General features: G+C 45.3%; 1 non-coding gene and 1 pseudogene across 1 annotated transcript; one reads left to right on the forward strand and one right to left on the reverse strand.

The window, feature by feature from the left end:
- The first annotated feature begins 11321 nt into the window (after positions 1-11321).
- LOC123456069 lies at positions 11322-52950 on the forward strand (annotated as a pseudogene).
- Positions 46358-46466, reverse strand: LOC123456203. The gene has a single exon (XR_006634404.1). It is a non-coding gene; the product is annotated as a U6 spliceosomal RNA (small nuclear RNA).
- Positions 52951-72089: the final 19139 nt, after the last annotated feature.

The raw sequence follows: 72089 nt of genomic DNA on the forward strand, positions 1-72089 counted from the left end.
CGGCTGAGCAGCCAGTGAGAGGAGTCAGTGGGAAGAAAATGGGCAGACTGTGGACCAGTGTCTTCAGGTTTGCCTGTGAAGGGAAGGAAAGCCGTAGGACAGTAACTCTAGGAGGATCTAGGACTGAGAAGGTCTGTTTAGACAGAAGGAAACTCTACAAGGTAAGATACTGGATGAGGCTGGGCATGGTGGTGCATGCCTGGAGTCCCACCACTGGGGAGGCAGAGATAGGCGAATCGCCATGAGTTCAAGGCCACCCTGACACTACATAGTGAATTCCAGCTCAGTCTGGGCTACAGCGAAACCCTGCCTTGAAAAACAAACAAACAAATAAACAAAAATACTGGATGAGGAGGCAACCAGACAGACAAGGAAAGGTCCAGGAAACCGAAGATTAGAGACCGGTTCCAAAGAGGCAGAAGAGCCTGGGAGCTGGGCGTAGATGGGAAGCCAAGCCTTTCTAGAAGGAAGAGCATCTCTCACTGCGACAGGAAAGGGCAGGGCGGGGACGCCGGTCCATTTATAGATTAGGATCCAGGAAGTTGGAGGAGCATCCTTAGGTGGCTTCTGTTTGCTCTGTAAAGAATGACTTAAGTTTGTAAAGGAGCGAGTGAGAGGCTGGCATGGAGAAAGTAAGAAAAACCAGCAATGGGAACGGAGTAGACAACTGGCCAGAGAAATACAGCAAGACTGCAGAGTGGTGCCCAGGGCCCAGTGGAAGACGATGATTTTGAGTCTCTCTTTCCATCACTATGCTGGACTCTGGTTTTCTTCAGACACTGCCGATGGGGAGTTGGGTACCTGTGATGGAGCACCGTGATGTGCTGGGAAAACACTTCACACCTGGCTTTGGAGCGGAGCGTGTGATGGAGGGACCCTGATTTGTAGCGTAGTGTTAGTTCTCCCAGCAGGACAAATTTCAAACTACCAGTGTGATTTCACTGACTCAGACTGGGAAGGAGCTGCCAACAGGCCTGCGTCTACACAATGGCCCCACTGTAAGTCACAGCAGGTGCAAAAAGTCTTCCTTCCTAGAAAATAAGAAAATGTGGTCAAATAAATACGAAATGTGTGGGGGATGTAGCTCAGGAGTAGAGTGCTTGCCTCATATATGCCAGGCTCTTGGTTCAATCCTTAGTGCACAAAAATGAAGTGTTTTTATTTTTTTTATTTTTAATTTTTTATTTATTTATTTGAGAGCGACAGACACAGAAAGACAGGTAGAGGGAGAGAGAGAGAGAGAATGGGCGCGCCAGGGCTTCCAGCTTCTGCAAACGAACTCCAGACACGTGCGCCCCCTTGTGCATCTGGCTAACGTGGGACCTGGGGAACCGAGCCTCGAACCGGGGTCCTTAGGCTTCACAGGCAAGCGCTTAACCGCTACGCCATCTGTCCAGCCCAAAGTGTTTTAATTATTTTGTTTTATTATTTACTACCTTTGTGTGTGTTACATGGAACTTAGGGCCTTTCACACATGAACTATGCAAGCATGCTAGCCCTGAGCTGCAGCCTCAGCCTCTCTTACTCTTGTTTTTATTTGATTTTCTAAATCGTACATTGATCTTACTGAAACTTAAAGGGAGTGCTGAAACAGGGGCTCACTTTGTAGCCCCAGAAATCCTCCTGCCTTAGCCTCCTGAAGAACTCTGACTACAGGTGTGAGTGACCACCCAGTCCAGTCCAGTGATTAAAAATTATTGAGGGCTAGAGGGATGGATAGCTTAGCGGTTAAGGCATTTGCCTGCAAAGCCAAAGGACCCAGGTAAGCCAGATGCACAAGGGGGCACATGCATCTGGAGTTCGTTTGCTGTTGCTGGAGGCCCTGGCACACCCATTCTCTCTCTCTCTCTTTCACTGTCAAATAAATAAATAAATAATAAAAATTATTGAATATGGGTCTCAAGAGATGGTGCAGTAGTTAAAGGCACTTGCTTGCACAGCCTGCTGGCCCAGGTTCAATTCCCCAGACACCCATGTAAAGCCAGATGAGCATTCATTTGCAATGGCAAGAGACAGTGGTGCACATTCACACACACATGAAATATATATATTTTTGTTTGTTTGTTTGTTTGTTTTGTGAGGTAGGATCTCACTCTAGTGCAGGCTGACCTAGAATTCATTATGTAGTCTCAGACTGGCCTCGAACTCATGGTGATCCTTCTATCTCAGCCTCCCGATTGCTGGGATTAAAGGCGTGCGCCACCACGCCTGGCTCTTTAAAATTTATTTATTTTCAGCTAGGCGTGGTGACGCACGCCTTTAATCCCAGCAGTGAGGGGGCAGAGGTAGGAAGATCACTGTGAATTCGAGGCCCACCCTGAGACTATATAGTGAATTCCACGTCAACCTGGGCTACAGTGAGACTCTACTTCAAAAAACAAATAAATAATTTTTAAAAATCATTGAATTTTTGATAAACTGTCTAATATCCTTTGACAACATGCCTGAAAATTTTACAGACAGCTCTCTAGAGCCAGCCCAACTGAAGTCCAGCATAGCCCAGGCTATAAGAAAGCCAGTGGAAATGGCCTACACTAACGGCTGGAGGAATCAGATGCTCAAACATGGTGGCAAGGTTGCTTTCCCTAGGGCTGAAGGGCTCGGCCATGGCTCGGGCAGAGGAAGCCTGGCTTCACTGGGAAAAGGGGGCTGGAAGTGGTTGAGAGAAGGGAGAGGAATGCTCCTTGAGACATGGATCCAATGTTAAATAATCAATATTGGATAGTAACCAAGTTTGAATACATTTTAGGGGCAGGAGTTTTCCCTCACTCTACTAAAAGTAGCCAAGAAAGGTGTTTTGGAATGATTTCAAAAGGAGGAGACAAGATGGTGTGTGGGACGGGGGAGGAAGGGCTGCAAGAAAAAGGCAGAGAGGAGTGTGAGCTCAGGGACAGGAGACTGGGGTCCCCTGGAAGATGTCAGCCGAAAGACACCCCTGCAAAGGAGCAAGCATTCAGGAGGCTAAAACATGGTTGTGTGAGCTGTGTTTGTTCTAAGCTGGCAGGGAAATACTTGGGGGATGGAAGCCCTTTTGCTTCTAAAATTACTCTATAGGAATGAATGTCTATACTGAAGTGTAGACATTCTTTTGAGAAGCTTACTGAATAAAATTAGAAAAAAATACCTAAGCCACAAAAATGATTCCAAGGGGCTAGAGGTAGAGTTCAGTGACAGAGCCCTTATTTAGCAAGCATGAGGCCCTGAGTTCAATCCCATCCACCAGGTGGAAAAAAAGAAAAAGATTTTTGCTTGTATTCTATTTAATACACTTCAGATAACAGCAAGCCGCTTTCTAAAAAAAGAGCGAACGTGTTACAGAATCTGGCTTTTTTATAATCACGATTGTATAACTTGAAATCATGTTTGCTGTGCTATACCTCAGCGGGCAGCATTTCCACTTTTTCGGCAGAAATATTTCAGAAAGTAGCTGTCTTGTCAATATCTCCCTGTTGGCAAAATTCCTGCCTATTCAGACCACAGTTGAAATTCCAAAGACACTTAGAGAGTTCATTATATTTGGTCAGACATTAAAAGCAGTAAGAAGAAGAGAATGCATGTGTGTGGGGGGTGTAGAACCATTTGTTAGTGTGCGTACCACACAAGGCATATGCTGGTACTGCCTGAGCTGTGCACTTAAGCCAGGAGGTGGAAGGTGGAAGGCCTGGCATGGAGGCAAGTGAGGACATTCAAAAGAAAGTAGCACCCTGGGGCCGTAGCTCAGTTGGTAGAGTGCTGGCCGGCCTGGGGTTCAGTCTGCAGCAATACACGCGCCTGGTGGTGAATGGCCGTGATCCCAGCACTTGAGTGGAGGTGGAGGCAGGAAGCACCCCAGAGAGAAGGGCTTCCATGAACCAAGGCATGGCAGCTAGAAGGAGCCTTGCACTGCTTTGCTGGAATATTGACCACCTACCCTAAATAGGGAGGGTATTGATGGGAGGTGAGTTTGGGCCATAGGCAGACGGAAGCCCGTAGGAACCCTGAACCAGCAACCCGGAGCCCCTGTGGGCGGTGCAGCTGGGTCTGACCAGCTGTCTCCTTGTCCTGCACTCAGGCCATCCCTGGCCCTCTCAGACCATAAGCACACAAGCCTTCTTGCTCAAATCCACTTTCCCCCTAAAATTCCCTCTGGCCATAGCAGCCTTCACCTCCTGCAAACTCTCAGCATCTTTGCTCCCTATGTCAGCTAACACTGAAGGTCCTCGTGAATTATTGCGCTGTGAAAATATCTCCTGAGTCTGTCCCTATCCCAGATGACATTTCTGCTTATGCGTTGCTACAGACTGCTTGTTACCCACCCACGTCAATTCATATATTGAAGTCCAACGCCAGTATGTTATGTATTTTGAGTAGGGCCTCTAAGATTAATGGAGTCATATGGGTTTGGCCCTGATTAAAAAATACAGAGCCGGGCGTGGTGGCACACACCTTTAATCCCAGCACTCGGGAGGCAGAGGTGGGAAGATAGCCGTGAGTTCGAGGCCACCCTGAGACTACAGAGTAAATTCCAGATCAGCCTGGGGTTGAATGAGACTCTACCTCGAAAAACCAAAAAAATACAAAGATACAATGGGGTGCTGGAGGGATGGCTTAGAGGTTAAGGCATTTGCCAGCAAAGCCAAAGGACCCAAGTCCCAATCCCCAGGAACCACGTAAGCCAGATGCACAAGGTGGCACATGTATCTGGAATTTGTTTGCAGTGGCTGGAGGCCCACTGTGCCCATAGTTTTTTTCTCTCTCTCTCTTTCTCTGCCAAATAAATAAATAAAAATATTTTTTAAAAAAGATATTCTACCTACCCAAAACCATCATAAGAGTAGGAAAAGATGATGACATCAAAATAAAAGAGAGGGGCTGGAGAGATGGCTTAGCGGTTAAGCGCTTGCCTGTGAAGCCTAAGGACCCCGGTTCGAGGCTCGGTTCCCCAGGTCCCACGTTAGCCAGATGCACAAGGGGGCGCACGCGTCTGGAGTTCGTTTGCAGAGGCTGGAAGCCCTGGCACGCCCATTCTCTCTCTCTCCCTCTATCTGTCTTTCTCTCTGTGTCTGTCGCTCTCAAATAAATAAATAAATAAATAAAAAATACTTAAAAAAAATAAAATAAAAGAAAGACTGATTGAGATGGGGAGGGGATATGATAGAGAATGAAATTTCAAAGGGGAAAGTGGGGGGAGGGTATTACCATGGGATATTTTTTATAATCATGGAAGATGTTAATAAAAATTGAGAAAAAAAAAAGATACTCGTTGGGTCTGGACTTGTGGCTCAGTGGCTTACTGGTATCGGGTTCCATCCCCAGCACCACTGAACAGAAAACAAATAGCAAACACATCAAAGAACTGTCTTTCCCTGCTTGAGACCCCCCCTCATTACAGTCACCTACAAACCAAGAAGAAAGGCTCAGAGTGTTCCTGGCCTTCCCAGCCTCCACAGTGGTGAGACATCCATCTCTGCTGCCTTCTGCTTAATCCAGGCTCTCTGTGCTCTCCTGCTCCAGCTGCCCAAGCGAACAGCAACATGCCTCGCTCACCTCAAACAACTCATCACCCTCTCATGAGTCCCCCAAACAAACAAGCAAAACAACTAAAACAGCATGCCTGCCTTTGTTCCAGTGTTGACCTTACTTCCTCAAAGCAAAAACCTGGGGTTCCTTCTTGCCACCTTCTCCCAGTCTTTTCTCTTTCTGACCCCCATTCTCCACCCAGCAGCTAGAGAAAAACTTACACAAATGAAGCTCTAATCACGCGAGTTCCTTACTTAGCACTGCTCAGTAGCTTCCCACGGCCCTTATAATGAGGCAAACCCCCTACGGTCTCTGACCTCCCTTCTGCATATGCTGCCCTCTCCTTACGCTTCCTCGGAGCCTGCCTTCCCCAGCAGCCACGGACTCATTTCCACAGTGCCCTAGGCTCTCTGTCTCTCCTCTGTGTCTTTGTGTGCTGGTCTCTTTTCCTTCAGTGCTCTTCTCACCGTCGCCTGGACAAACAAATAAATGACCAATCCCTGGGTGTTGAAGTTGTGTGATTGGCAATACGATCAAGGTAGGAAGAAGGTTGAAGCAAACAGATTCTGGAATGGCGAGATCTGGGGCTCGGGATGTGACTCAGTTGGTCGAGGGCTTGCCTCGCATGCATGGAGCCCTGCATTTCTACTCCAGCACTGCATAAGCCAGGCATGAGGGTACTTGCCCGTTACCCCAGCACCGGGGAGGTGGACACAGTAGATCAGAAGTTCAAGGTCGTCCTTAGCTATACAGTGAACTTGAGGCTCTCCTGGGATCAATCAGATCCTATCTCAAAATTCAAAATGAAATGACAAAAGCAGACAAGAAAAGAATGGCTAGATCTTGGCCATGGTGACATTCCATGTTTCTGCTTTTGAAGTCACTGACACACGTGTGCATGCAGTTGCCCTGCATTCTGGCATGCGTCCCACTGGGCCAATGAGAAGGGAAATGCCTGGGTTCAGGAGTTTGTGCCAAAACATCTTCTCTGCATACATTGGAGGCCTATGCTGGACCTTGCTCTAGTGTGTGGGTATTTTGACATACGTGGAGGGTATGAACGTTTTATTCATTCTAGAGACAAGTGCTGCCCGGAGATAAGATACAGTGTAGGGAAGACAAAATCCAAGAAAGTAAATATCATATGATATGTGTTTTTCAAGTAGAATCTACTGCTTGGGCCTATGCCATCTTATAATAGTTCTCCCAAGAAACTCATTAAACCTGGGTGTCACCTTACTGGGCAACACTTGATTTCATCAACAATTGAACTGGAGTCCTAGAAGGCCATTAAAGTGAAACGAATAACTTAATCTTCCCTGTAAAATCAGCCTGGGATTCTAATTCACACTTATCAAGAAAAAAAAACAAAAACCCTCCTTTCTAGCCAAATTAACCAATCAGTAAATGTAATGTTAAAGCAATTATACTAGAGAAATCTCTCCAAGATATTGGATTACATCAAATTAATCCCACATTGGTTTAGCTCTCCGGGCCAGGTATTTGCAGAAGCCATGTGCTACGAGAATTTGTAGCATGTCTGGGCCGAGAAGTGCACTCATAAACATAACAGGTATTAAACATGTACCCACGAGCTATGCTATAAAGAACAATAATAAACTATTTTGGAGCAACGAAGTGGGGAAAAATTGAGAAAGAAAAGAATTCACCTGGGTGATGTTATAAGATATGTATTTGATCTTCCTTCCAATTTTCTGACCTGCAGCTTCAAAAACCCTTGGAGTCTTGAAGTGTTAAGTGTCTTTTGTATCCTAATGAGATGACTGGTGGCTTGGGGGTCCTCAGCTAGTCTCAGGATGGGGTTGGTTGCCAGGGGAACCACACAGGTGATTAGAGAGTTGGAATCTTCATCCTACCCCACCCAACCTCTGAAGAAGGGAAAGGAGCCGAGAGATGAGTTGATAGACCAATAACAACAATTTAATCAAGAATGGCTATGTTGGGCTGGAGAGATGGCTTAGAGGTTAAGCGCTTGCCTGTGAAGCCTAAGGACCCCGGTTCGAGGCTCGGTTCCCCAGGTCCCACATTAGCCAGATGCACAAGGGGGTGCACACGTCTGGAGTTCGTTTGCAGAGGCTGGAAGCCCTGGCGTGCCCATTCTGTCTCTCTCCCTCTGTCTTTCTCTCTGTGTCTGTTGCTCTCAAATAAATAAATTAAAAAAAAAAAAAAAGAATGGCTATGTATGTAACGGAGCTGCCATAAATGGCCAAAAGGACTGAGTTATGGGAGCTTCCAGATAGTTGAACACATGGAGATTCCTGTATAGTCGAGTGCCCAGGAAGGGCAGGACAATTCCACGTCCCATGCCCTGTACCTTATCTATCTATAGCCTTTGTGTGTGTGTGTGTGCATGCCTTTTTGTTGTTGTTTGTTTTTCAAGGTAGGGTCTTGCTCCAGCCCAGGGCAACTTGGAATTCACTCTAGTCTCAGAGTGGCCTCGAAATCATGGTGATCCTCCATCCAACCTCTGGCTCCAAAGTGCTGGGATTAAAGGCGCGTGCCACCACACCCAGTCTATATCAGGGTAATGTCTACTCTTAAATCTCCTCTTCCCTACCCTCACTCCACTGCGGCTGCTCTTCAGTGGGGTGATCCATAATCATGAGTGCACCAGCCAGTTGGTGTGGGGGGCAATGCCGCCCAACATACCTTCCCACTTGGGGGCTCTTACATTCTTTCCTCCCACTCTGTTGCAACACTCTCTGAGCCTTGGAGGACATGTTGTAACTCTTTTTTTTGTTTGTTTGTTTTTTGAAGCAAACCCAACTGACTAGTTTTTTTTTTTTTTTTTTTTTTTGGTGGATAACAGCCATTATAAACATAAAACCTTGTCTCCTTTTGACCAGACACCCAAGTTATAAAATGAGGTAACTTAGCCCCAATCTGAGAATGTCTTAAAACTTAATAAGCCTCACCTGGGTTTGGTTTGCTTTTTTTTTTTTGAGTTAGGGCCTTACTACATAGTTTTGGCTCACCTCAAGCTCATGATCCTCTTGCCCAAGCCTTCTGAGTCCTAGGACTGTAGGCATTTGCCATTACTGGCCTGGTACTTACTGTGGAGCCTAGGCTGGCCTCACAGTTAAGACAATTCTACCTCAGCCTCCTGAGTACTGGGATTTAAAGGCATGCACTAAATCACACCCAGTTCACCTTGGCATTTTTTAAAAAAATATTTTACTTATTTATTTGAGAAAGAGAGAGAAAGAGGCAGATAGCTTTGCAGGCAAGTGCCTTAACTGCTAAGCCATCACTCCAGCCCATCACCTTGGCAAATTTTACTATTTCAGAGGAGAGAGAATGAACATACATATGTATGCTAGGGCCTTTTGCCATTGCAAACAGACTCTAGATGCTTGTGACACTTTGCGTATCTAGCTTTATGTGGGTACTGGGGAACTGAGCCTAGACAATTAGGCTTTGCCAACAAGTACCTTTAACTGCTCCAGCCCAGCATTTAAAAATAACTGTGTTAGCCTGAGCTAGAGGGACAGAGTGAGACCCTATATAAACAACAACAACAACAACAAAAAAGACTGAGTGTGATACCATCAGGCATGTGTGTTATAAAAACATTCACTCTCCCACATTATATATATAAACACTGTTCTAATCACATCTCTACAGTCACACTGCAACTAAGGGGAAGAGCAGCTTCGCTGACTGGACTCCAGGTCTTACTTCCCAAGTCAGGGCAGTCTAGCCTGATGTTGTCACATAGGGGCACCATCTTCAAACGACACCCAGGGACCAGCCCAACTTCAGACAGATCTACAATTGTGACCATAGAGTACCATGCATGTATTTAATTAAAAAAAAAATTTTTTTTTCTCTTTTGTTTTTGAGACAGGGTCTCATGTCCAGGCTGGCCTGGAGCTTACTATGTAGCTGAGGATGACCTTGAATTCTGATCCTCCTGCTTCCACCTCCCAAGGGCTGGGATTATAGGCATGTGCTACCACACCCAGCAACATTAAAAATATACATTATTTGACAGAACCTGAGAATAAGCAATTATCCCATTCCTAGTTTTAAAAAATGCATGACTGGGCTGGAGAGATGGCTTAGCGGTTAAGCGCTTGCCTGTGAAGCCTAAGGACCCCGGTTCGAGGCTCGGTTCCCCAGGTCCCACGTTAGCCAGATGCACAAGGGGGCGCACGCGTCTGGAGTTCGTTTGCAGAGGCTGGAAGCCCTGGCGCGCCCATTCTCTCTCTCTCCCTCTATCTGTCTTTCTCTCTGTGTCTGTCGCTCTCAAATAAATAAATAAATAATTTAAAAAAATGCATGACTTCTTACACTTTATTTCCTAAGGTTCAGAAGTAAAAACATAAAAATATACATGTCCTTGAAGACACGCGTTCTCCGGTGTGCAGCCTGTCTGCTTCCTTGGCAGTGGTGTCCCGGGACTACTGCAAAGTTCGGTTGGGCCAGCTCTGGATGCGAGCTCATCCTGTAGAACCCTAATGGTCCCGCACAGTTGAGCTTGACCCCCATAGATCAAGTGCAACAGGCAAACTGAGAACCAAGGGCTTCAACTCCAAGCCTTATTCTAATGTGACTAGTGATGATCTGAGGGTGCTCTGGTAATGACCGATGCTCGGAAGACGTGGCGTGATGGCCAGAACCTATACCAAGTGGGAGGCAGGGAGGGAGTTCCAGAGTCGGGGCTGGGTCAGCGCCAGGCACAGCCTCATAGACCCTGTGCGGCCAGGTCTCCTGCAGGGGCACCCGAGCGAGCCTGCACTGCTCACGCCGACAGTCCAGCCCTGGTCAGCCCCTGGTGGGCAGGGCCACACTCTCCTCTCAGATGCAAGCTGCACCTGCTGGTGCCACCAACTTTAACTGAAAACACTTCAAGTCGACGAACGCATGTTCTGAGCCATAAAAAGCAGCGTGTGAAGCCTGGTTCTCCCAAACTGGCAGAGCCCCTTTAGTCACAGCACTTGGCTGTGCCAAGGTCACCCAGGACCCTTGGCCTCATGCACTCATTCCAGGCACTGTTTAGTGAGCGAAGAGGGTTTTCAAAGCTCATCTCCAACTGCACATGAGACGTGGGCTGCTGCCATGCTACGCTCACAGGTTAGTATCTTGAAAACCTCTGTCCGCAGGTGCAAAGGTGCAAAACCCTCAAGAGGTCTTCAAAGTGCTTCTGCAAGGCAAGGCACTGCTGGAGCGGGGGAACCTCCAGTCACCCCTTGCCGTGTGCGGCCAGGAGCTCAGTGGAAGTCTAGCCGTGACTGCACAGTCTTGCAGCCTTTTTGAGTAGATCTTCTCATCTTTGGGCAAAAATATCATTTCAGCTGCCCACCCTTGTGACAATGTCCTCATCCATGGCACTTCCACAGGCTTGCATCTCTGCCTGCACACAAATCTTCACCTGTCGGTACTCCAGGGGCAAGAAGGGGAGAAAGTAGTCAATGAGGATTTTGTGCCAGAGGCCACTGACACCAGGGCTCCAGGTTCTTCAGCTGGCCTCCTCCCTCTTCCTTCACTGCCCGCCAGAAGTCCAGAGCCCTCTTACTGGTGAGGTCTCCGCCTGCATTACTGAGCAACTGGAGACAGCCTTGCAGTGGGGAATCCCGTCTACCTGCTCGTAGTAGTCTAGAAAGGGCCTGATGGCGTCAGTGGTGCCTGGGTGCAACTTACCTATCTGTCAAATGTGAAGACAGAGCCTGCACGTGCGCTCGCATTGTCGTGGATCCACTGCTGCAGCTGGTCCGGAGGTGTTGTGGGGGGGCTGCAGCAGAAGTAGAAGGCGGCAGTAGAGGTCCCAGGTGTAGGACAGGGAGGAGGTGAGGGCCGACATGGCCCCCATCACGATGCCCACGCTCACCGGCTTAAAGGCCACCTCCCATAAGCCGCCCTCCCACGCCCGCATATCTCCAGCCTCCCAAGCCACGCCTGCAGTCGCCCATCTGGGCTCGGTCTGGCCTGTTTTTTTGTTTTTTGTTTTTTGTTTTTTTAATGCAGGAAAGCAAGTGAGATAGAGAGGGAGAGAGAATTGGCTCACCAGGACCTCCAGCCACTGCAATGGAACTCCAGATGTGTGTGCCACCTTGTGTGCATTTGTGTGCTTGCGTCACTGTGTGTTCACTTACGTGGGACCTGGGGAGTCGAACATGGGTCCTTACATCTCTAACCGCTAAGCCATCTCTCCAGCCCTGACCATTTTTTTAATGACAACTTCCTAAATGATGCACAACAAACCATGATAACTTCCTCCCCTACTTTCCCCTTTACAACTCCACTCTCCATCACATCCCCTCCCCCTCACAATTAGGCTCTCTAATATTCTGATGTCATCATCTTTTCCTCCTATTATGAGGGTCTTGTGTAGGTAGTGCCAGGCACTGCAAAGTCATGGATATCCAGGCCATTTTGTGTCTGGAAAATTGCACTATAAGGAGTGGTCCCCTTCCTTTGGCTCTTACCTTCTTTCTGCCACCACTTCCGCAATGGACCCTGAGCCTTGGAAGGTATGGCAGAGATGTCTCAGTGCTGAGCACCCCTCTGTCGCTTCTCAGCAGGGGCGTGTTGTAACTCTTTAGTGCTGAGCTCTCAGCAGCCTCTGGTTTTCTAGGCAATGAGTTTTGCGTCTCCTTAGTGCCTACCGCCATCTCCTTTCTTCCTTGGGGCCATGCGATGAATCGCTCACACTAACAAGACTCAAATAAAAGGTTCATTTTTGGAGATTTCTGTATTCCTTATGAGCCCAAATGACAGACGTGCTCAGCTTCTTGGTTATAAAACTAATGAATACTGTATTGCTTTTGATTTGTTTCTTTCAGTTTACAATATAAAATTTATGTACCCTCAGGCTGGCTTCAAACTCATGGCAGTCCTCCTACCTCTACCTCCTGGGTTCTGGGATTAAAGAAGTGTGCCACCACACCCAGCTTCTTGATTTTTTTGTTAATTTATTTTATTTATTTGCAAGCCGGGGTGGGGGGGAGAGGAGATAGAGAGAATGGGCTCACCAGGACCTCTAGCTACTGCAAATGAACTCCAGATGCATGTGCCCCCTTGGGCATCTGGCTTACATGGGTACTGGGGAATTGAACCTGGGTCCTTTGGCTTTGCAGGCAAGTGCCTTAATTGCTCAGTCATCTCACCAGCCCCTTGATTTATTTTTAACTTTTAAGTTTTCTTTACATTTTTTCAAAGGTGAAGCATCTTGTCCTGTCTTAACTGAAAGAAAATGAAACTCTACTGCACTTTCCCAAAGCAACAGCTTGAGCAAAAGTAGACCCCTGAAAGAATATGATTACGTACTTGCTTCTCATAATTGAGACCTCTCCTCAGACACTTCTGCTGTTTAATCTTGGCTCTCACCAATAACCCTTCCCTCTTTTTGATCAAGTGTTTAATTTTCTTGAAAGATTTTCTCAGATTCAACTATTATCAAGAGGATTTTCATTTTATGCTAACCCTTTAATAGCTACATCTTAGATATCCATTATTTCTAAAAGAGGTATTTCTGTTCATCTAAGTAAATAGTTCAAGGATTTGACCTTCTTTCCTTGCTTAGTACTGCTGAAATCAGAAATAATTTGGAAATTTCTTTTGCTAAAGAATTATCATGTGTGCTGAGACAAAATGACAGTGGTATATTCAGCACTAAATGAGACATCTGTATCGCACCCTCCAATGTTCAGGGACCATTGCAGAAGAGGTGACAGAAAGGATATAAGAGCCAGAAGAAGGGAAGGGGTGCTTTGCAGTACTGTCTTCCAGACACAAAGTGGTCTTGACATTCATGACCTCACAGTGACGGATCTCCGCAAGACCTGCATGATAGGAAGGGGGAAATGATGACATCAAAATAGAGATACTGGTTGGAAAGAAGGGATTTGGTGGAGCAGGGATTTGGAAGGGGGGGAAGGAGTATGGTAGGAGGGAACTATGATCATGGTTTATTGTCCATACGAATGGAAAGTGTTGATAAAAAAGTTTTAAAAAATTCTCTTGTGAGAATCAAATAAATTAATCTGAAACAAGGCTTAGTTTTCTATAGTAATATAAACCAAAGCATAGATTACTAAAACTAGATAACTTTGAAACTAGATAACTCAGAAACTTTGAAACCTGCGATTGGTCATTCTTTTATTTTCCTTTTTGAAAAATAAAAGACATGTGTTTTACCTTCAGTTTCTTTTTTTGTCCCTACAGCTCTTTAAAACTTCCTAATTTCTGGAAAACATGATCACTCTATAAGGTGGTAAAAAGAAAAAATAGAAAAGATAGGCAGGTACATTAGTCAGGGTTCTCTAGAGGACCAGAACTGATAGATTGAATTGTATTCTAAAGGGGATTTATTGGATTAGTTTACAGGATAGGCACTGGGCAGCGCAATAATAGCTGTTGGCACCTTGGGGCATCCAGGAAGCCAGGAGCTGCTCAGTTCACAAAGCTGAAGCTTCAGCAGTCCCAATGTGGCATGAAACCAGCAGGATTCCTGGAGAACTGCTGCTCCTCAGTCCACGTTAGGATGCTGGTGAAACTTGGCTCCCATGTAGATGTGCGAGAGTAGAAACAAGGTAGATACACGTAGGAGTGAACAGCAGGAGCAGCCAGGAAAAACGCTCTCACCAGGGAGTAGCATGGGCGCCAGGCAAAAAGGACCTGTGTCTTCTCAGAGCTTTTTTATACAAACCTCCACTGGAAGGGCGGCCCACTCTGGAGGAAAGACTTTCTCCCTCGGCTAAACCTTTCTGCCAACAACCTCACAGACCTGCCCAAGAGTGGTACATCTTGATTCCTAATCTGATCAAGATGACTAATTTAATGATTATACCAGGATAACACAAAAATCAAACAGGAAAAACTATTGTCATCAATATTTAATACACAGGAATATAATCCTCTTTCAAAACATAAATAACAAAATAACAATTGCAAATTCATCCAGCGTGGCTTTCGTCTGATTTTTCTACAGTTGTCCACTTATTTCCACTCTGATCAAAAAAATTTTTTAATATTTTATTTATTTTTGCGGGGGGGGGTGGTGGTTAGGAATGGGTGTACCAGAGCCTCCAGCCACTGCAAACAAACTCCAGACGCATACTACAGCTTGCGCATCTGGCTTATGTGGGTCCTGGGGAATTGAACCTGGGCTCTTAGGTTTTGCAGGCAAGTGCCTTAACCCCTAAGCCATCTCTCCAGCCTGTTCATCAAAAATATAACTGGCTTTCAACTCTGGGTTAGATACCTCTCTTTTAAATTATTATTATTATTATTATTAGTTGGTTTTTCAAGGTAGAGTCTCACTCTAGTCCAAGCTGACCTGGAATTCACTATGTAGTCTCAGGGTGGCCTCGACCTCACAGCGATCCTCCTACCTCTGCCTCCCCAGTGCTGGGATTAAAAAGGTGTGCACCACCATACTCAACTCAAGTTTCTGCAATTTCTTTTTTCTTTTTTTTGGGGGGGTGGGGTTCAAGGTAGAGTATCACTCTAGCCCAGGCTGACCTGGAATTCATTATGTAGCCTCAGGATGGCCTCGAACTCCTGGTGATCCTCCTACCTCTGCCTCTAGAGTGCTGGGATTAAAGGTGTGGGCCACCACGCCCTGTATTATAAAATTATTATTACTGTTGTTGTTGTTGCCATGGAGGAACTTTGTATGGACACATCATATGCTTGGTACCATCATTTCCCTGCTCCCTGACCCCACACCCTGAGGACTCTCTTTACTGGTGGGAGCTGTGGGGTGCTGGGACCCTCTAGATGGGCCTCGCGGGGCTCCATTGGTGCCCAAGCCAGCTGTCGAGGAAGTGTGGGTCCCGCCTCCCTCCCACATGTGCGCCTGCTCAGGGGGTGGGCTCCCCCTCTGAGTGCATGGGGCGTGGAGGAGGGCCCCTCGCCCGACTGCCCTGCCCACCCCAGCCTGCGGTCGTTGCCCTGGCTCTGCTGGAGAGCAGACAGGAATCCACAGATTCCCGAATATGCACCTTGCTGCCCACCCAGTGGCGGTCCTTCAAGACCTCCTGAAACTGGAGGACCCCCAATTCTTGCCTGATTTCACCCCCAGAGCACTAGTGTGATCGTGGGTCTGCCATCCTGACCGGAAGTGCGGGGTACCCCTTTGGCACAGAACTTGGTCTGACCTGAAGGGAGTCTGGCTCTGGAGTTCGCTCAGCGGCTGGGAGGTGCTCCGCCGTACTTGGCAAGAGAGACGTTTGGGCAGAGGCCGGGCACGTCCGACATTCCCACGGTGCGGCTCAGGGTTTCTGGGTCCTGTAGCATCATGAGCACTGGGCTCTGAGTTCAATCACATGGTCACCAGTCAGCCAAGCAATCCATTATGTCAGTGTGATGAACCGGGCACTTGGAACTGGGGCTGGAGAGATAGATGGCTTAGCGGTTAAGCGCTTGCCTGTGAAGTCTAAGGATTCCGGTTCCAGGCTCGATTCCCCAGAACCCACGTTAGCCAGATGCACAAGGGGGTGCACACGCCTGTCTGGAGTTCGTTTGCAGTGGCGCGCCCATTCTATTCTCTCTCTCAAATAAATAAGTAAAAAACAAACAAACAAAAAAAACCCACCGGACCCTGAAGCACAGGTGAGCTTCCCAGGATTGTCAATAATCCACACTCATTGTCACACCTGGATGCTGATCCACACGCATTATCACACCTGGATGCTGAGAGAGTAGTATGTCCTCACAAAAACTCTCTCACAATCTGCTTTATGCAGCAATTTTTTTTCCCCTGGTTTTTATTTATTTCCTTTTCCTGTAGGTAAACCATACCCACCAGAATAAAGAGCTTTCTGTGACTTCTGAGTCCTTTAATGAATTATAGACTATGAGAGGAGTTTTGGGGGAAAACTTGAAGTTGCCCTCAAACTTTGAAGTTTGGCTGACTGTTGCTTCTTGTCAATTCTCCCACAATGCAATATCACTTACCCGTATGGTATTACCCAAAATCTACAGTTTTAGTTGCTTGGTTTAAAAATATCTGATTATGTAGTTAGGTGTGCGTTGCCTTTCTTTAATCCCAGGAGACATTGTCTCAAAACAAACAAACAAGGGTATGGGGAGATAGTTCAGTGGGTAAAGTGCTTGCCCTGAGCATGAAGACCTGAATTCAGATCCTCAGAACCCATGTACAGTGCTGGTGTGGTGGTGTGCCTGTAATGCCAGCGCTAGAATGCACTAGAATGCACTAGAAGGGCAAAGGCGGAATCCCTGGGGCTCATTGGCTAGCCAGTCGAAGTGAATCCCTGAGCTCTGGGGTCAGTGAGAGACTCTTTCTCAAAGAATGAGGTGGAAGACAATTGAGGAAGTCACCTGGGGTTGATTTCTGTCTTCCACATGTACACGCATACACATGCCCACACACATATGAATGCCCTTACACACAGACACACATCACCCATACATATAAAAATAAATATTTAATTATGTACGAACAAAAAAAAAAAATCAAAGAGTAGAAAAAGATTTCCAGTGTGTGACTGTTTCACTAGCTGTAATAGTAATAATGTGAAACAGATTTTGGAGGTTAATTTACCCAAAGCCACACATTTAATAGAATCAGGTTTCACTGGAATCTAGTCATTGGAGCTCTTGAGCTCCAGCTATAAACCACTTCATCTTTTGCTTCATTTGTTGCAAATAAGAGAAACATCATACGAAACTTAGGTTTTAATCCTCCCCTCTTTTCACACACACAAAAATAATCAACAAGGAAGTCGCGTCTAAGTTCTCCTCTCCCTCCCCCTTCCCCATCTGGCCCAGCCTTTGTCTGTTCAAGACAACAGAGGTGGAGACAAGGCAGGAAGGAATGACTTCAAAGAGAAAATCCACTGGACCAACTGCTAACTGGGTTTGGAAGGTAAAGAAGAAGGAAAAGCCAAGGTTTTTCACCTGGCCAACTGGGTGAGTGTTACTGGTTCTTAACAGAGAAACGATTTGGAAAAAAAAAATGATAATGAACATATTTAAAAATATTTCTTTATGTAAGTATAATATCCACAATAAAATTTACATGATAAACACACAGGTTGATGTCTTTCAGCAGGTGTACCATCCACCTTAATCAAAAAATAAAATGTGGGCTGGAGAGATGGCTTAGTGGTTAAGCGCTCGCCTGTGAAGCCTAAGGACCCCGGTTCAAGGCTCGGTTCCCCAGGTCCCACGTTAGCCAGATGCACAAGGGGGCGCACGCGTCTGGAGTTCGTTTGCAGAGGCTGGAAGCCCTGGCGCGCCCATTCTCTCTCTCTCCCTCTATCTGTCTTTCTCTCTGTGTCTGTCGCTCTCAAATAAATAAATAAAAAATGAACAAAAAATACTAAAAAAAAAAAAGAAATAAAATGTGGTGGGAAGGGACCTGGGGAGATGGCTCAGTGGTTGAAAGTGCTTGCTTGCAAAGTCTGCTGGCTCAGAGTTCAGTGGGCCAGCCAGCCAAAAAGTGTCTGGCACAAGCATCTGGCATCCTGTTAGCAGTGCTATGAGACCTTGGCACACTGATACACACACACACACACACACATTTAAAAATATTTCTTTTTGGGCTGGAGAGATGGCTTAGCGGTTAAGTGCTTGCCTGTGAAGCCTAAGGACCCCGGTTCGAGGCTCGGTTCCCCAGGTCCCACGTTAGCCAGATGCACAAGGGGGCGCACGCGTCTGGAGTTCGTTTGCAGAGGCTGGAAGCCCTGGCGCACCCATTCTCTCTCTCTTCCTCTATCTGTCTTTCTCTCTGTGTCTGTCGCTCTCAAATAAATAAATAAAAAATTTAAAAAAAAATTTCTTTGTGAAAGGTACAAAACTGCTGTATGTAACGGTGCACACTGTTCATCCCAGCACTCAGGATGCTGAGGAAGGAGGATCGCCATGAGTTCAAGGCCAGCGTGGGGGTACAGAGTGAGTTCCAGGTCAGCCTGTGCTAGAGTGAGAACCTGTCCCCCAAAAGCAAAACAAACAAGCAAACAAACAAACAAAAAGCAAACAAGATACAGAATGATCATGAGCCTGTGTGGCCTTTCCTTACCTCATCATGTCTCCATAAGTATTAGTTAGAATTCGATTTCTTTGCAAATCCATTTTTATCTATTCTAGAATACTATATGGGCAGAAGAATACATGTATCCCTTTATATCTGGTGCCTTTTGACATTCTGCCACTGCTTGTATGAGTCATCCATGTTACTGCTTTTATCAGTTTATTTTTACCAATGCAATAGCATTCCATTGTGTGGGTATTTCATCATACACTTCTCTCTCAGTCTGTTAATAAGTATGTGGGTAATTTCCAATTAGGGATGAAGCGAGCGCTCAAGCGTACATCTTTTACAGATAGATCTTTTCATTTCCCTTCTTGTGGGTAAAACCTATAAGCAGAATGACTGACTCATAGGGCGAGTATATGGCAATTTTCAAGAAATTGCCAAGTGGTTTTTCTAAGTGCCGTGTTATTCTCCTATCTGCAGTGCATGGCCTGCTCCTTCCCACGGCGCTATTCCCTTGACGACCCACCCTATTGCCATTATTTTCTACGGCAACCACTCGAGTAAGTGCGAGTGGTGTTTTGCCCGACTTTTTTTGTGCGTGTGTGTTTATTTTTATTTATTTATTTGAGAGCGACAGAGAAAGAGGCAGACACAGAGAGAAAGACAATGGGCGCGTCAGGGCCTCCAGCCACTGCAAACGAACTCCGGACGCGTGTGTCTCCCTGTGCATCTGTCTAACGTGGGTACTGGGGAATAGAACCTCAAACCCGGGTCCTTAGGCTCCACAGGCAAACGCTTAACCACTAAGCCATCACTCCACCCCCCACTTTTTTTTGAGGTAGGGTTTCACTCTAGCCCAGGCTGACCTGGAATTCACTATGCCGTCTCAGGATGACCTTGAATTCACAGTGATCCTCCTACATCTGCCTCCTGAGTGCTGGGATTAAAGGCATGTGTCTTTATGCCTGGCTTGCAGGACTTTTTAGTGACTTGCTTTTGTTTTTCTGTTTTGTTTTGCGGTGCTAGGCGTTGAATCCAAGACCTCCTGTGCACTAGGCAAGCATCCTGCTATCACTGACTGAGCTCATCAGTTTCCTGCTATGTTTTTTTTTTTTTTTTTTAATTATTTTTTGGCTTTCTGAAGTAGAGTCTCACTCTAGCCCAGGCTGACCTGGAATTCACTAGGTCTCAGGGTGGCCTCGAACTCACAGCAATCCTCCTACCTCTGCCTCCCGAGTGCTGGGATTAAAGACGTGCACCACCACGCCCGGCTCCTGCTATGTCTTTTGTTTTGTTTTTGTTTGTTTGAGAAGGGTTCTCACACTGTCGCCCACCTGGCCTGAAACTCGCTGTGTAGCACTGTCTGGCCTTGAATTTGTGGCGCTCTTCCTGCCTCAGCCTTCCCCCCTGAGGGGCGAGATTACAGGAGGGAGCTGCCACCCCGGCTTCCTTACTATGTTGTTAAAACGGCTTCGTGGAAGTCTAGTTTACATGAGATAAAATTTGCCATTGTAAGTGGCAGAATATAGTTTTAGAATTTTTCTTTCACTTCAGAAATTCTCATAGAACATTAGTTGAATGAAATTGCCTTTCAGGAATTTTCAGGGACACAAGAAATAAGACTGTATGTTTTGGTGACAGGATGTCCTCTGTCCCCTTAATTGTCTTAGATAAACCCAGTACAATATTGAATCCAAATATTTTTCAATTTGGGAAACATCAGAAGCTAGGATATGTATGTGTGCATATGCCCATCTATGCATATACATATCTATGCATATAAGAGGGAGAGAATGAATCATTCAAATGACATAGCCTCGCTGATTCCATCAATGGGTTGTGACCAAGCAGGCATGGAAGGCCTGAATGGGAAATGATCAAAGTTATTCTATCAGCGTGAAAGACTTCAGCTATCTCAGGTTAAGAGGTAGTACTAGCTGACTCTGGAGGGAGGGCTGGGAAATAGAAGCTCCCTGGACTGGTATTATCTGTGTGGGAAATGCTGTTGGAAGGACTAAGACAGGATGCAGACATGCATTAAGGGAGGGCAAATCCCTTCAGCATGTAAGAGCTCGAAATATTACATTAGTCAAGTGTACCGGCTGCCCTACCCATTAAATATTCATGCTAAAATCTCTGTCAATCAACAGGAACAACCTTGTCCCACTCAGACCTACAGAAGAGAAGCTGTGCAGGATAGTCTGTGAAGAGCAGGGGGAAGGGAAAGGGACTTGGGTTTTGCCATGTACATTTATACCAAAGCAGTCAGTGTTGAAAGGCAAACCACTCCCTCCCTTGCTTGCCTTTTGTTTGACAAAAAGCATCAGGGAGGGTGGGGAATGTGGGTGGCTGTGGTTCTCCAACATGGGTGTCCATGGGAAGTAACTGGGAGCCACTGTCACCTCCTCCCTCTCTGACTCAGTATGTGAGGATGAGATTCTGGGGAGGGAGTAGACATTAGGTGATTTTTGACATAGTGCTTGCAGCCCATTTCCTTGAGAAACACAGGAGTGTCGAAGAGCCCAGACCTATGCGAAAACCGATCTTGTTAGGCAACATTCCTCTGCATTAAAAGCAGCGAACACGGGCTGGAGAGATGGCTTAGCGGTTAAGGTGCTTGCCTGCAAAGCCAAACAACCCAGGTTCGATTCTCCAGGACCCACATAAGTCAGATGCACAAGAGGATGTACACATTTGGAGTTGGTTTGCAGTGGCTGGAGGCCCTGGAGCACCCATTTACTCTCTCCTCTCTCTCTCTCTCTCTTTGCCTATTTCTCTCTCAAATAAATAAATAAAAATAAATATTTTAAAAGCAGCACACAACCATTGCCAGCCTTATCAAAAATAGCTGACACAACTCACAGGAGGGTCATCAGACCCCCATCTGAGATTTAAGGTGTCCTCTGTGCCAGCTGTTTGCAATCATGTGGAAGGTCTCGTGTCCTCAGGGGGAGATAGAGTACATAAAAGGCAAAAGACCAAGGCAGAATGAGCTCATGGAGGTGGTTTTCTTTGCAGTCTCTGTGCTCTGTAAGTAACCCCTCACTCCGGGACTGAGGGCGGAGCATCCGCTGAGGCTGGGGAGTAATCCTGACATCGTGAGTCACACTGCAGTGCTGCTCTGTGGTCTCTCTGTTCCTGGACAGGGGCAAGAAGCTCATCCTTCAGGGTGGGGTGAGACTCCTCCGTGGTGCAGCTGATCTGGGGTCCCGATGCTCTGTAAATAAGCTTGCATCCTGCGGCTGAGGGAGGAGCCTCACCAAAGTGGCTGCTGTGGGGGCTCCACATTCCTGTAAGTAACACCTCCCCCTGCTGTGTGAGTGACCTCATAAGCTCCTTGATTCACCGGACTGGTATGGTATTGGTACAATGGTACTTTGGTACCTGAGCACTGTCTGATGTGAAGATGTGTCTCCAGAGGAGAAAAGTTTCTTATGACAACTTACTTTGTTGCATGATCTTGGAAGAGTGACCTAACTGTAAGGAATGGTAATAATAATAACATGTACTTTAAAATTATTTATTTATTTATTTGAGAGAAAGAGAAAGAGGCAGATAGAGAGAATGGGTGTGTCAGGGCCTCCAGCCACTGCCAACAAACTCCAGATGCATGTGCCACCTTGTGCATCTGGCTTATGTGGGTCCTGGGGAATCACACCTGGGTCCTTTGGCTTTGCAGGCAAGCACCTTAACTACAAAGGCATCTCTCCAGTCCCAACATCTACTTTTTTTTTTTTTAATTTTTAAATTTTTATTAACATTTTCCATGATTATAAAAAAAAAAATATCCCATGGTAATTCCCTCCCTCCCCCCTGACACTTTCCCCTTTGAAATTCCATTCTCCATCATATTACCTCCCCATCTCAATCATTGTACTTACATATATACAATATCAACCTATTAAGTACCCTCCTCCCTTCCTTTCTCTTCCCTTTATGTCTCCTTTTTGACTTACTGGCCTCTGCTACTAAGTATTTTCCTTCTCACGCAAAAGCCCAATCATCTGTAGCTAGGATCCACATATGAGAGAGAACATGTGGCACTTGGCTTTCTGGGCCTGGGTTACCTCACTTAGTATAATCCTTTCCAGGTCCATCCATTTTTCTGCAAATTTCATAACTTCATTTTTCTTTACCACTGAGTAGAACTCCATTGTATAAATGTGCCACATCTTCATTATCCACTCATCAGTTGAAGGACATCTAGGCTGGTTCCATTTACCAGCTATTGTAAATTGAGCAGCAATAAACATGGTTGAGCATGTACCTTCTAAGGAAATGAGATGAGTCCTTAGGATATATGCCTAGGAGTGCTATAGCTGGGTCATATGGTAGATCAATCTTTAGCTGTTTTAGGAACCTCCACACTGTTTTCCACAGTGGCTGGACCAGATTTCATTCCCACCAGCAGTGTAGAAGGGTTCCTTTTTTTCCACATCCCCGCCAACATTTATGATCATTTGTTTTCATGATGGTGGCCAATCTGACAGGATTGAGATGGAATCTCAATGTACTTTTAATCTGCATTTCCCTGATGACTAGTGACATAGAACATTTTTTTTAGATGCTTATATGTCATTCATATTTCTTCCTTTGAGAATGCTCTATTTAGCTCCATAGCCCATTTTTTGATTGGCTTGTTTGATTCCTTATTATTTAACTTTTTGAGTTCTTTGTATATCCTAGCTATTAAACCTCTATCAGATATATAGCTGGCGGAGACTTTTTTCCCATTCTGTAGGTTGCCTCTTTGCTTTTTTCACTGTGTCCTTTGCAGTGCAAAATCTTTGTAATTTCATGAGGTCCCAGTGATTAATCTGTGGTTTTATTGCCTGAGCAATTGGGGTTGTATTCAGAAAGTCTTTGCCAAGACCAACATGTTGAAGGGTTTCCCCTACTTTTTCCTCTAGCAGTTTCAGAGTTTCAGGTCTGACCAACATCTACATTTTTGTTTGTTTGTTTGTTTTATGGTTTTTTGCAGTAGGGTCTTACTCTAGTCCAGGCTGACCTGGAATTCACTATGGAGTCTCAGGATGACCTCAAACTCATGGTGATCCTCCTACCTCTGCCTCCCAAGTGCTGGGATTGAAGGCATGAGCCACCACGCCCAGCAATAATATTTACTTTCTTAGAGGTTTGTAGTGAGACTTGAATAAGACTTAAAAACTAGCAGCTAGTGGGCTGGGGAGATGGCTCAGTGGTCAAAAGTGCTTGCTTTCAAAGCCTGCCATCCTGGGTTCAATCCCCCAGTACCCACATAAAGCCAGACACAAAAAGTGGCACATGCATCTGGTGCTCATTTGCAGCAGTTAGATCCTGGCATGTCCTCCCCATCAGCAAATTAATAACTATTTTTTAAATGACAATGACTGTCACCTTGAATTAAAGCAGAGGTGAACTGACTAATGCATAATGGTTGTCCATGAACCATCAGTAACCTTAAACCCCGTCCCTGCGCACTCCGAAAGAGCTAGAATGTAGCAAAGAGTTAAATTGTCCTTAAAGAGCTTTGGCTTGGCACAGAGGCTAACACAGGAAGCCACACTTCCCACAGAGAGGCGGCGGGTTGGCCTCTGGAGGATGCCCCATTGCAGTGGCCTAGTGACCCATGATCCTTTACAAACCCTGACCACAGGGGTCAGTGTGACCCGAGTCTTTCTCTCACTGTGTGCTGTAGCGCCTGCGGGGAAAGCCCGCCCTTCAGGAGACCGCGCTGTGTGGAGGAGGAAAGCACACTGACCTAGTTTCCTGTCCTGGTCCCCCTCCGCTAAGCTGAGAAATTTTGCACATGTCAGGTCATTTCTGCCAATTTCAGTGTTCTTGATTCTGGAATGAAAGGGCGGGGGGGCAAATCAGATATTTGCATATGGCCTTTGTGGCTTAGCACTTTGACACACAGCCTCTCCTTGGGCTCCCAAGGAAGTGTGAATTCCGCAAAGTAGGGATTCTGTCTTGGCTCATAGGAGAGCCTGGGGGAGGCAGGCATGGGCTTCATTTCTCTGTGGCTATCTCTGGAAGGCAGTGGAAAATCATCTTCACGTTGACAACTCTACAACTAGATGGAGGAAGGCTGAAGCGGAGACCCAAGGGCTGGGCACAGGCAATGCAGTCTCATCCAGGCCGGGGGCTGCTCGCACCAGAGCTGAGGGACAGTCTTAATTCCCAGCATGAGACGACTGCTTGTCCTGCCCTTGCTGGCACTTGAGGCAGGCGGGAGGAAGAGAGAACTAAAAAGTGAGGAGACAGGTTAGAGCGTGAAGTGGTGTCGTCACAGACAAGGACCAGCCATCTTTAAGGACAGCAAAGAACAATTTCAAAGAAGCCCCTTTTATTACCTATTTATTAACTGATTTATTTGCACACGTGTGTGTGTGTGTGTGTGTGTGTGTGTGTGTGTTGGTCTTTTGCCTGTCTGGCTTCATGTGGGTGGATGGAAAATTGAACCTAGCTGGCAGGCTCTGCAAACAAGTGCCTTAGGCCCCATTGTTAAAAATAAATATATCTTGGGCTAGGTTGATGGCTTAGCAGTGAAGGCACTTGCCTGCAAAGCCAAAGGACCCAGGTTCAACTCCCCAGGACCCACATGAGCCGGATGCACAAGGGCACACACTCATCTGGAGTTCATTTATAGTGGCTAGAGGCCCTGGAGTGCACATTCTCTCTCTCTCTTTCTGCCTGCCTACTTCTGTATCTCTTTCTCTCAAATAAATAAATAAAAATAAAATATTTTTAAAAAGATAACTACATTTTGAGCATGTGTGTACTGCGTATATTTGTTTGCATGTATGTGTGTGAGCACATGTATGTGCCAGGTTGGTGTGCACATGCATGTGAAGGCTATAGGTTGATGTTAGTGTTTTCCTCAATTTCTCTCCACCTTATCCTTTGAGGCAGGGTCTCTTTCTGAATCTGGAGCTCACTGATTCCGCTAGACTGGCTGGTGAGTCCCAGGGATTCCCGGCTTCTGCCTGCCCAGCACTGGGATTACAGGCATGAACCAGCACAACCAGCATTTTCCACGGGTGCTGGAGATCCAAACTGAGGTCCTACTGCTTGCCTGGCACTGAGCCTCAAAGTAACCCCTTGGCAGCCACAGCCTGAGGGGACTCAGAAAGGCCCACCTGGGTCAGATGTGTCCCTTCCTCCATGCAGCAGGGGCAGGATCACTCATGATCTCAATGAGTCCAAGACTTTCTCACCTTCTCTCATGCCGAGAGGCCGAGAAAAGCTAGAATGACGTTTCTAGACTTTATACATTGCTGGGGTTTTGTGAAAGGGGTTCATAGGTTTATGGCCTGCCTTAGGAGAGAAGGTGCAAGAGGAAGAAGGGCAGGAGGCAGGAAAGAGATTTTGCTTCTGAATCCTTTCAGTGTCCTTTAGTTAAAAGTTCAGGGCTGGAGAGATGACTTAGCAGTTAATACTCTTGCTTACAAAAAGCATAAGTACCCAAGTTCAATTCCCCAGAACCCATGTAAGCCAGATAGATGCACAAGGTGGCGTATGCACCTAAAGTTCATTTGCAGTGGCTAGAGGCCCTGGCATGCCCATTCTCTCTCTCACACACTCTCTGTATCTGCCTCTCTCTATAATAGATATTTATTAAAAAGTTCAGCTGGTGAGCCCAGTGGTTAAGAGCACTTCCTGTGCAAGCAGGAAGGCCTAAGGAGGCGGAAACCCCCAGGTTTGGTCCCCAGGACCCACATAAACAGCTAGGTGTGGCCACACATGTCTCTAATATAGCAAGTTCCCTAATCAGTAAGAGACCCCGACGCAAGTAAGAGGGACAGAAGAGCGATGGAGCAGAACACAGGTGTCCCCTGTGGCCACCTCAGTGGGCTCCTTGGGTAGTACATCAGTGCATGCTAATGTATTCATCACATACACACATGCAAAAAAAGGACAGATGGCTCCTATCTTAGGATTTTTGTTTTGCTTTGCTTTGTTGAGGTAGGGTTTCACTCTAGCTCAAGCTGACCCAGAATTCACTGTGTAGTCTCAGGCTGGCCTCAAACTCACAGTGATCCTCCTGGATAGATCTGCCTTCCAAGTGCGGGGGTTAAAGGCACGTGCCACCACACCTGGCTTTCTAGGATGTTTGGATATGATATGTTTTATTTTATAATAATTATACGAAACAACATGCAGAAATCATGCTTCTAGTGATGGAAGATGATCTGTTCTTAGACTAGTGATACTCTCTTGTGAAGCCCAAATGCAGGATAATGTAAGTATTTGGAATATGTTCAAGGCAGGCTAAATTAAATTATGATATTCAGTAGACTGGGTATATTCAATGATGTTTTACATGATATTTTCAATTTATAAACTTTATCGCAATGTGATACCCTATCAAAATTTAAGAAACACATGTGCTCAGTATGCAGTGTTATATTGTAGGATGTTATTTTTCTGTTTGTATTTAGCAAGGATATCTCATTTATTATTTATTAGTTTTTTTTTTTTTTTTGAGTCAGGGTCTCACTCTAGTTCAGGCTGATCTGGAACTCATTCTGTAGCCCAGGCTGGCCTCGAACTCACAGTGATCCTCCTACCTCAGCCTCCCAAGTGCTGGGATTAAATGTGTGCACCACCATGCCTGACCCAGGTTTTTTTTTTTTTTTTCTTTATTTGTATGTGTGTGTGTATGACAGACAATTGTGCCACTTTTTGCATCCATTTTATGTGGGTGGCTTGGGACTTGAAGCCAGGCCGGCAGGCTTTGCAATCAAGCAGCTGTTGCTGCTGAGCCATCTTCCCAACCCTTTTGTTTTGGTGTATTTAGTTTGAGACAGGTCTACCTAAGTTGCTCATTTTGGCCTCGAACTCACAATCCTCTAGCCTCAGCTTTCTGAATGCTGTGGCATGTACCACCCACACCCAGCTAGAGTACTATTTTGCGAGTCTCACCAATAGTCAATTTTTTTCAGATGTGATAGATTTATATAGGTCCTTGGGAACTGTACCTATTATACCTACTTAGAGTTTCTGCAAAAGGAAAAAATAAAAACATGGGCTGGGGAGATGGCTCAGAGGTCAAAGGCACTTGCTTGCAAAGCCTGCCAGCCCAAGCTCAGTTCCTCAGTACCCATATAAATCCATATGCCCAAAGTGGCACATGTGTCTGGAGTTCTTTTGCAGTGGCACAAGACCCTGGTAAACTCATATACTCTCTCTCTCACTCTCAAATAAATAAAAAAATAAGCATGAACATTGGCACGGGCTTTATAGAGCAAGGGAGGGGGAGGGAAAGCTCATAGCCAGGGCAGATGGCCACGCTGGCTGTCGTACACAACACGACACCCTTAATGGAGGAGTCCCTACACAGAAAGGCATTCTGAGTCCCTTGGGAAGCTTTTACAAGAGTTTAGTTTCTTGGATCTCCATGTGCTCAAGGCCCCATCGCCACCTCCTCTGGACCAGCTCATCTTTCCCATTCCCCACCCCAACAGCCACCCTTGACCCCACCTTTCCAGAGAAAGCTAACAGAGCTCAGGTTCATGTTCACTGTAAACCCCATCATTCCTCCCAGTGGCAGCTTTGTTAGGTCCCATAGGTTTACCTTTTTAAAATGATTGTTTATGTACCTAGTGCTGCGTGAACATAGCGTTGCTGGAGATATCCACCTCTGTTAATAAAGTGACTGGAGAGTCTGAGCAGTGAAAATGAGGTAGTTTGTTTTTGATCCTGCAAGGAAGGGCAGACCAGGAAAAAAAAAAAAAAAAAAAAAAGGCAGCGCTCCGAGCATAGAAATAACTTTTCTAGTCAGGCCCTGAATGCTGGGGGTCTCTTCTCCCTCATCTCCATTACCTGGGTATATAGGGAGATACAATCTTTCCCAGAAGTCTTTTGAAATCTCTGTTTCTTTTTTTAAAATTTTCTGTTTTATTTACTTATTTGAGAGCGACAGAGAGAGAAAGAGGGAGAGAGAGAGAGAGAGAGAGAGAGAGAGAATGGACGCAGCAGGGCTTCTGCAAACGAACTCCAGATGTGTGCTCACCCTTGTGCATCTGGCTAAATTGGGTCCTGGCGAATTAAGCCTCGAACCGGGGTCCTTAGGCTTCACAGGCAAGCGCTTAACTGCTAAGCCATCTCTCCAGCCCTCTATTTCTTAACAAAGACCTTCTCTCTCTTTTTTTTTTTTTTTTTTTTATTTGAGAGCGACAGACACAGAGAGAAAGACAGATAGAGGGAGAGAGAGAGAATGGGCGCGCCAGGGCTTCCAGCCTCTGCAAACGAACTCCAGACGCGTGCGCCCCCTTGTGCATCTGGCTAACGTGGGACCTGGGGAACCGAGCCTCAAACAGGGGTCCTTAGGCTTCACAGGCAAGCGCTTAACCGCTAAGCCATCTCTCCAGCCCAAAGACCTTCTCTTGAGTTTAATCTGTCACCCAACATGGCACACGAGCTTTAGTCCTCTGGGCTGTTAATAATGCTCTACTCTAACCCTTTAGTTTGGATGCTGGGGTAGTTAGGAGGCCCCCCGACAAGCAATGCCAGCAGGGTCCCAATGCTCTTGTTTATCTGCAACTGGACGTACGCCAACTTAAGGCACTTTCTGTCTTGAAAAAATAGGAAAATGGGGCTGGAGGCTTAGCAGTTAAGTGCTTGCCTGTGAAGCCTAAGAACCCCGGTTCAAGGCTCGATTCCCCAGGACCCACGTTAGCCAGATGCACGAGGGGGCGCAGTGTCCTGGAGTTCCTTTGCAGTGGGCGGATGCCCTGGTGGGCCCATTCTCTCTCTCTCTTTATCTGCCTCTTTCTCTCTCTGTCTTTCACTTTCAAATAAAATAAAAATAAAATTTTCTTTTTAAAAAATGGAAAAATGGACCATCATATTTTTATTTCCTGCAGTTCCAAACACCATTTTAACAAGAATGTTGTTCCAACCCTTGCTACAGAAATTACTGGGGATACCTTTAGAGTCCTGTTTCTATTCCCTCCCCATGTCACCCTGAAGTCAACATGTCCTACTTGGTGACTCACCCACTATAACCCAGCATGCTTCCTTCCCTCTCCCTATTCTCTCCCTCTCCCTCTCTTCTTCCCCTCCCTTGCCCCTGCCCCCTTTCCCTTTCTCCTTTCCTCCCTTCCTCCTTTCTCAGTTTGAATTGTAGTTTGGACTTTCTAGCTGAGGATGACCTTTAACTTCTGACCTTCCTGCCTCCGCCTTGGTTTCCTGACATACACCACCAAGCCCAGTGTATGGGGTGCTGGGGATTGAACCCACGGCTTTATGAATGCTAGGCAAGCACCCTACCTACTGAGCTATGCATATCCTAGCCCATAGGTTTCTTCCTGACTCAGTTTTCCTGCCTTCTGTCCCACTTGGTCACATTCGTTACTTGCCACAATGCTCTCTGCCCTGCATGCTTATTTCTAGATGGGGCCTCCACTCTGCCTGCGGTCTGGCTGGGGACCTGCTTCCTTTTATTCTCAGCTGGGCTGGGACCAGGACTATGACAGCTTCTGTTAGAGAAAGACATCAAATGAAGTGTGAATTAGGAACACCACCTGGAACAGCTGCCCTCAGTCTGCAGGTGTTGCCATTGTGTTTGTTACGGAAATTCCTGGATGTTAGCAGGTCTCATCAAATTATCACAAAATAAATCCCTGAAGCCTGTAGGTACAACACTAAGAAGTCTTGGTTGAACTAAGGAATTTGGACCTAGGTAGGAGGAAGACAGAGGAGTAAGGAAATGAAGGTAATTACATGTGTGCAATGAGTATAAACACTATAGTATTTACTTTAAATGTGTGCTACAGAAATAGCATTTCTACATAGAAGCAAAGATTTTCTTGTACTATGTGATACAAAGCCTTGCAAGATCACAGATTACAGATATGGCACATAGCACGTAAAGATACTGGACTTTATGGAACTTCGGCATTTTGTACCAGGTCCAGGCAGCTGTGATAGGACCAGGTTGAGAATCTACATTTTGAAGCTAGCTTCAACCCCATCGTTCTTTCCATAATCAGTGGTTCTAGTTATGACCCTTGCGGATTATCTCATCTTCCTAGAATCCCCAAAATCAAAATTTCAGGGACTGAATCTTCCTTACACTGGCCTTCCGTTCCTGGGCTGAGGCTGTGGTTCCCCTGGGTAGAGCGTTGGAGTAGTGTGCGCGAAGCCCTGAGTTCTGCACCAGCACCGTCTTAAAGCACGCATGGCGGTTCACGCACATAATGACAGTACTAGCAGATGGAAGCAGCCGGTCAGAAGTTCAACAATCGTTCCTCAGGCTGGAGAGACGGCTCATCAGTTGAGGAACTTGCCTGCAAAGCCTAACAAACCCCAGTTTGATACCCCAGTACCCACATAAAGCCAGATGCACAAAGTGGCACCTGCATCTGGAGCTCATTTACAGCTGCTAGAGTCCCTGGCACATTCTTTCTCCTTGTCTCTCTTCTCTCTCTCTCTCTCAATTCCTGCTTGCAAAAAACTTAAAATTTTTTTTTTACAAAAACATTATCCCTTGATTACATAGGGGGTTCAAAGCCAGCCTGGGATACATGAGGCAATGTCTCAAAAACAAAGAGTCAGGACTGGAGAGGTGGCTTAGCGGTTAAGCGCTTGCCTGTGAAGCCTAAGGACCCCGGTTCGAGGCTCGGTTCCCCAGGTCCCACGTTAGCCAGATGCACAAGGGGGCGCACGCGTCTGGAGTTCGTTTGCAGAGGCTGGAGGCCCTGGCGTGCCCATTCTCTCTCTCTCCCTCTATCTGTCTTTCTCTCTGTGTCTGTCGCTCTCAAATAAATTAAAAAAAAATAAAAAGAGTCAGATGTGGTGGTGCACGCCTTTAATCCCAGCATTTGGGAGGCAGAGGTAGGAGGATCACTGTGAGTTCGAGGCCACCCTGAGAATACAGAGTGAATTCCAGGTCAGTTTGGGCTAGAGTAAGACCCTACCTTGAAAAGCCAATTATGGGGTATGGTGGTGCATGCCTTTAATCCCAGCACTTGGGAGGCAGAGGGAGGAGGATAACCGTGAGTTCGATGCTACCCTGAGACTATAGAGTGAATTGCAGAATTCCAGGTCAGCCTGAGCTAGAGTGAGAGCCTACTTCAAAAAACAAACTAACAAACAACGCCACCAACAACAAAGAAAAAGCACAGTTTCCTTTAGTTCTGGTTCCACAAAGCCTGGGGAGACTTCTGCTATTGATACACCTTGATTTGTAATATTTGAGACACAAAACCAGACATTTGCCTGGTTCTTAGCATGTGACCTGAAATCTACAGAGCTCCATTGCAGAAGGAAGAGCTGCCTGGGCTGCGGAGGCCCGGGTTCAAACTCCTGTTCGGCCTCTCACTGGCTCCCTCACGCTCCTGGAGCTCAGTACTTAAGATTTCGCAGTTGGCTGCAAAAGCTTTCTAGGGATCTGTTCTTTAATGCTGCTTTCTAACTGGGCCTTTTGGTTTTATAGAGGTTTTTGACAGTCAGGCTCGTTTTTGCTCTTTAGTGGTCGGCAATCAGGGCAAATTTGTGTGTGTGTGTTGGGGGGTGGGGTGGGCGGTGAGGCTATAGCTCAGTGGTAGAGGCTATGCTTAAGCATGCACCCTGTTCAGTTCCTATCACCCCCTAGGCATCCCCACATTTTTTGCTTTCCAGGTTTTCCCGTCAATAACCAAATAAACATGGAAGAGAGGGGAGATTTTAAATGAGAGGGAAGGAGGCTAAATCAAACAGAAATGTTAGACCGGGCTTTTGCTTTTAGCAGATAATCCTCAATAATCCATGTGAAACAAGAAAAAAAAATGCCACAGTTATTAAATGCCCTAAGGTTCTCGTTTTTAATCCCCTGTTCCTTTAGAAAGTTATCTGTTCCATATGCACCAGGCAGTCCCCGCCCTTCTCCAAGTGCTTCATCACCACCCCTTCCCATACCAGAGAGATTCATTTATTCAAGGGTTTACTTAGTGCCAACCAACTGCCCATCTGCCTTATATACACACAAATTAACAAACAAAATATGCTCCCTCCCATTCTTTTCACACATGGGGAGTGCCCTTTCTCCACAGCCCTCATCTACCCACCTCCTTTTGCAATTCTTTTGTTGGTAAAGCAAAGCCAGACTGTTTCTGCTCTCCTTCCTGAACTTCCGGTTCCCAGGCCCCTGAAACTCACACCTTCAGCAAACTCAAGTCTTCCAGGATTATGGCTGGCCCTTAGCTGGTGTTTTGTAAATCGATCTTTTTGAGAGCTTTACCTGCCCTGGAAAGTCTTTTATCATTCCAGGATGTTGACTGCCAGAGGGGGCCCCAGGAATGGTTGTTTGCTCCTTCTTTCAGGCTATTTGCATGAATATTGGTCAGGATTTTTGCAAAGAGGTGATTTCAAGGCTGACAGCGACACTAAAGAGGTGATTAGAACAAGATGGAGGTGATGGTGGTGAGCCGAAAACCAGCTCTGTGCCATTGATGGGTCTCCACAAAACACAACAGCCAGTTTCCACCTTCATTTCTTTCTGAGTTCTAAAGGGGATAGATTCAGAAACTTGACCTTCTTCCCTCCTGGGGCCTCTGAAGCCCCAGGTACTGAACTTAGATAGCTGATAGACCACGTACACACTGTCTACTTTACGACTCGGCACTGGGGAGCTGCTGGGGAAGAGGAGGAATCATTAACCCCCAGTCCAACCCCTAACTACACTCAGTGGTTCACAACAAGAAGTAAATAAAATAAAGACATGGAAGGAGGAAGGGGACTTGTTGGGAAGCTAGGGTTCAATAGGAATGTGAGGGGTCAAGAGAAGGTAATGGGCTGGGCGTGGTGGCGCACGCCTTAAATCCCAGCCCTCGGGAAGCAGAGGGAAGAGGATCGCCATGAGTTCGAGGCCACCCTGAGACTCCATAGTGAATTCCAGGTCAGCTTGAGCCAGAGTGAGACCCTACCTCGAAAAAAAAAAAAAAAAAGTTGAAGGTAATGGGGAGTGAATGTCATCAAGATATACATATGATACAAACACATGACATTGTCAAGATATACAACAATGCCAACAGCTACAACTCTGCTTCTCACACAGAAACCGTGGTGCCCAGGAAAGGTGTTTGCCTGTCCCTAGAGGATTAGATGCAAAAGAGGATGGGAATGTACAGGGGTGGGGGTACTTGGCCTCGGGACTCATGGAGACACTTAATGCTGTGACTTCTTTTAAACAAGTTTCTAAAATCATTTTAAATTTATTTATTTATTTATTTGGGAGAGAAAAAGAAAGAGGCAGGGGAGAGAGAGAAACAGAGAGAGAAGGAGAGGGAGAGGGAGAGGGAGAGGGAGAGGGAGAGGGAGAGGGAGAGGGAGAGGGAGAATGGGCATGCCAGGGTCTCCAGCTGCTGCAAATGAACTTCAGTCACACACACCATCTTGTGCATCTGGCTTGCATGGGTCCCATATATTCAAACCTGGGTCCTGGGTCCTTTGGCTTTGCAGGCAAGCATCTTAACTACTAAGCCATATCTCCAGCTCGATCCTGTGACTTTTAAGTAAGTGGCCATAAGCGAACATGATCCCTTATTTTGATTCGGGATGAGAGAGTCATCTGGGACAACTAGAGCCTAATCATTTCTAAGGTTCCAAGAAAAACAAGGTAGGAGAGACCCCTGAGGTTGTGCATTATGTGCAAGGGCAGATGCGGCACCTCAGAGGTTAGGAAGGACGTTAGGGGTGGATGGGCCTGGGGGTGTGTAGAACAAGGTGGCAGTGTTTGTCATTCAGAGCCGCGGCTGACGGGTTAGAGAACCGCCTGAACCATCCCCTCCCAGGAGGCTACTTTAAAATGCAAATGCTTTAAAAATGCACAGTACTAGGGATCAGTCTCTGGGCTTTAAGCCTGTAACTTTCTTCTCAGCTTTTCTCTTTCACCTTCAAGTTTGGAAATCGTTGTTTTTGAACAATGGAGCCAGTCTTGCCTGTTTAACGTGGAGTTAAGTGTCTTTGCTTTACACAAATGGAGCCTTAACTATGGCCTGCTTCCCGTGGACGCTTGGTCAGTTCCAGTGCAAAATGGGCAGAAAGGTCATTACACAGAGACTCTGGATTCGGACCAGCCTCTCTTAAAGCCCTCCTTCCAATTTCCGCTGTCTCCTTACCCTCTATTGTACCCTGAAAGTAGTTTCTAGTTGCCTATCAGTAAAATACTAGAACAACCCAGCCAAAAACAATCGTGTGGTCAAGACAGGATGGTTTCTTTCTCCTTACTCCAAGTGTATTGAAAAATAGCATGGCTCACCTCTCACAACCATGCTCATATTAAATCAAGAACATATTAGCATTAAGATTAAAATGGGGATAGTGTATGTGACCTGATGAATGAAACCCAGTATATTATTATTTTCTTTCATGTTGCCATTTTCTAAGAATTACTGGCACGGGATAGATTAACCCAAACACAATGTAACTTGACTCATGAGAAGATCATGAACAAAATTAGACAGTCACCTTTGCTGTCTGGGGAGGGAAAAGGCTATTTCAGGAAGTGGGTTTGACTTTTTGTCGTTGTAACTAAAACACTTGAGGCAAACAACTTAAAGGAAGAAAGACTAATTTTGGCTGATAGTTTCAGTTCATGGTCATGTGGGTTCCTTGTGTCTGGGTCTATATTGACCCAAGGGATCATGACAGGAGGTGTGTGGTAGAAGCTGTTCACCTCATGGCACCCAGGAAGTAGAAAGGAGAAAGGACAGGGGACAAGATCCATCTTCCAAGGCACTGCTCTCTACGTCCTCTCGTTAGACCTTACGTCCTAGCTCCCACCACCTCCCCAATAACTCCACTAGCTAAGGACCAAACAGTCAACATATGAGTGAATTTGTGAGGTGGGATTTCATCTTAAACTATACCAGGGGGCTAAAGAGATAGGTTAGCAGTTAAGGCACTTACCTGCAAAGTCTAATGACCCCAGTTTGATTTTGTATTATCTGTGTCAAGCCAGATGCACAAAGTGGTTCATGCATCTGAAGTTTGATTGCAGTGGCTGGAAGCCCTGGTGCAACTGTTCTCTCTTTCTCCCTGCTTGCCAATAAATACATATGTGTATATATTTAAAAATAATAGCTTCATATTTGCTATGTTCCTTTTAATTTCCATGACGATGTGGAAATCTACCTTAAAACTGTGCAGACTAAAGCACAGAGATTACATGTCTAAGAGGATAAATTCATGGATTTGCACCAAAATAATACTAGATATGAGGTTAAAAAAAAAAAAATCATGCTCTTTCTTTGTGCCAGTGTTCTCTCTTGACCTCCCACAACTGACAGGACAAAGTAATTATTCCTGCTACTTTACATCCAGGACACCCATGTGTCAGGAATGGCATGAGGCTGTTAACTACCAGCTCGGTATCATTGCTGTAACTAGATGCAATGGCTTCTCCTCAGGGGGAGTGCAGAGCCAATGATCATAACCAGGAGATGGAAAGAATGGAGCGTGGTTTATTACTTCTATCAAGTAAAGAGTACACTGGGGTGTCTTGCAAATCACTGCCCTTGTCAAATAAAGAAAGAAAGGGATTTCATTAGGGAACCTACACTTCATATAGGAAAGCCCCTGTAGGGGGTAGACACATTTCTGAGCATGCTCAGTACAAAATCATACATCCCATATTCAAGAAATAGAAGGTGGCAGACATGCTCCTCGTGTGTCCAGTCTTAGCTGAAAAAGAAGGAACAACTTCAAAGCCATGTTGATTGTGTGTTAAAGAAGCAATAGCAGTCTCCCCACAAGTACAGGAGTTTGCTCCCAAAGGTTCCTGTGGTCCCTGCCTTACTTAGCTACCAATGCCTTCCTGGGTCCAATGGACATGCTGTCCCAAAATATGATACCTTGGCATTTGAGACAACTGCAGAAGTCGGAAGGTCATGCCCACTTTCCCCTTGCCCTGTTTCCCAGAAGCAAGCTATAAAGGAATTCTCTAACTGTTGTCATATGCAGAAGAGACCTCGTTCTCTGTACTTGGAGGCAAGGAATACTACACAGACATTCAGCGAAAATCTGAATAGGCCTGACCATGTCTCCACCTCACCCCAGTTTATTACCATTCACTCTTAATTTTTTTTGTTTATTTTTATTTATTTATTTGTTTATTTGAGAGCGGCAGACAGAGAGAGAAAGAAGCAGAGAGAGAGAGAGAATGGGCGTGCCAGGGCCTCCAGCCACTGCTAATGAACTCCAGATGCATGCGCCCCCTTGTGCATCTGGCTAATGTGGGTCCTGGGGAATCGAGCCTCGAACCGGGGTCCTTAGGCTTCACAGGCAAGCGCTTAACCGCTAAGCCATCTCTCCAGCCCAGCCATTCATTCTTATCATCTTTATGCCCAACGCTACTTCTCCACACTTCCACTCTTCCTCAAACCTCAACATACAAGCACATAGGTCTCTGTGTCTTTGAGTTAAAGAGCTTTTTATTTGTTTGTATGTTTGCTTGCTTGTTTTTTTGTTTGTTTGTTTATTTGAGAGAGAGAGAGAGCACACCAGGGCCTCTTGCTACTATAATTGAACTCCAGATGCACCACTTTTTGCAGCTGGGTTATGTGGGTACTAGGGAATTGAACCCTGGGCTGGCAAGTTTTGCAAGCAAGCTCCTTCAATAGCTAAGCCATATCCTCAGCACCTGTCTGTTTGCTTGCTTTTTAAATATTTTTATTTGTTAATTTGCAAGCAGATAGAGATAGAAGAGAGACAGACAACAGAAGGACTGGGCATGCCAGGGCCTCCAGTCACTGCAAATGCATGTACCATTTTGTGCATCTGGCTCTATGTGGGTCATGGGCAGTTGAACTTGGGAACTCACATTGTTAGGCTTTTCAGGCAAGTGCCTTAACTGCTGAGCCATCCTTCTAGCCCTTGCTTGCTTTATAAACTCAAGGCCTGGCATGTGCTAAGCATCTGTCTTTTTTTGGGGGGGGGGGTCTTCATTTTCCAAGACTACTATATTACATAGAACTTGTATTGAGGCTAGCAGGCCCTGAAATTAACTCAGAAATGTTCTTGAGCCTCCAATGGGGAATCTGGTTTTCCCAAATCTCATTTTCCCTAGAAGAGTTATTTTTCCCTAGAAACCTGACATGAGGATGTGAATGAGATTAAAGGATCCTGGCCACTGGCATGAGATTTTCCTTCTCTGTGCTTCCCTAAAGGAGGCCCCCACCCCTAGGTACCTCACATGAAGGTGTGCATAAGACTGCAAGGCACCTGGCATGGGAACTGGACTGACCAGTTTAGCTGCCCTCCAGCAAATTCCCATAAAAGACCCCCAGAGTCACCATGCAGTTTTTCATTTCCAGGGAACCACCTACTGATTTACAGGGGCTTCCATCTTTCCTCCTCTTAAACTTTATAATAAAATCTTCCTTTTTAAGTTTTTTTAAATTTATTTTTCTTTTAGAGAGAGAGAGAGAGACAGAGAGAGGGAGTTGGTACACCAGGGCCTCAGCCACTGCAATTGAACTCCAGATGCTTGTGTAACCTAGTGGGCATGTGCGACCTTGCACTTTCCTCTCCTTTGTGCGTGTGGCTAATGTGGGATCTGGAGAGTAGAACTTGGGTCCTGAAGCTCTATAGGCAAGTGCCTTGAACACTAAGCCATCTCTCCAGCCCTAAAATTAACTCTTTCTAAACTTCATTTTCTGCAGGCTGTGGATTTCATTCTTCAAATTCATAAGACAAGGACCTGGAGGTCACTGACTCAATGGAAGTTTTGTGTGACTATGAGCATCCAGCATTCTGACTCCTGGGTTAAAACCCAACCAAGAGCCAAGAATGGCTCCATTGAGCTCAGAGACATACCAAATTTCTTTATCAGTATTAAATAAATTTGTATGCTTTTCTCCTTTTAGTCTGTCTTTTCTTTCTATAGATGCCTCAGCTATAAACCTAAGATGAGAAGAATGTATTTTCTTTTCTTCTACATCTGAAATAAACTATCATCGTTTTTCCTTATAATAAATTCTCTCCTCACTGTTAGTGACTCAGTTTTGATACTTTTTGCTTCAATAGTCTATTATGTGTGAGCAGTCCCTGGCTGTAACTAGCTAATGGAAATATAATGAGAGGGCAGGAGAGATGGCTCAGTGGTCAAAGGCACTTGCCTGTAAAGCTGATGTTCCAGGTTCAATTCCCCAATGCCTATGTAAAGCCAGATGCACAAAGTAGTGCAAACATTTGGAATTCATTTGCACTGGTAGGAGGCTCTGGTATGCTATATTCATTCTCTCTCTGTCTACCTTGTTCTCTCCAGCTCTCTCAAATAAATTTTTAAAAAATTTTAAATTTTAAAAAGAAATACAATGCAAGCCCCATGTGAAATGTACAATTCCTAGTAGCATCACAAAATAAAATTTAAAAAACAGGTGAAATTAATGTTAATAGTTTAATATGTTTATTACAATAAAATATCACTTTTTGGTTTTTATGTATTTATTTGTATATGTATTTGTTATTCTTATTTGTATATGTATTTGTTATTCTTATCTCATAAATCACAGGCTGATCTTGAATATACTGGGTATCTAAGGCTGGCTTTGAACTCCTGTTTCTCCGGCCTCATGGGATTACAGACATATATCACTGTGCCTCGCCTGAAATTATTGCAACACCTTCCAGTGGAGTTTGGACAAAATGAACACATACCAAGCAAAATATGATTTAAATGGAGGGCCAGGGTCTAGTCTAGTGCTCCCTGAACTGACTATACATGCTGCTTTTATTTACATTCAGGTATTCAAAAGCTATGGGGAGTCACAGCATAAGACAGATCATGAGTTTGCGTCAGATCAGATAAGATCAGTAGGTGTTTATTTAGTTTTATTTCATCAGAAAATCTTGGGAGAAGCTGTGAGCTTCTTCAAGAAGCTTCCCCAAGGCTCATAGTTTTCTATGTCCCCAGGTTTAGCCTGTGCAAAGATTATACTTATATTATCCAATTATCTTACCAATTAATTTGATCTCCACATCTCCCTCCCTGTTTCTTTTTCTTTTAAAAGTGGCTTAAGGAACCAGACATGCTGTTGTTGCTGGTGTGTAATTATTTTTTAGGTTGATCTTTCCCACTGTACAAAGAACAAAGTACAGATAATTAATCCAATGGCCACCAAAGTAGAAGGCCAAGTATTTGAAAACCAGGAAGATGGATTAAACCAAGACAAATTGTTGGTGAAATCCTGGTGTCAAGATATCCTTTTAATATTGTTTTGTAACACAAGCACTGTTTGACTAATTTGGTCATGTGATCAATTAATATTTATAGTGATATAATTAAGCAAGGGCCCTTGAACATGTTTATTAATTTTGTCCCATGTATAGTTACATTTACATTAAAGATATGAGGCCATACATATGGATTTATGTCTCCAATCACAATTTAAAGTAGCCTGGAGCCAAGTGGCTTGAATTTGGTCCCCAACGTATGTTATATTTGATTTCATTAGTTGTACTCAGATTAGTGGTATTTTTGCCTACCTCATGTTGTATAGTAATGACACTCATAACACTACACACATTTATTTGTTTGTTTTTTCTTTTTTGAAGTATCTTTTTTTCATTTTTTTTATTAACAACTTCCATGATTATAAAAAATATCTCATGGGAATGTTCTCCCTCCCCCGACTTTCTCCTTTGAAACTCCATTCTCCATCATATACCCTCCTCCTCTCAATCAATCTCTTTTTTATTTAGATGTCATCATCTTTTCCTCCAATTATGATGGTCTTGTGTAGGTACTGTCAGGCACTGTGAGGTCATGGATATCCAGGCCATTTTGTGTCTGGGGGGAGCACGTTGTAAGGAGTCCTACCCTTCCTTTGGCTCTTACATTCTTTCCACCACCTCTTCTGCAATAGACCCTGAGCCTTGGAAGGTGTGATAGAGATATTTCAATACTAAGCACTCCTGTCACTTCTTTCCAGCACCATGATGCCTTCTGAGTCATCCCAAGGTCACTGCCATCTGAAAAGAGAAGATTCTCTACCAAAAGTGAGAGTAGCATTAATATAAGGGTGTGAACATTAAGAGAAGTGCTTACTGGGCAGTTTGATAAGCATAGTATCTACATTTAGCCAGACAGCAGCAGACGTGACACCCCTAGGATTCATGACTACCCCTGTTTTAAGTTTTCAGTATCAGGGATGTATTCCCTCCCATGGAGCGGGCCTCCAGTCCAATTAGAGGGCAGTTGGCTTCCACCATGACAGACATGCCACTATTGTACCCATTGACTCATTTGGCCTGGCTGGCCAAATATAAGGCTTGCAGTATCCACTGCTCAGTATCTTCACTGGTGATTTCTCTTTCTCCCATTGAACTGCATGCAGAATGGCTTCTTCCAGCTTTCTGTCAGCTGGTCTACATGAAGGAGGTTATCAGCTCAGTTCCAGCAGGGTTTCTCAATGGCCTTGCTGCCCAAGTATGTGGAGTCTTCAGCAACAGCGTCTTACCATCTATTCCTGATGGGAAACCAAGGGCCTCGACAATGACTTATAATGCTTTGGGGGCATCAGGGACCTCCTGGGCCAACAACTCACTGGACGGTATCCCATCCGTGGCACTGAAAATTTTCTAGCAACAATCTATGGCTCCTAAGTGTTCCATTATCCAAAAAAGTAGGTTTCCATATGATTTACTTACATCCTCTTAGAGTTTCCTTTACTCAATCTCTTCCCCTGACCTCACTTTGGGCCTTTCCACCCCCATTAATCTATTCTTCTACTTACATATATAATACCATCCTATTAAGTACCCCTTCCCTTCTTTTCTCTTCCCTTTATATCTCTTTTCTAGTTTACTGGCCTTTGCTACTGAGTTTTTTCCTTCTCACACAGAAGCCCAGTCATCTGTAGCCAGAATCCACATATGAGAGAGAACATGTGACGTTTGGATTTCTGGACATGGGTTACCCCACTTAATATAATCTTTTCCAGATTCTTCCATTTTCCTACAAATTCCATAACTTCATTTTTCTTTACTGCTGAGTAGAATTCCATTGTATAAATGTGCCATATCTTCATTATCCACTCATCAGTTGAGGGACATCTAGGCTGGTTCCATTTCCCAGCTATTGTGAATTGAGCAGCAATAAACATGATTGAGCAAGTATCTCTAAGGTAATGAGATGAGTCGTTAGGATAATGCCTAGGAGTGCTATATCTGGGTCATATGGTAGATCTATTTTTAGCTGTCTTAGGAACCTCCACACCAATTTTCACAATGGCTGGTCCCGATTGCATTCCCACCAACACTGTAGAAGGGTTCCTCTTTTTCCACATCCTTGCCAGCATTTATATTCATTTGTTTTCATGATGGTAGCCAATCTGACAGGAGAGAGATGGAATCTCAATGTAGTTTTAATCTGCATTTCCTTGATGACTAGGGATGTAAAACATTTTTAGATGGTTTTATGCCATCTGTATTTCTTCTTTTGAGAACTCTCTATTTAGTTCCATAGCCCATTTTTTTAATTGGATTGTTTGGTTTCTTATTATTTAATTTTTTGAGTTCTTTGCATATCCTAGATATTATTCCTCTATCATATGTATAGCTGACAAAGATTTTTTCCCATTCTGTAGGTTGCCTCTTTGCTTTATTCACAGTGTCCTTTGCCACACAAAATCTTTGTAATTTCATGAGGTCCCAGCGGTTAATCTGTGATTTTATTGCCTGAGCAATTGGGGTTATATTCAGAAAGTCTTTGCCAAGACCAATATTTTGAAGGGTTTCCCCTACTTTTTCCTCTAGCAGTTTCAGAGGTTCAGGTCTGATGTTAAGGTCTTGAATCCATTTGGACTTGATTCTTGCGCATGGAGAGAGAGACGAATCTATTTCCATCCTTCTACAGATACATATTCAGTTTTCCCAGCACCATTTGCTGAAGAGGCTCTCTTTTTCCCCAATGAGTGTTTTTGGCATTTTTATCGAATATTAGGTGGCTATAGGTACCCAGACTTGCATCTGAGTCCTCTATTCTGACAACAAGGAGGTTAAAATTTCTGGTCTGTTGAGGGTTCCAAGTCATCTTGTGACCAAGTGAGACCCTTCCCTCATGTACAACAGAAGAGGAAACAAAGCCAATATAAGTCAAGAAACAACAAATAACAAGCCCAAAATATAGCTTATTTAAGAATGGCAAATCCTCCTTCCAGACACAACATGGCCTTGATATACATGACCTCATAGTGCCTGACACTACCTACACAAGACCATCATAAGAGGAGGGAAAGATCACGACATCAAAATAAAAGAGAGACTTATTGAGATGGGGGGGATATGATGGAGAATGGAATTTCAAAGGGGAAAAGGTGGGGGAAGGGAGGGTATTACCATGGGATATTTTTTATAATCATGGAAAATGTTAACAAAAAATTGAGAAAAATAAAATAAGATTAAAATAAAAGAATGGCAAATCTGACCATCAGATTTAACCTATAATTTATCCTAATATGGAAGTTGCAATTAGCACTTCCAGTTCAGGCCTATTCGGTAGGTCCTGACCTGCTGTAATCCTAGTTACCTTTTCGGATGATTTTGGTCTCAGTTATGCTGTGCTCCTGCTTGGGTCCCTCTTTGGTGCACTGTGGGTTCAAGTAGGCTGGCTGGGTCGCTGGATCGCTGCTCTGGTCGCCGGTGCTGGGTGCTGTGAGCTCCCTTCCCCAGGTCTCGGTGCTTGCCGGCTCATGCACTGGCGATGGGGGAGGGGAGGCTGTGGATGGTGACTCTAGTTTTCCTGCTGGTCTACTGATCCTCTACCTCATAATCTGCTCCTCCATTGTTGGCTGCAATTCTCCCTTCACGTTTCTTGTGTTTGTGAAAAGCTCTGGTGGGAGTGGAAAATTCCCTCACCTGCTTTTTTTCTGTGGCTCAAACCGAGCCTGGCAACCATGGCCCCATGGACCTGGTGCCGCTGCTGCTGGAGCCACTCCTGCTTGTCCTTTTGAGCTCTAGATGCTCTCGATCTTTCCTACTTCCCTGCTGCCATTGGTAATTTCTTATACACCTCACTTTTTAGTAGACCAGTGCATTTTGCTGTGGATTTTTTGTTGTTGTTGTTTTTGTTTTTTTTGGCTTTTTCTCCCCTGGGCTGCTTTGGCTTGGTTCCTACACCACCATCTTAAATGGAAGTCTTAACACACATTTTTTAAAATTTATTTGTTTTGTATATGGACATATTGAGTATGTAAATAACACATGTTGGTACCATCCTTTCCCTCCTCCCTGCCCCTTTTCTGAAGAGGTCTTCCTAGTTGGGGATGCAGGTCAACCCCATGGGAATTGTGGGTCATGCATAATGGGGGCAGCAGTCAGTTATGGGGGAGAGGCAATGTCTATGTGCAAAATGTCCCAACTTGCAGCTCTAACAATCTTTCTGCCTCCTCTTCCGCAAAATTCCCTGAGCCATGTTGGGCACATTTTAAGTCTACTTCAGTGAAGGGCACTTGGGAGCCTCTGGATCTCTGCTTTGGTCGGTGTTGAGTGTCCTCAGTGTCTATCTCCATCACCCTTGGGCTGCTATCAGGTTCACAAAGAAAGCAGCACTCTTGTTCATTTCCCAGTTCCTCTGTGGTTTCAGCTGGGGCCGGGGTGGAGTGCACTGGGTGGTTTATCTCCTCAGATCCCGCTCCCATCTGAAAAAGAGAAGCAGAATCTCCAATGGACAGTGAACTCAGCACAGGTTAAATGGGATAACCATTAGTAATTCAGAGAGAATTTAAAGGTTGTAGACCTTCTTATATGCCAAGATGAGTGGGAACCTGACGTTGGAAAGCAAAATCCTTATCTGGATATGATTCTGCCTTGTTTTCCAGTTCCAGATATGGGTTGCTTTCCACTGAATGGATCTGTTAGCCAATCCAAAAGCAGATGGTTACCCACCATGGCTGTGTGTCACGATTGCACTTGTGTGAACATCACGTCAGGTTGTTTACTTCTGAGTCACTTCGACTTTGAGTTGCTCACACAGATGTTGGCCATTCCCCACCCCACACCCCAGAGCTCGTGTAGTGCCTTCCAGCACTAGATAGGCTAATTATATGGGGACTGGCTCTCTTCCAGAGTCCAACCAGGTCTCTCCATGGTCTGTGCAAACAGCGTATGGTGTCTTCAGCAGTAGGTCTTACCATTAAACTCTGGGAGGTAATTAAGTGCTCTGACAGATGTCTGTCTTGTTTGTTTTGGGAGATCTAGCAGGTCTTTCTGATCAACAGCTCATTGTGGATGTAGACCACATCCTGGTACAGGGAATTACAGGCCAGCACCAAGGGAAAAGAAAAAAGGAAAAGACTGAGAAGAAAGAGAAACAGGAGAAATTTAAGGTTAGGTTTCATCTCACTCTCTCCAAGGCCCTTCAATTCAGGTACTTACCCGAAGGTCCTCTTAAGGGTTCCACCTTTTAGTCTAATTTACAGGATATAGGAATCTATGGTACCAGTTCAATTTAGATTCAGTTTTGTGTCCCACACCTCCCATCCTTTTCCTTTCCCCACACCCTACTATCCTATTGTCCAAGCTTTGAGATGCGATCCACATATGTATGTCAGGCTGATCCAGGTTAGGAACTGCAGATGAGTGAGATCATGTGACAATTGTCTTTCTGGGATTGTGTGAGTTCACATAGAATGATCTGTTCCAAGTTTGACAATTTTTCTACAAATTTCATTGTGTCATTTTTTTTTTACTGCTGAGTAGAATTTCATCATGTAGACATACCACATCTTGGTTATCCATTCATCCAATGATGGAAACCTGGGTTGTTTCCAGTTCTTAGCTATTATGAATTGAGCAGCTATAAACATGGTTGAGCAAATATCTCTGAACTGAGATGTGGAGCTTTTAGGGTAAATTCCCAGTAAAGGAATAACAGGGTCTGTTGTTAGCTCTATATTCATCCTTTTCAGGAGTCTCCATATTGATTTTCATAGTGGTTATACCAATTTACATTCCCACCAACAGTGAATGAGTGTTGCTATTTCTCCACATCCTCACCAACATTTGTTTTAATTTGATTTTTTAATGTTTGCTATCCTTAGGGGGTAAGGTGGATCTCATAGTTGTTTTAACTTACATGTCCCTAATGGTTAGAGATGTTGAACATTTTCTTAAGTGTGTGTTAGCCATTTGTAATTCTTCCTATTCAGTTCTCTGCCCCACTTTTGGAATGTGTGTTTTAATTGTTTAGTGTTTTTTTTTTTGGTTTATTTTTATTTATTTATTTGACAGCAATAGACAGAGAAAGAGGCAGAGAGAGAGAGAGAATGGGCATGCCAGGGCTTCCAGCCACTGCAGACGAATTCCAGATGCGTGCGCCCCCTTGTGCATCTGGCTAACGTGGGTCCTGGGGAATCCAGCCTCAAACCGGGGTCCTTAGGCTTCACAGGCAAGTGCTTGACTGCTAAGCCATCTCTCCAGCCCTAGTTTTTATGAGTTCTTTGTAGATTTTAGACATTAGGCCTCTGTCAGTGGTATTGCTGACATTTTTTTCCCATTCAGTGGATAATCTACTTGCTCTGCTTATGATATGTTTTTCTGTTCAGAAGCTCTTTAGCTTCATGAGATCCCATTGGTTGAGTGCTTATCTAATTTCCTGGGCTACTGGGGTTTTGTTCAGGAAGTCTTTTCCTAGTTTTATATCATGGAGTGACTTCTAGTTTTCTTCCAGTAGTTGAAGAGTTTCAGGTCTTATATTGAAGTCTTTAATCCATTTGGACTTGATTTTTTTTTAAGGATAAAAAAATGGGGATGTTTATTGGGCACTCAGGGATGGGCAAGAGGATGGGAAGGAAGGCCTACATGTCACCTCAACTGGTTCATGATTGAGTTTAAAAGCTGCTCCAATCTATTTCATCATGATGCTGCTTTCTTCTGTTTCTCCTTTTCATTTTATTTTTCAATCTCAGCAACATATTTCTCAAAAAAAATATGGAACGCTTCACAAATTTGCGTGTCATCCTTGCGCAGGGGCCATGCTAATCTTCTCTGTATTGTTCCAATTTTAGTATATATGTGCTGCTGAAGCGAGCACTGGACTTGATTTTTTTTTTTTTTAATTTTTATTTATTTGAGAACGACAGACTCAGAGAGAAAGACAGATAGAGGGAGAGAGAGAGAATGGGCGCCAGGGCTTCCAGCCTCTGCAACCGAACTCCAGATGCGTGCGCCCCCTTGTGCATCTGGCTAACGTGGAACCTGGGGAACCGAGCCTCGAACCGGGGTCCTTAGGCTTCACAGGCAAGCGCTTAACCGCTAAGCCATCTCTCCAGCCCTGGACTTGATTTTTGTGTATGATGAAATGAGTGGTTCTAATTTTAGTTTTCTACATATGGTCATCCAAATTGTCCAGCACCACTTATTGAAGATGCTGACTTTTCTAAGTCTACATTATTGGCACCTTTGTCAAAGATCAAGCAGCTTTAGTTACTTGACCTAAGGTCTGTGTCTTCATATCTGTTCCATTGGTCTATGTTTCTTTTTGTCATTTCAGTGGCTGGAGGCCCTGGCATGCCCATTCTCTCTCTCTCTCTCTCTCTCTCTGTTGCTCTCAAATAAATAAACAAAAATAAACAACAAAAAAACACATTTTAGGTCAAGGCTTTATATTCTTTTATTCAGTCTATATGTCCTACCCTTGAAAGCTAGGGCCACTCTTTGAAGCACCTAGTAAGAATCCAGATTTAAAAACTTATCAGGTTCATAACAAGCAGAGAAATTTAGAAGAAAGCCAATTTTTTATCTTTTGTAACAAGAATGTTTTGCTTTAAGAGTAGCTCTTGGGGCTGCAGAGATGGCTTAGTGGTTGCCTGCAAAGCCTAAGGATCCAGGTTTGGCTCCCCAGGCCCCATGTGAACCAGGTACACAAGATGGCACACACACACAAGGCTGCACATGCGCACACGAGGTTGCAAGTGTCTGTAGTTGGTCGCAGTGGCTAGAGGCCCTAGTGTGCCAATTCTTCTCTCTCTCGTAAATAAACTAGATTTTAAAAAAAGTTAAAAAGAAAGAATAGCTCTCCCACAGTGTTTCTAGTTGCTCCCTTGAGGGTGGGAGAGTGGTTAGAATATTGTGGGAATCAGCCTGTGGATGATATCCCACCAGAAAAGCCATGTGCTATAGAAATAGGTAAATAATATTACCCAACACAGGTTTGAAAGAAAAAGAGAGATTAAGCCAGGCATGGTGGTGCACGCCTTTAATCCCAGCACTTGTGAGTCAGAGATAGAAGAAGGATTGCTGTGAGTTCCAGGCCACCCTGAGACTACATAGTGATCCAGGTCAGCCTGGAGTAGAGTCAGAACCTTACCTCAAAAAACCAAAAGGAAAAGAGAGAGAGAGATTGCTATTTGCTGTGTCATAGTGAAAGAGGGCTTGGTCATCTCTTTGAGTCCAGGCAAGGTAGGTGGTCCTGACTAATAGTAACTGTTTAATGAGAAGAAGAGAAGCCCCCCTTACCCCCCCCACCCCCACGCACACACCAGGAGGACCTGGGTGGAGAACAGAGCTGACAGACAGCGATGACATTGGAGGTCTCCTTTCTCATGAGCCCATCTCACACTCTGTCTCCACCAGAGCCCACAGTGTTAGACCCACTGCGCCATTGTCAGGAAACCAAAAATTAATTTCAACTACTGTCTGCAGCATCAAGACCTGATCCTCTGAAATTTTCTCCCCTCACCCCACTGCCCGAGGATTTCAACAAGTGCCAAAGCACCTTAGTACATCCTTTCTGATCTGTGGATACTGCCTGCCCCATTTTACCCTGACTCATCCACACTTCCTGGGGATAGGTGGAATCCCCATTATTTACCGTTTCACTGTGGTGCTCTCTTTTGTTTTATTATTTTATTTTATTTATTATTTTATTGATTTAATTTTATTATTATTTATTTTATTTTGTTATTTTATTTTTGTATTTCCCCAAGATTTCGCACCTCTTGAGGTTACCCTGTGTCTGTTCTGGATACCACTTGTACCACCCTCCGGCAGTGTTTGGATAAACTCAAAATAGACACACCACAGGCAAAATATGATTTAATGGAGGGCCAGGGGAATGCTCCCTGAACTGACTGTACTTGCAGCTTTTATTTAGATTCAGGCCGTCCAAGCAATGGGGCGTCAGGGCCTAAGACAAATCACCAGTTGTTTGTTTAGGTTTATTTCATCAGGAAATCTTTAGAGAAGCTGTGAGTTGCCTGTCTTCAGGAAGCTCCACCCAAGGCTCCTAGTTTTCCACGCGCCCAGGCTTAGCCTGTGCAAAGATCAGCCTTAGATTATCCAACTACCTTTCCAGTTAATTTGATCTCCACATGAAATATTGAGTTATACATGCAATCAAAATTAAAAAGTATTGAGACATTTTGCTTTCTTGTTATGTCTTTCAACTTCAGGTTTCAAGGGCTCAGTAGCCATAAGTGACAAGTGGTCACCAAACCGCATGGCACAAACCTACACAAAGCCAAGTAGAGAATAGAAGCTGGCGGGGGGAAGAATCAAAGCAGGATCTGGGGAGATGGCTCAGTGGGTAAAAACATTTGACATACAAGTGTGAGGGCCTGAGTTTGGATCCCCAGAACCTATGTAAAGCCTCACATGGTAGCACATGCCTGTAAACCCAGTGCTTATATAGAGAGATGGGAAGCAAGTCTGGAGAATCAATCCCCAGAAGTCTGCGGGCCAGCTGGCCTGGAGCACAGGGCAGTGAGTAAGACCCCTCTCCAACATAGTGGAAGACAAGATTGATGCCTGAGGTGGTCCTATGACCTCCACAGATGCACACCCTCACTCGTACAGCATGAGAACACACACAGATTAAAAAGAAAGAATTGAAGCAGTTTGATGCTTCAAGTAAACAAACAAACAAACCGATCTTTGCCTAAATTAACACTCTTTTGAAGTATTATTTCTACACAGGCTTTTGGTCCCCAGTAATTTGGACTGTTCTGCCACCCGGGCTCTCTCCTCTTCACAGCTGTCCCTGGACCTGCTTGCACAACATCTGCAGGTGTTTCTAGTGACTTCAAGGGGGGGTGTTGTGAAGTTCGCAACACAAAATGCAATTTAAGCTCATGGAGAGGTAAAAAGCGGTTACAGGGCGCACCCCATGGTTTGTTCTTGGGAAGGGAGCATTGTGAAACCCTTCAAACAATGAACCAATGTTGTACTTCCCACAGGCTTCAAATCACAAGCAAAAGTTAATCTGACAGAGGTGACAAAGGCACTGTGAGAGAGGACTGGGTCAGGAATTAGAAGATCTGGTTTTACCGTGTTCTTACCATGTGGCTTAACTGCTCAGTAATGCTGAATGAACATCCAACTCTTCCCTATGTTAAAACAAAGTATTTCACTTTCTCCCTTTAGTCTGCTGTGAACATTCCAGTTATGTTGGCTTTCAAAATAGACTCATGTTCTTTGTTTCCCCCCATTATTTGTTCATTTTTGCACAGCAAATGTTTCTAGAGTCCTCCTATGTTTCCCGTATGGAGCTGGGCACTGTGGTTGGGGAGGAACTGAAATCATGGTACCATGTAGTGGGGAGACAGAAACGAGTATACATACTAGAAGCAAGTTCTGTTCTGCTGGAGAGCCATGAAGTCAGTTGCCTCTGGCTGAGTGAGATTTAGGCGGGGCTGGTGGGGCCTGGCAGAGCTGTACCCACTGATCCAGTTTGAAGGGCGGAGGAAGCTCTGGGCGCACACAGGCTGGAATGAGGGGATCACAGTCACCTTAGAATTTACCCCAGTCCCTGGAAGGCACCAAAGCCTGCAAGTCAAGCATGATCCTTGATAAGAAGTAACTTTTTGTGATTTAACACATTTTCCTCCTGGGCTGGCCTTGACCTACTGTTATAGTCAACTTCTCATTGCTGGGAAAAACACCCAACCAGAAACGGCTTATGGGAGAAAAGGGTTTACTTCAGGCTTCCAGATTCCAGGGGATTACCATCAGTGGCTGAAGAAATGGGCTCATTTTCAAAGATCTGAATGGAGAGACCTCACCAAACGACCAGCAAGTCCAAACAGCTCTCTCCAACTCCTCTCCACACACCTATAGCAGGGAAATGCCTGCTAGGGGCTCAAGCTACAAGCTCAATTAAAAAAAGAAATTCGGGCTGGAGAGATTGTTTAGTGGTTAAGCGCTTGCCTGTGAAACCTAAGGACCCTGGTTCAAGGCTCAATTCCCCAGGACCCACATTAGCCAGATGCACAAGGGGGCGCACGCGTCTGGAGTTCATTTGCAGTGGTTGGAAGCCCTGGTGCGCCCATTCTCTGTCTGTCTCTATCTGCCTCTTTCTCTGTCTGTCACTCTTAAATAAATAAATAAACAACAACAACAAAAAAGAAGTTCTATTCACTTATTTATTTGACAGAGAAAGAGGGAGAGAAAGAGTGAGAGAATGGGTGTGCCAGGGCCTCCTGCTACTGCAAACGAATTCCAGACGCATGTGCCCCCTTGTGCATCTGGCTAACATGGGTCCTGGGGAATAGAACCTGGGTCCTTTGGCCTTGCAGGCAAAACACCTTAACCACTAAGCCAACCCTCCAGCCCTGCAAGCTCAATTTTAATAAAACATGTGAGTCTACGGGGCCATACATTCAAACTACCACACTTAGCATTCAGAATCATGTCAACAATACCTTTGACAATGTTCCTTTTAGTTAATCACCAAATAATGTTGCCCATATACTAGTTAGTGTGTAGATTGATGGATAAGGGACAGCTGACTGCTCCAGAGACTAGGAGGAGAGTAGCGACCAGAGCCCATGTGCAGGCTGAGAAGTTTGCAGTGGCAAAGATGAACCCAGGACACACAGAGAGAGTTCCCTTGCCAGTACCTTGGAGTTCAGCACCTAGGGAATTCAGGAGTATCACCTCACTTCTCTCCTGGGTCTATAGGAGGTAGGCAGTTTCCTTGGCTAGGCCAGCGGATAGGGGAAAAGGGCTTTGATAGGTGGTTATATTCTAATTCAAAAAGGTGATGGGGGCCACCCCACTTCCTCCTTCTTCCTGGCCTGGGTGACTTTTTCCCACCAGCGGGCTGGCTTGCTGGGCTGACTCAGTGGGCTTTCTGGGCTCTGTGCAGCACTAGATGCATCATGGACCAACAAGCCTTCACTTTCATTTAAGGTGACCAATCATCGACTCTAGATGGGCAGGTTTTACCCCCATTTAATAAAATCCACGATGGGCGTGGTGGCGCAAGCCTTTAATCCCAGTACTTGGGAGGCAGAGGTAAAAGGATTACCATGAGTTCAAGGGACACCCTGAGACTACACAGTGAATTCCTGGGCTACAGGGAGACCCTACCTTAAAAAAAATACTTGAAAAGAAATAACTGGGCTACAGAGATGGAGAGATTGCTCAATGGTTAAGGCACTTGCATGCAACGCCTAAGGATCTGGGTTCAATTCTCTAGCACCCACGTAAAGCCAGATGCACAATGTAGTGAATGTGTCTGGAGTTTGTTTTCAGTGGCTGGAAGCCCTGGTATGTCCCTCTCTCTCCCCCTTGCAAATAAATAAAAAAAATGTTTTTAAAAATAAAAGTCCATGGGGCAGGCGGTGAAGGTGACAGGGCTGGGGTCGGGGTGGGCGCGGCGCCCGGGGTGCCCGAGGCGGGGTTGCGGGACTCCGCGGAGGAGGCTGAGGGCCGCGAGGGGCGGCTGGGATGGAGGGAGGCACCGCGTGCTCCCTAGCTCCCGGTCCTGAGCAGGCCCGGAGTGTTTTCGTGCCCGGGCTTCCTCCGCGGAGTGTCTGCCAACGCGGCATCCCGGGCACGTAAACGGGGTGCTGACTGCGGTCCTGCCACACGACCACCCCGTGAGATGGACCGCCTGCCCACATAACCGGCAGGTGCCCAGAAGAGCCCCAGCCAAAGCGAACCGAGGCCCCGACAAAACCAATTCGCAAGCCCGGCGTGGTGGCGCACGCCTTTAGTCCCAGCACTGGGGCTGCGGTAGGAGGATCTCTGCGAGTTCGAGACTGCCTGAGACTACATAGTGAATTCCAGGTCAGCCTGGACCAGAGTGAGACCCTACCTCGAAAAACAAACAAACAAGCTATTAAAACTCTTCACATCACTGCACAGGACAAGACAACAAGTTTTTAAAGATGATACGAGAGCATTAGAAGCTCATGAAAGTAGGTTGTGATGTTGAGCTGCTGCTCCGAACTTGCTTTGTGCGAGGTATTCACACCGACCACAATACCTGAAATTGGTTCCTAGGAAAGATCTTCTTATTGAAAATGTGCCATATTGTGATGCACCAACTCAGAAGCAATGAATTTTCTAGGATGAGAAAGTCTTACACTTTTAACTTTATAATCTAGCAAAAGTCCTAGAAATTTTTTCTGTACTAGCATATTGAAAATGAATGTTTTAAATAGCAGCTCTAATTATTAAATTCCATACTAAAAGGACATTGCTGGGCACTGTGGAACATGGTGTTAAGGACATTAGATATGATGATTCATTTTCATTGAAAATCAAACTTTATAAACTGGAATAAATGCTTAGAGATATATAAAAAAATAAAATAAAATAAAATAAATAAATAAATAAAAGTCCAGCTTCCACTGGGACGATGAATTTTCCAGCTCTGGGAGCCCCTCCTTCCAGAGGAATCTGTTTTCTCTGATTTCTTTACCTCTTACTTAAAAAAAAAAAAAAAAAAACTTTCCTACCTTTTAATTCTTTAATCAGCAGAGAAAATAAACTCACACCCATAGATGGTATCAGGTCCCAGGAATACTCAAGGGGGTTTCATTATAGATAGGTCACAGGGCCCTGGCTACACGTGGTACAGGCTGCGCAGTTGTATGTGGATTTTGAGGGCCAAGGCCGTGTTTTCCTCAGACTAGAATGAGAACCATGGTTGGCAGCAAGTTTCCTCAGCGCCATCCCCTTGGGGCCGTAGTGTTCATGAACGAGCGGGGAGGAAGAGAGGCGTAACAGAGAGGGGAGAGAGGAGGAGTGGGAGGGGAGGGGAGGGCTGGGGAAGGAGGTGTGGGGAGGAGAGAGGGAGAAATGGGAAGGGGGGAAGGGAGGGTTAGGAATGGGGAGAGAGTGGTGGGGGGAATGGCATAGGGGCAGCGGGGGTGGAGAGGAGGAGGGTAATAAATGGAGAGGGGAGCGGGAGGAGGTAGGAGAGAGGAGATGGAGAGACCAGAGAAGGAGGTGGCGAGGAGGGGAGGACCAGGAGGGGAGAAGGATGGGAAGGTGACGGGGAGGAGGTAGAAGGAATTGGAGAGGGGAAGGGGAGACCTCTGAGCTCCCAGAGAGAGACCAGAAAGGCCCACATGCCAGAGTCCCTGGCTCCTGAATCAACGCTCTGTTGGACCTGCAGTGTCCTTTGGCCACTATAGAGGCTGAGCTCTAGGGAAGTAGAGTGAGGTGGAGGTTCTTCCATCCCTGCCTTTCTGATGGACTCCGAGCAGTTAGGATAGCACAGCGCAGCCCAAGAATCTTGCCCAGGGACACGGGGTATGTTTGGGAGGCACAGGAGGACCCTTACCCTGACAGCCTTCCCCTAGGGATTGCTTACCATCTATTAGCTACTTGTCTTGTCTTTTCAAGGCAGGACCTCACAATAGCCCAGACTGACCAGGAACTCACTCTGTAGCTTAGGCTGACTTCAAATATTTAGTGAGTCTCCTACCTTGGCCTCCAGAATGCTGGGATTAAAGACCTGTGCCACCACATCCAGCTTTATTAGTTATTTTGCTTATTGCTGCTATTGATATGGGAAGTTGAGTCGGGGGGAGGGAGAGAGACAGAGAGATGGAGCCATTCTAAGCTCTTGATTGGGCTTGAACCCCGGAGTTAGGGTGCCAGATGCTCATGGTCACACAAAACTTCCACTAAGCCAGTGGCCTCCAAGTAGGCCAGCAAGGTTGAGAAAGAGTTTATTATAGAGCTTAAGAGAAGGTATGAAGGCAGAGCTCCCCGATAGTAGGAGAAGCACCCAGACATGGGATTCTACTAAAGAAAGCTTCCGAGTTAGGAGGGTCTTCAACAGGCAGTCAGCAGCGTGACTCTGATGGGGGTTTCTTCTAGGAATAAGGTCTTACCGGGTGGGAGCAGGCGATGATGAGCTGGTCAGTCCAGTTCCCATGCCAGATGTCTGGGCACTTTGCACTGTTAGTCATATCCCTACATCTAGTTTCTAGGAAAGGGGAACTCCTTGAGGGACAAAGAGATGAGAGAGGAAAATATCAGACCTTCTATTTTGACATTTCTGGCCTCCAGCAAGGCGGAGGTTGCTGAGAACTCCTTTCATCAAAATTCCGGACAGGAAGCAACCTAAAGGAGGAAGGTTCCTTTCAGGCTACAGTTGAAGAGGATGCAGGCAGTCACAGTGGTGGGGGGGGCAGAGTATGGCAGCAGGATCATGAAGCGGCTGGTCACATTGAATCCAGTCCAGGAGCACGGAGACGGATATTGCTGCTCAGCTAGCTGCCTCCTTCTCAGGCAGTCTAGGGCCCCGGCCCATGGAAGCCACTGCCCACATTTAGGTTGGGTCTTCCCACTTCAGTGACTCTAATCCAGAAAATTCCTCAGGGACATGTCCAGAGCTTTATTTACAAGGTGACTCTCAACTCTGTCACGTTGACAATCGGCCATCACACACACTGGCTGCTTTCATCTGCCTTGTTCAGATGGGCTGCATCCTGGAACCTGGTGGAAGACGCTCTGTCACAATTGGCTGTCAAGGGGTCGTGGTGCAAGTCTACCGCTGGCTAATCATGTCACACAAGCCCACACTGAAGCCCGAGAAGCTCTGGGCTCCTTGTCCCTCTTACTGGCCGCCGAAAGCCAGTTGTGGCAACAGTGCCCTTGACCGACAGGGCCCTTTTCTATTTCTTTCTTTTTAATCTTTTAAAAAATATTTTTATTAAGCAGGGCACGGTGGCACACACCTTTAATCCCAGCACTTGGGAGGCAGAAGTAGGAGGATCGCAATGAGTTTAAGGCCACCCTGAGACTACATAGTGAATTCTAGGTCAACCAGAGCTAGAGTGAGACCCTACCTCTAGGAAAATAAAAATAAAAATAAAAAATATATATGTAAGTATCTATGAAGTTACTTATTTATGGGCAGGGAAGGGAGAGAAAGAGAATAAGAGAATATGGGTGTGCCAAAGCTCTTGCCACTGCAAACGAACACTAGATGCATGTGGCACTTTGTGCCTCTGGTTTTACATGGGTACTAGGGAACTGAACCTGGGTCAGCAGGCTTTACAAGCAAGGGCCTTTAACTGCTGAGCAGTCTCCCCAGTTCCCCATTGCTATTTCCAAACTCCCTGCTTAGCCACATTCAACCTCAAGTACCCCTTGTAGGATAGGCATTTTCTTGCGAGTCGGAAGCTTGAAAGATTCTGGATCTTTTTTTTTTTTAAAGAATTTTTTTTTTAAATTTTTATTTATTTATTTATTTGAGAGTGACAGACACAGAGAGAAGGACAGATAGAGGGAGAGAGAGAATGGGCGCGCCAGGGCTTCCAGCCTCTGCAAACGAACTCCAGACGCGTGCGCCCCCTTGTGCATCTGGCTAACGTGGGACCTGGGGAACTGAGCCTCGAACCGGGGTCCTTAGGCTTCACAGGCAAGCGTTTAACTGCTAAGCCATCTCTCCAGCCCAGATTCTGGATCTTTCTTTGCCATTTTCACATGGACCTACTAGACCTGAAACACTGGTTAGAGTTCTGTGTTTTATTCACACTGAGGACATAGCCCAGATCAAGATTGATTCCTGGTCTGGGGATGTAGCTCAACGGTGGAGCTTGACCACTCTCCTCCCCACTGGATTTCAAATCTTGCACTGAAAAAAACTAGTTGACTTTAAGTGCATAGTATTAACTGTGCTCTTTTCCACAATTGTCTGTGGTACTATAATTTTACCAAGCTGGTTCCTCTCATCCCTGCTGATACATTCAACCCAAGCTTATCTCTCCTAGCTTAGGGAGACTTTGGGAATACAAAGGAGGTTCTTACAAGTCTTGGTCTGGAAATGCAAAGACATTTCAGTCCAGCCCAGGACTGGGTTTACACCTTCCTTATACCTTACTGGAAGTCTGTGAGAGAAAGGGCTATGTCTGTTATGGGCAATTTTGTAATGTCAGAACTAAGACCTTTTTTTTAAAAAAAAAAATGGGTATATGGTTAGATATTAGAACATCAAAAAATCTTGCATGGCATAGTAGAGGTTTTTTTTTTGATTTTGTGTTGCTGAGACTCCAATCCACAAACTAGCTACCACCAATCTGAGTAAAATAGAAAGTCAGTGCCAATCATGTTAATCCCTCTATGGTGGAAATAAAAATTTTCAAAGTATTCTACATTGGAGTGAACGAAGAATCTATTATCCTTAAAAACTTAAAAACATGTTAATAAGTCTGCAAGATATGGTGTATTCAAATTGGCTAAAGGGCAGACAGCCACCACATGCATTTATTCATTTATGAGAGAGAGGGAGGGAGAGAGGGAGGGAGACACAGAGAGAGAATATGGGCACTCCAGGATATCTTGTTGCTCCAAACAAACCCCAGATGCCTGTGCCACTTTGTGCATATGGTTTTACATGGATACTGGGGAATTGAACCCAGGCTGTCAAGCTTTACAAGTAAGCACTTTTTTTTTTTTAATTATTTATTTATTTGAGAGTGACAGACACAGAGAGAAAGACAGATAGAGGGAGAGAGAGAGAATGGGCGCGCCAGGGCTTCCAGCCTCTGCAAACGAACTCCAGATGCGTGCGCCCCCTTGTGCATCTGGCTAACGTGGGACCTGGGGAACCGAGCCTCGAACCGGGGTCCTTAGGCTTCACAGGCAAGCGCTTAACCGCTAAGCCATCTCTCCAGCCCACAAGTAAGCACTTTTAATCACTGAGCCATCTCTCCAGCCCAAGACAGGATCTTTTACTGACCTGGAGCTCACTAACCAGGCTAGACTGGCTGGCCAGCAATCCCCAAGGACCCATCTCTGCCTCCCCAGCACTGGGATTACAAGCATGTGGCACCATGCCCATTTTACAGTGTAGGTTCTGAGGCTCAGAGTCAGGTCCTCATGCTTGCAAGGCAAGTACTTTACCAACTCAGCTTTCTCCCAGAAAGCAAAAATTGTTGCATTTTTCTGTCCCTCTGCCTTATCTTACTTAACTCTCACAAAAACACCCTGACCACAATTTAGAGGTCATGTTGCTATCCAGGCCATATCACTGAGCAACAGCCTCACTTCATTTAAACATAACAGGCTTTTCATGGTCTCTACTTTGCTAGCAGGAACTGAAACTTAGAGATGACAGAGCATGTGACAGTTACAGGAATTAAACCAAAATCCAGATCTATGCTCTTTTTTCCTATTAGCACATATTAATTGCATACATTGAAAGGGTTCAATATAATGTTGCCAAGCATACATATAGCGTGCACTTTTCCAATCCAACCTCCCCTTCTCCACCTCCCTCAGTTCCCTTCCCGGTCTCTAGTAGTCATTGTTCTATTTTCAGCCCAACTTTTAAAAAATTTACTTAAGAGGGAAAGAAAGAGAGAATGGGTGTGTCAGGGCCTCTAGCCATAGCAAACAAACTCCAGATGCATGCAGCACTGTGTGCGTCTGGCTTATGTGGGTCCTGGGCAACCGAACCTGGATCCTTAGTTAAGGCGCAGGCAAGTGCCCTGACTGCTAAGCCATTTCTCAGCCCTCAGTTCAACTTTTTGTATTTTTACTCATTTATTTGAGGTGGGGGAGAGGAGAACAGGTGAGTCGGAGCCTATTGCCTCTGCAAATGAACTCCAGCCATATGCACCACTTTCTGTATCTGGCTTTACGTGGTTACTAGGGAATTAAACCCTGTCTAGAAGGCTTGCAAGTAACTACCTTTAACCATCTCCCCAGCTCCTCAACTTTATTATTTTTTAAATTTTTATTTTATTTTATTTTATTTTTTTTTAATTTTTATTTATTTATTTGAGAGCGATAGACACAGAGAGAAAGACAGATAGAGGGAGAGAGAGAGAATGGGCGCGCCAGGGCTTCCAGCCTCTGCAAACAAACTCCAGACCCGTGCGCCCCCTTGTGCATCTGGCCAACGTGGGACCTGGGGAACTGAGCCTCGAACCGGGGTCCTTAGGCTTCACAGGCAAGCACTTAACCGCTAAGCCATCTCTCCAGCCCAAATTTTTTTAATTTTTAACTAAAGCCAACATTAAAAAAAAAAATTTTGTTCATTTTTATTTATTTATTTGAAAGCGACAGACAGAGAGAGAGAGAATGGGCGTGCCAGGGCCTCGGCCACTGCAAGCGAACTCCAGACGCATGCACCCCCTTGTGCATCTGGCTAACATGGGTCCTGGGGAATTGAGCCTCGAACCGGGGTCCTTAGGCTTCACAGGCAAGTGCTTATCCACTACGCCATCTCTCCAGCCCTAAAGCCAACATTTTTAACTGTTATGCATTTATGATAAGGTAGGTAATTTGTTTCTCTTTTTTCAACAAGATGAAGAAACTTAGACTTCAAGACTCTTCAAGACTTCAAGATTTTTCATCAAGCCGATAAATGGTAGAGCCAGGATTAAAACCTGTGGGCCTGACTTCAAATCCTGGACCCTTTCCAACTTTCCCAACTCTCTTCTCCTTTGACAAGCTAATGACCTTGAGGCAGAACAAGACAACAAGCCCCTGCACATGCGCACGGAGAACAGTTCTTATCAGACACGTAGCACATGCTTTAGAAAAGAGTTTTCCTAGTGGGGAACGCGAGGATCCTCCCCATCTCCAGAGTGTAACTGGGCTCTTCAGAGATCATTTTAAAATTGAAATTCATTCGAAAATTACTATGTTGCGTGGGCACATCATGCTCTTGGCATAATATTCAAAGTGCACAAAAGGGGATACAGTACACAACAATTTTTGTTTTGTTTTGTTTTGTTTTTGTTTTTCGAGGTAGGGTCTCACTCTAGCCCAGGCTGATCTGGAATTCACTATGGAGTCTCAGGATGACCTTGAACTCATGGCGATCCTCCTACCTCAGCCTCCTGAGTGCTGGGATTAAAGGTGTGAGCCACCACACCCAGCTCAACAATTCTATTTTTTTTAAAATTTATTTATTTATTTATTTGAGAGCGACAGACACAGAGAGAAAGACAGAGGGAGAGAGAGAGAATGGGCGCGCCAGGGCTTCCAGCCTCTGCAAACGAACTCCAGACACATGCGCCCCCTTGTGCATCTGGATAACGTGGGACCTGGGGAACCGAGCCTCGAACCGGGGTCCTTAGGCTTCACAGGCAAGCGCCTAACCACTAAGCCATCTCTCCAGCCCTCAACAATTCTTATTTTACACCTTGGTCTTTCTCCTAGGGGGTAGCTACACTCCAAAAGGACTTTAAGGTACTCTAGGCCCTGACCCTCCCTCCATGTCCCCAGTCCACATGCTGTACTTGATGGAGAAAGAGAAGTCTCCATAGAGGAAAGGAGAGGGAGGAAGAGGAAGATGGACGCAATGGGGTACCTGGCATGACCTAGAGGCAAGAAGTCAGACACTACTGAAGAGGCAGGAGGCAGGGTGGGGTCTTGGACTTCTATCACCCCAGGCTGGGGATCTTCCCTCCTTGGCTGTCTTAGCTGGCCTGGCCTCGTTCTGGTGCTGGGACTGGTCAGAAGGATCCTAGGTTCACCTCTTTAAATGAATGACATTAACTTGTCTGTGTGTGCCCTCAAAGCCAGGCCCAGACACTTACGAGTTGGCTCAGTCACACAGGAGGCTGTGTGGTAACAGAAGCTGACCAGCTAGGTGAGAACTATGTCCTCTTCAGAGAGACTTTGGGGTGTAGGATGAGGTCATATTTTTAAATGACTAGAAGCAAACCACAGCAAACATAGAAACAGTAATGATTACAGTTAGGGAGTATTTGCTTAGGAGACAGGGCACTGTTGGGTGACTTCCTATCTCACCATGCTTAAAAATTCCTCAGAGGGGGCTGGGGAGATGGCTTAGTGGTTAAGGAGCTTACCTGCAAAGCCAAAGGACCATGGTTCGATTCCCCAGGACCCATGTTAGCCAGATGCACAAGGGGGCGCATATTCTCTCTCTCCCTCTTTCTCTGCCAAACAGATAAAGCATTTAAAAAAAATTCCTTAAAGGGAAACACCACTGGAGGGTCAGAATTTATCTTGAAGACATTAAGGATAAATAAAGGAAACACATCTTGCTTGGTTCTCAAATCAAGTGTAGTTTAAGGAGAAGAAATGGCTCATCCCCATGTTTAGCAGAAGAAAAATGTTCTGAGAATTTCACTGGTGGTTGTTTTTGTCATTGAGTCTGAGAAAAGACCCATGTTATCAAATCCCCTTCCATCTACAGACGAAGAAACTACGGTTGGCTGGGTGTGGGACAGCATGTGCAAGGTCATAGTGGGGTGCTGGTGTCATCACCTGGTGGAGAACCCCGCTGGAGAGCCATCTGGCTGGCAGGTGCACAGTCCCTGAGCTGCAGTCTGATCGGAGTGACTGTTCCCAATGGCCCTGTCAGTGCTTGTCAGCATGTTCCTTTCCGAATGAATTCTAGGGCTCGAAAATCAGGTTTCTCAAGTTAAAAAAAAAAAAAAAAAAAAAATTCCAGAACCTATTCATTTCCCCAGTACTGCCTCAGGGGCTTTGGAAATGCGTGTGGCTAACCAAACTCAGCTGAGGTTGATCTGTAAACCAGAAAACTAATCATTTACGGCAGGGATGCGGGCTCTACCCAATAGGAAGATTGCCTGATGGGCAGAGAAGTGTTCAACCGAAAGAAGGGGCTTAGCAAAACTTATTCAGTACTGAGGTTGGGAAAAGTTAATTACCCATCCCCCACTTCTTATGGAAAGTATTTCGACTTGAGTTTGGATGCTACCTCTCACATTACTGGCTGTGTTATGGTGGGTAAGTTGTCAACCCCTTCTCTGGGGATATCTGTCAAATATAGTCTCTCACCCTTTGATGCTGTTGGATGCACTGAGATTTGGGCTTCCAAATGCTGCTAAAAATTTATTAAAATATTTTATGTTGGGGGCATGGTGGCCCAAGTCTATATATTCCCAATACTTGGGTGATAGAGGCAGGAGGATCAGAAGTTCAAAACCATCCTGGTCTACCCCATGAGTTCAAGGGTAGTATAGACTATTGCATGTAACCCTGTCTCAAACAAACAAAATGTAAAAATGTCATTTTTAACAAATTTTATTTAGTTATTTAGCTGTGTGTTTATGTGTGTGTGGGGGAGGGGTGGATTTTAAGTCAGTGTTACTCAGTCTCATATTTCTGCCTTGCTTCCAGAGAAAAGGTTTGTATTTAATGGCCTCCAAACTTCTGTGACATTGTCTTTGTCATACATATCATCATGGCCACCTTAGCTTCCTTTCTTTGCTATTTAGCTACCTGTTGACTTGGGTTTCAGACAACCTTTGATACGGGACCCACTGACATGTGTGTAGCTTCTGTTTAAATCTGAAATGCCTCCTACAGTTTCATGTTTTGTATCTTCATTACCACCTGATGGTACTATCCTGGGAGGTTCTAGAAACCTTGGGAGGTGGGCCCCACTTGGAGGAAGTAGGTCATTGGGAGTAGGTTACTTCCTGTTGTTCTCTGCTTCCTGGTCCACTTGGATGCGATCTGGGCTGCTCTGCTTTGTCTTCCCCACCTCAGGGACTGAGACCTCTAAATCTTGAGCCAAAATAAATATTTCCTCCTTCAGCTGTTTCTGTCAGGTATGTAGGTCACAGTGATTCTAAGGTACTTAAAGGAGGTTTGTCCAGTAGGGAGAGCCAAGAGAAGGAGCTTGCGGAAGAAGCACAACAGTGTCCCACTGGGTTTGAGAATCAGTAGTTCCAGGCCCAGCAAGTGGGAGGGGCAAAACAGCTGAGGGACATTGTAGGGGTGGCTTCATATGTGAAGAACATGAAAGAAGGAAGGAACGGTGGGCAGGAGAAGGAGGGAAGAAAACAGGGCAAGGGAAGAAAGGGAGGGAGGGGAAGAAAAGGAATGAGATTGGTCAAAAAGGAAGGAGGAAAGACAGGAGGAAAAGAAGGGAGGGGAGATAGAAAAAGATGGAAAGAGAAGGATAGGTAACAGAAAAAAAAAAAAGAAATTATGTGAACTAGGCAAGCTCTTTTAAAAAAAATATCCATATGGACACCTTCGGAATAAATAAATAAATAAAAAGAATTTGGGTGCTAGATCCTGAGTGTACCTGGTGCACCTGTTGTGTTTGGAGCACTGCATGCTTTATGATTGGCCGGCCAGGCCAAATGAGCCAACGGGTGCAATAGTGGCACGTCTGTCATGGTGGACACCAACTGCCCTCCAACTGGACTGGAGGCCTGCTCTATGGGGGGGAACACATCCCTGATACTGAAAACTTAAAACAAGGGTAGTCATGAGCCCTAGGGGTGTAACATCTGCTGATGTCTGGAAAAATGTATATACTATGCTTATCAAACGGCCCAGTAAGCACTTCTCTTAATATTTATGCCCTTATATTAACATTACTTTCACTTTTGGTAGAGAATCTTCTCTTTTCAGATGGAAGTTTCCTTGGGATGACTCAGAAGGTATCATACTGCTGGAAAGAAGTGACTGGAGTACTGAGTAACATCTCGATCACACCTTCCAAGGCTCAGGGTCTAATGCAGAAGAGGTGGCAGAAGGAATGTAAGAGCCAAAGGAAGGGTAGGACTCCTTACAACGTGCTCACTCCAGACATAAACTGGCCTGGATATCCATGACCTCACAGTGCCTGACACTGCCTACACAAGACCATCATAATAGGTGGAAAAGATGATGACATCAAAATAAAAGAGAGACTGATTGAGATGGGGAGGGGTATGATGGAGAATGGAATTTCAAAGGGGAAAGTGGAGGGGTAGTACCATGGGATATTTTTTATAATCATGGAAAATATTAATAAAAATTGGGGAAAAAAATCCATATGGCCACCTTCAGAATAAATTAAAAAAAAAAAAGAATTTGGGTGCTAGATCCTGAGTGTACCTGGTACACCTGTTGTGTTTGGAGCAGACCTATGTAAGTATCAATGCCCCAGGTGCCAGCTCAGGTACCTGGAGCTGTTATTCTGCTCAGTAAACTGGAGGAAGGAGGAGGAGGGAAAGGAAGAAGAAGAACTTGAGTGAATAGCTGACGTGGGAGGATTTGGGGCATGGCTGCCTGCTTTAAGCTTTAGGTCACAGGTTACTTGAGTAAAAGGTCCCTAAATTGTAGACTCACTCCACTTGCCATTCATCCCTATAAGACAGTCATCTGATTTCCTTTGGAGCCAGCTGGCAAAAGCCAAGGTTTTCACCCACTTCACTAGATAACAATGTTTTTGTTTTTTAAAAAATCTTATTTATTCATTTATTTTTAACTTTCTATAATCTTAGTTCGAGCATCTTTAACTGTCTGGATTTTTGTGAATCTTTTCACATAAGTCAGAGGTGATTAAAAACCCAAGCAGGAATTTTCTAGCAGCACTCTGGACTAACCCCTGCTTGGAACAGTTTGGGGCGGAATATTGTGTTGGAATATTTGAAGGTGTTTACAAATATGGTGTAGAGGAGACGAGCTAATAGTGGAAATATTGGATGATAAGTGATTGAGGATGTGATAGAGGATGTGACGCTGATGTCCCCCATACACTCATATGTTCTACATGCTTGGTCCCCAGCTGATGGCAATTTGGGAGGTGGAGCCCAGCTAGAAGTGATGTGTTGTTGGAGGCAGGCTCATGGGTATTATAGCCAGGTGCCCATTTTATTGCCAGAGTTTGGCTCCTCCTGCTGCTGTTTTCCACCTGAGATTGGCAGGGAGGTGATGTCTAGTCTCTATTCTACCCTGTTTGAACATCACTGGGATTGATAAAAAAGTATGGGAGCTTTTAAAGTTGGATGAATGCATTGCATTTTAAATCATGTATGGTTATCAGTTTATGGGGGTCGGGGCAGAATGTGATAGTTTGATTCAGGTATCCCCCATAAACTTATGTGTTCTGAATGTTAGGTCCTCAGCTGATGGCAATTTGGGAATTAAAGCCTCCTGGAGGCAGTGTATTGTTGAGGGCGGGCTTATAGATGTTATATCCAGCTGCCTCTTGCCAGTGTTTGGCACACTCTCCTGTTGCTGTGTCCACCTGATGTTGGCCAGGGGGTGATGTCCACCCTCTGCTCATGCCATCATTTTCCTCTGCCATCGTGGAGCTTCCCTTTTTTGTGTGTAAGCCAAAACAAACCCTTTCCTCCCATAAACTGCTCCTGGTTGGGAGATTTCTGCCAGCAATGTGAACCTGACTGCAACCCAGCTCAACTCAACTTGCCATTCTCTGTCCCGGCCAGCGGGGCTTCAACGGGAGCACAGACCCTAGGAAACCTGGAATGAATGGGACAAGAGACACGAAGGAACCGGATAGCAAGACAGGAGTCTGATCAAGCTGCAATTTTTATTTTTCTCAGGGCGCCTTTTATACAGTAGAACAGGGGAGCTGGTCAGTAGTTTAGGTATTGCTACAATTCTGTTTTAGACAGGATAAGGTCATAGGCCCAAGGCCACAAGATGTTCAGCAGGATAGGGCCCCAGCCTTAATGCCACAAGATTAACGGCTTTAACAGCTGCAGGTTATGACTTTCCAGAACAGACAACTTATCACAAAATTATTCAAGGTGGAGGCACTTTTGGTTGTTTAGTGCCCAGAAGCCTTACCAGAAACTGGCCTTTGGCAAAGGATAAGATTCTGTAAGCAGTCTGGTGACCACATTCCAGGAATACCTAAGAGAAAGCTGGATGGGCCAGTTTTCTAAATAATGGGTCAACTTACAAGCAGGCCCAGGCAAAATGGAGAGGCTTTTGCTCTATGGCTCCCGACAATTCTCTCTCTCTCCTTCCTTCATGCTGATGTGACTGTTTCTTCTCCTGCCACGCTTTCTCCACCAGGATAGATGTCCCTTAACTTTAAGCTGAATAAGAATTTTCCTTCTCTGAGCTGCTTCTGGTTGGGTATTTTGTCCCAGAAAAGAAGAAAGTAACTGGTATACCTCCTGACTAGTGCTGTTTTGGTAGAGAGACAGTTTAGGGTTATCAGGGCTCCCAAAGTAAACCAAAAGTGTCTGAATGTTAGAAATGTCCCTGAGCCTGTAAGGAGGAATCTGGTTCTTCCTTTATCTCTTTCTCTTTAGAAGAGTCCTCACAGCCTCCTCCTTACCGGATGCCAGCAATACCAAGAGATTACTCCCTTTTCTGGAAACCTAGAAGTCCCTAGTCACCTCGTGCTGGGGCTGGACTGAGCAGCCCAGTGCCCACTTAATGACTTCACATAAAAGATCCTGGTCAGTGTCACCAAGCAGATTTTCCCCATGCGGCACTCCTCCTATTGAGAGCTCTCTGCTTTACTTTCCTTAACCAGGTGGGTGTTTCTCCCCACCTCTGGGAACCCCATCCTCTCACACAGGAGTTCTGCTCTCTTTCCTTCTCTTATGTTCTCTTATGTAATAAAAACTTTCTAAACTTCACCTTTATGGTTGGTGGATTTCTTTCATTGATGTCTGTTGCAGTCAGGTTTGCGTTGCTGGCACAAAACACCCAAAAAAGAGCAGCTTGTTGGAAGGAAAGCATTTGGCTTACAGACTTGAGGGGAAGCTCCGTGATGGCAGGGGGAAATGATGGCATGAGGAAAGGGTGGGCATCAACTCCTGGCCAACATCCAATGGACAGTAGCAGCAGGAGAGTGTGCCCAACACTGGCAAGGAAAAGCTGGCTATAACACCCATAAGCTCACCCCCAGCAATACACTGCGTCCAGGAGGATCCAATTCCCAAATTGCCATCAGCTGAGTACCTGACATTCAGGACATGCAAGTTTATGGGGGATACCTGAATCAAGCCACCACAACTTCATAGGACAAGAACTCAGAGGCCTCTGACTCGGTAGAAGCTTTGTTGACCATGAATGTCCCGAGTTACAGCCAAAACAAGAGCTGAGAATGGCTCTGTTGATCTCAAAGACACCCTAATTTCCTGTATCAGTGGCATTGGGTATTGCTGGAATGGCTCATAAGAGCCAAATATGTGTGAATCTTCCTGATTTTTGCCTTCAGTGGCCTCCACCTGGAAAGCTTGAAATTAGCCATGGTGGAAGTAACCGCACTGTAGGAATGGGTTAGCGCCACAACCTCAAGCCTGCGCTTCCCTCCGAGACCTGTGACCCACGCAGCATGTCACGTTTTCCCCTCTGTTTCCCTGTATTCATTTTCTCCCACAGCCTCAGCAATCTATGAAGGGAGAAAGCTAGCTGTCACCTATCCTTTAAATTACTCAGCTTGACTGTGCTTTACAAGGCCAGCCTACATGCTCTGGCCCATGTCCCCAGCTTCTAGGTTTCTTGCATTGACCTTATTTTATTGTCCTTGTGGAAATTCAGTTTCTCACCACAAGTCCTTTGCATGTAACTTTTTTTTTTTTTTTTTTTTTAGGGCCATTTGCTGCTGTCTGGATACTTTTGAAGCTTTCTCATACTTCCCAGTCCACTTGGAGTTGGCTGAGGCCATACGACTAGCGTGGAAGTGACACGCCAGAGTTGGAGGAGCAGGTGGGCCGCATTCCAGCTCTCTAATACAGGGGCAGTCAAGGCTGATACGACAGAACCACAGAATGGAGCCACAGAGATGGCAGAGGTCTTTAGAGGGAAACAAATATTTGTTGTGTTTAGCCACTGAAATTCAATACAGTTGGGTTACTGCAAAACAAATTATCCCAACAATTCACAAATATCTGGGTCAGAGGACTCCTTTAATTTTTTTTTTAAAAAGTATCAATGACTAAAGCCAGGAATGGTGGTTTACACCTTTAATTCCAGCACTCAGGAAGCCTGAGGTCACAAGATCACTGTGAGTTCAAAGCCAGCCTAAGCCACAAAGTGAGGTCTAAGTCAGCCTGTGCTAGAGTGAGACCCTACCTCAACCCTTCTCTTCTCCCCAACAGTATTGATGATTAAAAATGCTAGTTTGGGGCTGGAGAGATGGCTTAGCGGTTAAGCGCTTGCCTGTGAAGCCTAAGGACCCCGGTTCGAGGCTCGGTTCCCCAGGTCCCACGTTAGCCAGATGCATAAGGGGGCGCATGTGTCTGGAGTTCGTTTGCAGAGGCTGGAAGCCCTAGCACGCCCATTCTCTCTCTCTCTCCCTCTATCTGTCTTTCTCTCTGTGTCTGTCACTCTCAAATAAATAAATAAAAATAAAAAATAAAAAATAAAAAAAAAATGCTAGTTTGTTTTTCCTCTCTTAAAATGCTAGGTTTTTAAAAATTTGTGGATGTATGGGCATTCCCACAAGTGTATTGATATTATAAAAGGTTTTTAAAATGCTTATTAGCTTTGCAAGTGAACACCTTAAACCACTGAGCCATTTCCCCAGCCCCCAAAACGGGTTTTATATATGTGTGTGTTATATCTACCAAGATTTTCATATCAAAAATTGAAACTGAGGCACTTAAAATATGTATTTATTAATTCATTTAAAAATAGCAATACAGCTGGGCGTGGTGGCTCATGCCTTTAATCCCAACACTCTGGAGGCTGAGGTAGGAGGATTGCTGTGAGTTCAAGGCCACTCCGAGACTACAGAGTGAATTCCAGGTCAGCCTGGACTAGAGTGAGACCCTACCTTGAAAAACCAAAGGAAAAAAAAAAGGCAATATAGGCCTGAAGAAATAGCTTAATGGTTAAAGCACTTTCCTGCAAAGCCAAAGGACCCAGATTCGATTCCCCAAAGCCCACATAAGCCAGATGCTCATGGTGGTGCATATGCCTGGAGTTTGTTTGCAGTGGCTGAAGGCTCTGGCATACCCATCCTCTCTCTCTCTAAAATTTTTAAATATTTAAAAAAATAGCAATACAAAACCATTATATTTTGACATTTTTATGAGAAACAGCTAGCTCCCAAAATAAGCTAATAACAGTATTTTACAAATGTCTGGATTAATTGAAGACAGCTGCATTCTCTCTCTCTCTCTTATTTATTTATTTATTTTTTGAGGTAGGGTCTCACTCTAGCTCAGGCTGACCTGGAATTCACTAGGTAGTCTCAGGGTGGCCTCGAACTCACGGCAATCCTCCTACCTCCGCCTCCCAAGTGCTGTGATTAAAGGTGTGCGATACCACTCCTGGCTCATATTTTTTCTGAATTCCATCAGTTGCAATCTGTTTTGTCATTCAGGTGTAAGAAGGAAATGTAGTCTGACATAGAAAATATAATTGAAGGGCTGGAGAGATGGTTTAGCAGTTAAGTGCTTGCCTGTGAAGCCTAAGGACTCCGGTTCGAGGCTCAGTTCCCCAGGTCCCACGTTAGCCAGATGCACAAGGGGGCGCACGTGTCTGGAGTTCGTTTGCAGTGGCTGGAAACCCTGGAGCGCCCATTCTCTCTCTCTCCCTCTATCTGTCTTTCTCTCTGTGTCTGTCGCTCTCAAATAAATAAATAAAAAATGGACAAAAAAATATTTAAAAAATATAATTGAAAAGTCGTGTATTCTATGGCTGGAATGTTGCTCGGTGGTAGGAATGCTTGTCTAACATGTACAAAACCCTGGGTTCGATCCCCAGTACCACCAAAATAAGTAAATAAATGAAAGTGTGTATTTTGTTAGCTTTTTCTGATCATTGCAGATCTTCTTTTTGGGTACTAGATCACAACTTTACCAGTACCGGTGTCTTAGAAGTTAGCTGCGATGTGGACTCTGAAGCCACATCGGTGAACTTCCTGCTCTGTTACCTGTTACACTGAAATCCATCAGGCTCTGGGGCTGAAGCTATAGCTCAGTGTTAACGTACACTTCCTGCACCAGCCTGAGGGTCGAGACGACCTCCGCACGTGTCTGTCTCCCCAGTCCCGCAGGGGAGAACTGCTGGAGCTCTGCAGGTTCAGGAACCAGTAGAAAGAGACTCCACCCTAAAACCTAACCACGTGGAAGATCAATGGAGTGGGACACCCAGTGTTGCCCTCTAGCCACTGCAGGCATCGGGCACATACGCATGCACACACCCTACATTACGCACACACACAACACACACATGCACACACGCATGCATTGAATGGATCCTTTACCCATGCCTGATCTCATAACCTCATGATTAGTTATTTGGAAAAGTTGTACAATTATATTTGGAAGAGTTTTACAGGTTTCCCAAATGTTGACATATTTACTTATGTAACATTTAAAAGTCACATTAATGCATCACAGCAATCTTATTGGACTGTAAGTACTTGGAAGCATCACCAGCAATCTTATTGGACTGTAAGTACTTGGAAGCTGTCACACTCATGGTGGAGGCCACGGGTTTTCTAACGTTCTAATTTTTGTTTGAAAGCTTGAATTTTATCTTTGGCAACAAGTCCTGTCAGTTATTTCCTTGAAGGGACAAGTTCGATTTATTCATTTACAAGAAAATGTCTGCCAACTACGCAAGTTCGAATAACCACAGTTTGTCAGATGTTTCTCAAGAGGAAAAAGAAAAAAAAAAACAATAAAACACACACAGAAGAAAAAAAAAAGCCCAGCTAGGTCTCTTTGCAACTCAGAAAATCAAACAAGTGCTCTCCTTCAAGGGTCCCGTCGCACCTCCTTATGAAGCAGAGGTACGTGAAGCATACTCCCCATTTACCACACAGAACAGCAACAAGATGTGTACTCAAGGGTTGTGGTCTAAGACAAGAAATAACTTGGGCTTAATCAAAGACATTTTACGCGACAAGTTTTCATTCATTCATTCTTCTTATTTTCTCCCTGCAGGTGCATCAAGGGAAAGATCCTAATATAATGACTGCAAGGGTAGCTTGGTGCCACTGCTTCCCTGTGCGCTAAGACACCAGAGTGTGGCCCACCAGTGCTTTGTTTAAATGTTTACTATTTATTTTCAAAGAGAGAGAGAGAGAGAGAGAATGACGATGGGCATGCCAGAATGTCTTGCCTCTGCAAATGAACTCCAGACACACGCAACACTTCACGCATCTGGCTTTACATGAGTACTGGGGAATTGAACTCACATCATGCATCTGGCTTCGCAAGCAAGTGCCTCTAGCTGTTGAGCCACATCTGCAGCTCCACCAGTTCTTTTTGTTTTGTTTTCAAAGTAAGGTCTCTCTCTAGTCCAGGCTGACCTGGAATTCACCGTGTAGTCTCTCAGGCTGGCCTCAAACTCACAGTGATCCTCGTTCCTCAGCCTCCCAAATGCTGGGATTAAGGGTGTGCACCCCCACACCCAGCTCACCAGTGCTTTTTTTTTTTCCCTCGAAGTAGGGTCATAGGCTGACCTGAAATTCACTATGTAGTCTCAGGGTGGCCTCGAACTCATGGCACTCCTCCTATCTCTGCCTCCCAAGTGCTGGGATTAAAGGCGTGCACCACCACACCTGGCTTTCACCAGTGCTTTTTTATCTTTTACTTTTTAATTAATTTGTGTATGTGGGTGTAGGCACATATATCACAGTCCATGTGTGGAGGTCAGAGGACAACTTCTTCTTTTTTTAAATTATTTGAGAGAGAAATAAAGAGGCAGAAAGAGAGATGGAGGGAGGGAGAGAATGGGTATGCTAGGGCCTCCAGCTGCTGCAAAGAAACTCCAGACTCATGCACCACCTTGTGCATCTGCCTTACGTGGGTCCTGGGGAATCAAACCTGGGTCCTTTGGCTTTGCAGGCAAGTGCCTTAACCACTAAGCCATTCCCTCCAGCCCAAGGACAACTTTTTAAAACAATATTTTATTTATTTATTTGAGAGGGGGGGGACAGAGAGACAGACAGAGCATGGGTATGCCAGAGCCTCTAGCCACTGCTAAAGAACTCCAGGCGCATGTGCCACCTACTACATCTGGCTTAAGTGGGTACTGGGGAATTGAATCTAGGTCTTTAGGCTTCACAGGCAAGTGCCCCAACTACTAAGCCATCTCCCCAGCCCAGAGGACCACTTTATAAAAACTTTATTTTTATTTTTTATTATATTTGAAAGGAGAGAGAGAGAGAATGGTGCCCAGGGCCTTTGCCACTGCAAACAAACCGCAGAAGCATGCGCCACCCTGTGCATCTATCTGGCTTTACGTGGGTCCTGGGGAATCAAGCCCAGGCTTCCAGGCCTTGCAAGCAAGTGCCTTAACCCCTGAGCCATCTCTCAAGCCCCCAGAGGACAACTTTGAGGTGACAGTGCTCTACCTCATATCACTGCAGAGGAAATGCCAGACAGCAAATGAGTGTCACGCTGGCCTATAGGCATTGCCTTCTGGTTCTCCCTCTCATTCCTGCTCCTGGATGCCTGGGCCGCTTTGCATCCAGCTTGCGATAGGTGCTGGGAAATTGAACCCATGCCAGCAGGCTTTGGAAGCAAGTGCCTTTAACCAGTGAGACGTCTTCTTAGCTCCCACCAGTGCTTTTTATAGCAGTTGAAATGTCAATCCAGTCAGAGGTGACAGTAACGTCTTAATATCATCACAAGAACAGTTCTGACCTCACAGAACCTTTGGAAAGCTCTTTGGCACTTCCGGTGATATAAGAACATATGAACCACCAACCGAGCCCAAGCTTATTAATTCACTCATTCCCTTTCTTTCGGCTGGAACGTTCCTTACCTCCACCCTCCCCAGGAGCCGTCGCATC

Source organism: Jaculus jaculus, chromosome 19, assembly GCF_020740685.1.
Source record: "Jaculus jaculus isolate mJacJac1 chromosome 19, mJacJac1.mat.Y.cur, whole genome shotgun sequence".
In the NCBI taxonomy this organism is placed as follows: Eukaryota; Metazoa; Chordata; class Mammalia; order Rodentia; family Dipodidae; genus Jaculus; species Jaculus jaculus.